Below are 72,089 nucleotides of genomic sequence, written 5' to 3'. Positions count from 1 at the left end.
AGGTGTGGGCAAGTTTGCAGTTTTTGTTAACCTCTCTCTGGAACAGTTTAGCATTACTTATACTGCTAAGTGTAAGCTCTGTTGATGGTGAATAGATAATAGTACAACAGGTCACACAAAGGGGGGAAGAGGGTTAGGGTTTTAATGACTGGGTGGGTAGAGGCAAATAGGGAAAGGTGTGAGAGAGAGAAAGAGAAAAAGAGAGAGAGAGAGAGAGAGAGAGACAAAAACAACATTCACCAACTCCATGAGCATGTTATATCTGCCATGGAAAGAAGATGACAGTGAACTTAACCTATTCAAACAGTCTTTAGCAGCCTACAGACTCCTAAGGTAGTTAATAGTTACATAGGCTGAAATGCAAAATATGTAGGATACACACAGATCCAAAAATATTTATAATAAAAGTAAAGAAATATAATACTGTATACAAATTGTCCATAACATTTTTCTTGCATTTTTCACCTAGGGAGCAGGGCTGCACTGCAGAACAGGAGCACCATGGAAGTTTCTTGAACAGGAGAACACCTATTAAATAAACAAAGAAAATGACATTATTATTATTATTATTATTATTATTTATAAAATGTGGCTGTCACCTCAAAGGTAACCTGGTATGCGCCCCTTATATAAATCTACTAAACAGTCAGTGGGGCCTTAACTTTAATTGTATAGGAATAGCTAGGTTTTAAATTGAAAGAGATATTTACCATTTCTTAAAGGTGATGGTAGTTTATTCCAGAACTGTACCACCTTAACCAAGAATGATCGCCTTCTTAGTTTCAGAAATTTAGGAATGCAGAGAAGATCTGCAGTGGCTGAACATAGGTTCCTTGAATGTATACATAGCTTGAATTTCCTCTGTAGGGGTATGGGACCTTTTAACTAAATTGCTCTGAAAACTAAGTATAGTGATTTAAATGCTATCTTTTCTTTTACTGGGAGCTAATGACACTCTTTCGGAGCTGTGCAGGAATTCTTGGCTTGTTTAGTGCTGGTTTTGCGGCTGCTGCTTGTACTCTGTATAGTCTTTTTATTAAATAATAATAACAGGGCAATGCAGTAATCAAGCATGCTTAAGATGGTACATTGTACTATCAGCGTCCTTGCCTATGTGGGTAGGATGGGTAAAAGTTTCATCAGATCACAGAACCATGCAAAGCAGGTAGCTGCTGTCTTATTGACATGGCTCTCCATGGACTGCTTGTTATCAAAGATTACTCCAAGATTATGAACCATCTGTGATGCTTCTAAATTTCCATCATTTGTCACTGGCCAGAAATTGGTTGGGAGTTTCCATAAGAATTCATTGACTGAGCAACAGAGAATTTCGTTTTTGTCGCCATTAAACTTTTAGGAGTTTTTGTTGCTTCTCCATTTCACAATATCCCTTAGACAGTTATAAAATGGGTTTAGTGATTCTAGTTTGTTATTTCCAAGGATTAGCATAAATTGAATATCATCTGCATAAATAACAAGGTTAATACCATAGGAACTGATGAGGGTTATTAAGTGATGCATATATATATGTTGAAAAGGATCGGACTTAGTACCGGACCCTAGAAAACTCCATACACTACTGCTTTAAATTCTGAGCGGTGTGAGGGGAGTCAGATTGCTTGAGGTCTATCTGTCAAGTATGATTCACTCAATTTCAGCACTGTTCTGTCTACTCCAATATTTGCTAGTCTTGAAAGTAGTATCTTATTTTTGTGTCAAACATGGCTGAGAGGTCCAGTAGTATCAGAACCGCCATTTGACTTCTGACCACTGTCATCTGCAGCTCATCCATCACCAGCACCAATACTAATTCAGTAGTGTGTGCTGTCCGGAAGCCAAATTGCTTTTCTTCTAGAAGAGTTTGGTCTTCCAAAAATGTCTGCAATCTCTTGCTCACATATCGTTCAAGAATTTTCACAGGAAGGGGTATATGAAACGTGGGTCTAAAATGACTAAGCACAGAGGGATTGAATGAGGGCTGTTTTAGCAGAGGAGTTACTAATGTTTTTGAAGACCTGTATGACTTGGCCTATTTCCAGCGATTTATTACATATTATTAATGGTGCAGGATATAGCTGCTCAGCTAGGCACTTCCATATTCAAGAAGGTAGAGGGTCTAGTAGAGAATGTGATGAAATGAACATCACTGTAGATCAAAACGTTCCTCCATCATTTGGTCAAAGGTCTCTAACTTATTAGTGTATATGTTTGAGGTATCAGCCACTCTGAAATAATCCAGTGATCTATCGTTGGAGTAGTTTCTTCTATGTCCACTATAATGTTCTTAACATTGCTCTCAAAGAACATGGCTAAGGCATCACTGAGCTTGAGAGGGCTTAAATGTTTGTTTAGTGCATTCTGGGTTTGTCATTTCCCACATGATGTCAAATATCCTTTTGAACTGTTTCTATCCTCTGTGATTGTCTTAGCATAATAACTCTGTTTTGCCTTACATACTTCTTTTTTATATTGATTTAGCATGACTGTTAATAGTTGTCTACTGTCATGTAGGTAGAGTTTATACTATTTCCTTTCTAACTATCCTAGTGCAGTGGTCCCCATCCTTTTGACTTCTGTGGACCCCCACTTTCTCATTACTGGAACCCCGGGACTCCCACTAAACCATTATTGGAATCCGGGGACCCCCCCAACTGAGTAGTTACTGAAAGCTGGGGACCTTGCCTGTTAATATTATTTAATTTTCTAAGCAGTCACGGACCCCCTGAGGAGGCTTTGCAGACCCCCAGACACCCCCAGACCACAGATTGTGAACCAATGTCCTAGTGTATTGAAGAGTCAAGGATAGCATGATTCACAAGGAGTTAGAGAGCAGAGCACAAGCTGGCACACCATTTACTAACAGCCAATCTTGACCCAGTCCCAGATAACCAGATAACTGTGTGTACCCTGATCACTCAAACAATTACAAAATGTAGCTGTACCCAGTAGGTCCACAGCCACTTAGTTAAAAGGATTTGTCACTAATCTGCATTATTGTAATCAACACACTTTATTCCAGTTCACAGGTCTAGGCGTCTTCTTTGATTCCTCTTGTTCTCATAGAAGTAGGTAGACATCGGTCCTTCTTCCGGAAGTTGTTGGAGGTACTTGGAGACTATACGTCTTGCAAAAAGAGATAGACCCGATGAACAAGAAAATAAAAAAAGAACTTGAGTCTTAGGCCCTGATTGTGAGCTGTTTGGAATATTCCAACCCCTTTCTTGGGCAGGGATTGGAATTCTGAGTTAGGTGTTATTTACTGCATCCAGTATTTACTGCAAGGGTTAAATATCCCACCCTTCATTAAATTATGTAGGTCAAACCTGTCTAATTTACCATGGGAAAAGTGTTTACTATTTACCACTACATACAGAATTTGGTGCAGTAAGCGCTCAAATCTGCCTGTTAGCCCCATAAAATGTGATATAGGTGTTATTTATTGCACCCAATAAATAACATATACCAAAGTATCATTATCATCTGGTGTGATAAATACCAATCTCATTCTGACAAATTCTAAATTGGGCCTTAATCCACTTTAGGTAAATTGAGTATTCTCAGAAGAACCAAGGGATTATGTGATGTCGATTAACAAAAAGACAACTATGGGCACATTGATATAGAATGCTCACCCAAATATTAAATACCAAGTTTACCTAAGACCATTCCATACATCATATGACTCATCACTCATTATTTGACATTTATTGATGCAAGTTATCTATTCGAAGTGTAGCGCCCACTCACCTGTGTGTGTCTCTGTTTCTCATGAAAATGATATACATAATTAAGCAGCAATATTCTTCACTGGTAGCTGAGCACTGCAATTAAAGGTGAAACCTAGAAGGCATTTGTTCTTTTTAGGAAATAAAGGATTCCATTGCAGATTTTCTACCAAAACCAATGTCAAAGTCTACATATGGCTATAATGTTAAATTAGTTGTATTTCTTTCTCATCTCTCACCACTCAAAAAAAAAAAAAAAAGGGTAGTGTCCTCTTTGACTGTCTACCTGTGCCATGCACACTGGTCCTAATGGACCCCTTTTGGAAGTAGGCAAAATCAAACACATTAATCAAAAAAACAACTGTGGATTACAGACTACTACAATCAGCAACAGGTACAAATAAATAAATCGAGAAACTAAAATATTTGGAAACGATAACAAAATAGCAGAATGGGGTTCTTATGTCAATGCCCCTAGAAAAGGGCTTTTAAAAGTGAAATAAAATGACTAATGATCAGAAACACACACTAGCTCCACAAAATTGTGGTAGTTCACCACATGGCCAACCAAGAAGGAGACAAGGAGAACAAAGACAAGATGGCCCCTACACTTAAATACAGGCTCAAGAAAATGGTGTCTGTCAACTACATGGCCAGTAAAGATGAAAGCACAGAGAACAAAGAGCAAACTGGACACTTATGACACACGCACACTGGCTCTACAAAATAACCATTGCCACATGGCCAGCAAAGAAGGAGGCATGGGAAACCAAGGGACTATGACTGCTATACCCTGGATGGAGCTCTCCCCCATCAAAAATCTGCATGATTGCAGGGAAAGGATTGCACAAACATGCACCCAAAATCTGACTTGGCCTACATATGCGGATTCATATACCACTGGTAAAGCAGGAACAATAATGAAAAAAATCAACAGCACCACAAAATGAAAACAGCAAGAAAAGATTACAATACATTTTAAAATTTCTCTAAACACAAGGCAACAATTACTTTTAAAAGGTCAAGAAAAACAATTAATCACCCATGTCACGCAAACACACAAATGCACTCACAAAATGGTGGGCAAGCTCATCTAGAATGATAAAGAAAAATGTCTGGCAAAATGGGATTGGACTCCTTGAGCCACCCTGACCTTAGCCACCAACAGGTCTGTGCAGACAAAAACTTGCCTAAATTTGGCATGAATACAAGATCATCCACAAGCCCCTAAATTAATAAAAAAATAACTCTAGCACAAAAGCAGTGAGAAGATAAAAAAAAATTAAAAAATACATCTGAGGCCTACAGCCAATTATCACCTAAAAAGTAAAACACGCTACACTAAGTAGACAAATCTGGACACATTCACACAAACTCCAGGAACATGGGGAAATATTATTAACCCCAGGCCTTCCTCATCTAAAAACTTTTATTAGCCCTTAATCTCACATGGACCTGCCTGTACCCTCTTTAACTCAAATTATAGATAATTAGCAAAAAGAAACCCAGCACAAAAATAGTGGTGCCTGCCAAGACAAAAAAATTGCAAAGAACTGCACTGAACTTGTAAACAAAAACTAGGTATTCCAACTTCCAACAGTGAATGATGCAGCAGAGATTGCTGACAAAGTGTGAGTTGTGATTGCCTTCAAAATCGAAATCCAAAATTACCGAGGTCTGTTCAAAGCTCAGGGAGGAGTCTTCGGGACAGCACGAGGAAGTTGGTTCTGTATATATAGTAGGGTGACTCTGAATGGCACTTCCGCTAGTGTAAACCAAAATAAAATAAAGATGCATTTCAAGCTCAAAATGTATACAAATGGTCTGCTCTAGTAAAAAAGCTAACATGAAATAACTTTTTGAGTTATTTGATTGGTTCCCGTATTAAAAAATAATGCACGTATTCAAGTCAATTGTGTAGCTGCCGCACATCACCTATGTTTCAACTGTTCTCCTGTTATAGTTTTAGTCCTCAAACAATAATCTAATTTGCACCAGGCGTTATGATGGCATAATCTTGAGTGTTACATGTTATTTTCACAATGCAAAATTCATAGATTTAAACCAAATTATGCCAGTGTGACGATAACTACTGTAGGGCCTACTTTATAATTGAAAACAAGCCCAATTTAACTCTCATTCTACACAAACACTCAGAAAACCTGTGCCATAAAATGTTGTTCTCCGCAACTCTATATTTTTAATATTTATGTAAAAGTGCCATATTCTTGTTTCTCATGCTCTGTGATTGAACGTTGTATTCGCCCTTCACCATGGGCCTCTAACCATACAGACGAACACCTCATCCTGAGTTATTTAGAGTATTAAAGTCTTTCTCTACCACTTTTATTCTTAAATAAAGAGTTAACATTTTTAAATTTCACTCTAGTCTACGATATAGTAATGGTTGCCTAACCTGGCCTGGATAATTCTAAACTGTCTATTAGGCACTCACCTGAGTTCTTGGCATGAGTCATAAAACAGCAATTCATAAATCTAGGAATGTTTAACATACATTGTAAATGGTATTCATATACAATCCTACTATATGTTCTTTTGAGCTAACAGTACCCTAGGACAATCTCCATATTTAAGAGATATAGGGGGTCATTCTGACCCTGGCGGCCGGTGACCGCCAGGGTCACCGACCACGGGAGCACCGCCAACAGGCTGGCGGTGCTCCCTCGAGCATTCTGACCGCGGCGGTTCAGCCGCGGTCAGAAACGGAAAGTCGGCGGTCTCCCGCCGACTTTCCGCTGCTCGGTGGAATCCTCCATGGCGGCGGAGCGCGCTCCGCCGCCATGGGGATTCTGACACCCCCTACTGCCATCCTGTTCCTGGCGGGTCTCCCGCCAGGAACAGGATGGCGGTAGGGGGTGCCGCGGGGCCCCTGGGGGCCCCTGCAGTGCCCATGCCAATGGCATGGGCACTGCAGGGGCCCCCGTAAGAGGGCCCCGCAAAGTATTTCAGTGTCTGCAAAGCAGACACTGAAATACGCGACGGGTGCAACTGCACCTGTCGCACCTTCCCACTACGCCGGCTCCGAATCGTGGGAAGGTAGATTTGCCCTGGGCTGGCGGGCGGCCTTTTGGCGGCCGCCCGCCAACCCAGGGCAAATCTCAAAATACCCTCAGCGGTCTTGTGACCGCGGAGCGGTATTTTGTCGGGGGAACATTGGCGGGCGGCCTCCGCCGCCCGCCAATGTTAGAATCACCCCCATATTCTCCATGCTTAGAGTTAGGAAAAAATGCAATTTTATGAATATCTTTTTGTTTCCTTTTTTAGAAATAGAAAACATTGTCCACTTAAGATCGCATTTTGAGTGACGCAGTAGGAGACTCGATGGGTTTTGAATTGGTTATAATCCAATAATCTGGAGATAGGAATTTAATATTTGTGGTAATTATCGCCTTTTACAGGTTTAGCTACTTGATATGAGGCATCACATAGAGATGTCTGTTCTTTCTATGTCAAATTCTGAATGCAGCAGTATTCATAGGATATTTTCTCTCAGTAAGATTCAGCAGCTTTGATCTGCTGAAATTTACCTGGGGAAATCTGCAGGTGACGCGGTAATTAGTGCGAAATGTGCTATTCCAGTCACTGAGCATATAGGAAAAGAATATGTTACTCGTAGTGTGGGCCTAAATGTGTTGCCTAGCTAAAGTAACCTAGCCAAAAGCGGAAAAAACTGATGAAACGCATTTTCTGACTCTTTCTGCCGCACAAATTCCAAGGCGATTCAGATGTAAGTTAAGAGGGGCAAATGTAACTAGCAAATGGCTCTGAATTCCCATAAATTAACAGTTGTGTGTATGTGTCTATAAATAGCCTGTGTGCACATCTGTGTGTAAATGCTGGTGTGCGCAAGCACTTGTTTCTACTGCATTTCCATCTTCGTACATTATACACTCCCTTACTCCCCTCTACTTACTAGATGCCACTTAAAAATACGTTATGCTAAATTTGTGTAAAATTTGCATTTGTGGACGACACCTCTGAATGTGCAGTTTAGGCATTTTGGTTGTGAACACATGACATCAGGACCACGTGATGCACAACACTTTGCAGTTCACAAACATACCTAAAAAAAGCATTTGTAAAGTGGACATTTATGGTCTCCACATTCTGACATAAGCTTCATTAAGATAAATCGTGCATCAATTGATACATTAATGAACCATTCATACATATGTGAATAAGTGCTGAGCAGGAAACAGTTCATCAGCTTTTACATAATAGACGATTCCACTACATATAGTTTTCTTTGTTTTCACATACCTTCGTAGATTCGTTCCTTATATTAGTTCTTTACACCCAGATTTGATTTGTATTAGATGCAATCTAATAATGACTAACTTCAGTGTCAATTTGTCAACCCCCGCTAAGGAAGAAAAATGAAACCTCCACCTTGGAGCTAGCTTAGCTTTTTGGACTTGTTTTCTTGTTTTGAATGGTTCCTCTGTTTATGCACGTATCAGCGATTATTGGGCTCTCGCCTGGAACTCCACTTTAGCTACTAAAAGCTTTTGCGTTGACTTCAGATCTGGTGCTGTTATCCATGTTCCCGTGGAGCTTCTTCGTGTAACACGTCCTGCGTTTTTGAGCTGACAAGCATGGTGGTAGCTCCATTATGCCTTAGCTGCTATCTCTTCACAGATAAAATCAGGCCTTTTGTTTTTCTGTAACTGAAGTAAATCTTTGGGTGAAATATGTTTCAGTTGTTGCAGCAAGAATCGCTGCCTTCCTTCCATTTGTTGCACATTTCAACTGTGACTTTGGTGTGCTAATGTAAATGATCAAATCCCCCAAGGTGGATAGCTTCGTGGATATCACAGTTATCGAGGCTGCTGAAAATGGTGTCTCTGAGAAACATTTGAATCTCTCAGATGTATTCCCAGCACTCCTACTGACTTGTGAAGCAGCACTTCCCACATTTTCAAGACGCTATTTCCTCTTCTCTGCTGCTAAAAGGTGCTGTGTGTCTCGTCTTTCACAGCACGGGCGAGGTAGGAAAAACTGTTCGGCCTAGTGACTATCGATCTGGCCGTGAAACACACTCCTATGGATGTGCTGAAGCAAAAACACACAGCAATTAATGAGTAATGGAAACTGGCCAGAATTCTGCGTGTTCTGCCTCAATGGGTCACTTGTATCAAAGTGTTTTTAAAATATTGGCATTTTCTGCATGAATCAACAATATCAACTTACCATAATATTCTATCCACTACATCAACCTTACACTACATTGTAACGCAAGTATATAATTATTATTCTTTACCTATAGTTATTCTGAAAAGTAAGTATAGGATATAAGGATATAGCAGATAAGGACAGTAATTATTGGGGTAGTATTCATAAGCCTCCCCACTTTAGGCGTAACTATAGGTAGAGTTGAAATAGTAATCACATACCAGCCTTACAACGCAGTGGTAAGTCAACGTAGCGGATACAGTATCACTGCCTTGCAATATAGGACATACCACAAAGTGACCACTATCAATGGGTCAAGCTCTGAGTTCAGGTAACACAAAGCCAATTTTGATAGCAATGGTTTATGGCGGAAAGTGTAACTGTCTCACTGCACCAGTTTTGCATGTTCACCACTGTTGCCCAGTCAGCCATATTCCGGTCATGTCATTAAAGCACAGGTTTTGCACTTTTGGGAGAAAACTGATTTTATTCTTATTTGCCACATAGCTCTGCTCCGTCTGAAGGGACATTTTTGGTTTTGTGACACCCTAATGTGCTCATCCAGATTGTAAAAGACCATAGGCTAGACAATTGTTCAGAGGTCTCCATGACACTCTACTGGGAATATTTACCAATGTTTCATGCAACACTGGGCAGCAAGCAAAATCTGCACTGCATGAAACAGAGAGCAGGAATGCACCATATTTATTAAGATACTTCTGCTCTCTTCTAGTTCTGGTTCAATGTGTGATGTCTAACTCCAATTCAGGAACCTCTGTGCCAGGCTGCAAAGGTGCCTGCATTATGGGCAGAATTGTTTTTCTGCAGCAAGGGTTACCTTCTCGCACAAAACAATCCAAAGATGCATTTTTCTTGTTCTATACATGAAGCATTGTGCATGACGCATTGAAAGAGGAAATACAGTAGAGAAAAAATATTTTTCTCCTCGTTACACCATCTGGTGGGAGGTGTACTGATCTGACACAATCCTAGGTTTACAACTGCATTGCATTACATATCTTTACAGAGCCACGCTAGGCAGCACAATTGTATAGCTTTGTAAATCTTAATTAAATAATTGCACTGCTTTGCATCCTTGTTGATAAATCTGCTGCTAGGTGTATTCGGAGTAACTTTTCTTAGACTCCAGGCTTGGCCAACAGCATTGATGCTGTCAACATTTTCATTAATGAGATAGCTGAGTAGTTTCATGGAAATAAGCACAAAAAAGGTTTGAGCTGCTCTAGCCGAATAGAGCTTCAAGCCTCAAGGAAAAGGACAGAGTTAGTAATATTGCAAATGTGGCGGCTTTCTCAAAGAGGAGATGCATGATATACCTTTAGAAACTCACACCAGGGAGTCACATAAGAAATTACAAGAAAGTCCTGACATTCTGATATTAAAAAGTATACAGCACTGATGGCAATATTTGGGGTGATACCAGATTCATGCAGCGCACAAAATTAGATGAAATGCTCATATGACTGTTTTTGCCTTGCATTTTGTTTACAGTTTTCTTATTTGAATTTAATATGGCCTGGGTTTTCCATCTGAAGCAAAAACCCTTTGACACTCTACTGAGTCCTACACTTGTAATTGTCATCTGTATGTCTCTGTTAGAAAATACTTCAGGGTTGTACCCCTGAAAACATTTCTGTCAAAGAGCTGCTTGATTTATGTTTGTCAGAGGAATACTCTGTGGATACTTGGGGGTAATTTGTTTCTACATCCATTGTAGTGTATAGATAATTATGTTAATGTGTTGTGATTTGAGAAGGTAGAGCCTACTTTGACATTTTGAAGTGGACCTAGAAAATAATTGTTTAATCTCACATATCTATTGTACTTTGTTGAAACTAAATTTTATAAATAGAATAACAGAATGCCTACCTTTTTTATTATTTTCACACAGGAGCGCCCAAAGATAGTACACTACTGAGTCCTCTACCTCTTACACACAATATCCACCTTCTTTAGAGTCCATATTATCTTGGTGGTTATTTCCTCATCTGCGAGTATGCTTAATTCTATAACAGTATGGTGCAAGAAGCAAGGTACAACTTATAAATGCCACACCTTTGCTGGCGTGTACATCAAATCTCCACCAATGATGTGAAAGCATCAAGGATAGGCTGACAAAATGCTGTCCACTCATAGATGGAGGCACCAGGTATGTAAGTTCAGCCAGCTCTCCTGAATCTCATGTGAAAATCCATTATTAGCTTTGAAACCTGCTTCAGTTTTTGAGTCCTTAACAGAGGAACAAAGAAACATAAGAAAGTGTTCTGCTGTGTTTCATTAATGTGTAGGCAACCGGGAGCAACATTTTTCAGAAATGAGACCTCGAAGCCCGCAGGTAATGCTCCTTGTGTTTGATATATCTCCCTGGCACAGATATGTAACACTGACAAGATTTTTACAAGCAAATGAGCAGTAGTAGACATTGTTCATTTAGGATGTGGACCATTTTCAGTGATCACCCATAGATATTGTTCAATAAGGTTGTTTTTTCCTTCTTTATTTCTAGCCAGAGATATTGCTTTACTAGGACCTAGATATTTCTCAATAAAATCAAACACATACATAGTGATATGTTCCCCAGGTAATGTGTTCAACATGTGCATTGTGCAGACCATGTGGGTGTCATAACCATGACTGCTGGTCTGTACTTGATTCTGGGCACCATCTGGGTTCCATCTCTGTGAGAGTGAACTGGTGTATTGCAGAAACCCAAAGTAGGGAAACAAACGTTTACTGGGAGAGGTATGTTAAAAGAGAAAGAAGCATATGTACTAATATGTTAAAATCACATCTCTCTTGAATGACAAGGCAACATCCCTTCTTGGATGCACAGGTCAGAATTCAAATGTTACTTGGAAATTCTTCACTGCTTCTTGAAAAACATCATTGAAATTCTTTGCAATAAAAAGCTATTAAAGTCGAGTTTGAATGCAAACTGAGTCTGCATGCATGCAGAACATTGCACAATTAGTAGGTGCATCATCATGGTGGATGCCTATAAGATGTTAAGACAATTTTCTAGTTCTCATATTTATTGATAGGATGATGCTTAATGTTCAAAAGTGTTGTGATCCAGGCAACTTGTTCCATCGCCTATGCGATACAGAACATATTTACTAATTTGTAGCACAGCCAAGTACAGTAACCAAAGTTGCTGCTTTGCGATGCACTAGGGAAAGAGATCATCCCAAAGTCATACCTGTGGCGCTGCTGCACTCTTTCTCAGGGTTGGCAGACTATTAGGCTGCCTAGCACAACACACACACCTTTGCATGTCTAGCATAGATTTTGTCCTGGAAGGGCACCCTTCCAGGGAAAACACACTACGCCTAGATAAAGGTTAAAACCTTTCATCCATTGGATGTGTGCTGTACACATTCAGTGTTTGAAAAGTTAGAAAAATAAAGCATTTCTCAAAATTAATGCCTGCCTCAAGAAGGTATTATTATTTTGGTGCAAAACCCTGTCTGCAATGTTTGCAGATAGGATTTGCATAAAAAAACATTGTTGGCAGCGTTGGAACACCAACATACCACCCATGGGATACAGACCACTTTATAAGCTGCCTTCTAAAACAAATACAGTTTTACTCTGTGAAGTGGATGTTATATTAATACTTTTCAACAGTTTGCATAACTTTTTGTGACTGTGCCATAAAATGTTGTTGTCTGCTTCAAGGAGTTATATAGCAATAAACAATTAGAAGTATTGAATTATAAGGTCTATTAAGAATCCTACATTTTTTAGATTAAAGTGTTTTGAATCAATCAAATGTTCTCTCCATTATTCTTGTGAACACGAATCATAACTAAAGCTAGAAGGGAAGATGATTATCTATAAGTATCAGGCTTTTGCTTGCAGGGTTCAGACCCCCAGCAAAATACGATAAAAGCATCACCTCATGGCAGAGGTAACTTACAATACTTGGATAGGTCGAGTTCAAATACTCAACAAAGTTGTTAACAAAATATTGGCATTTTGTCATGCATGTCTTCTTCAAGGTAGGAAAGACTCACAAGCGCACATGCCTGGAGACCTTGGGAAGAGCCAACAGTGTGTTCACCAACATTGGACTCAATGTGTTCAGCAACAGTGGACTCAATCCAGTGCCAACATTGGTCTGAGTGGTTAGCTAACATATAGCAACTCTGTGATGCCTGCAGAGTAGACTTTGTTGTTTTGTGCATCACCAGCTTTTGGTGGAATTTATTCCAATGTCAATAAGTAGTTGGGCTACAGACAAAAGAGGATCAATAAACACTACAAGCTGCTATTTAATTGTTTTACCAGCGAAGTTGACAATTTTAAAATTATGAATCAAAGGTTCTATCTCAAGGAGATACTGCAGGCTCATAGAATCAGGCTTGGTAATGCCAATCCCATTTCGGATCTCTATCGATAAATACGGGTCACTGTTATAATTTGCATTGAGGCATAGAAACACATTTTCTTTGACCGACAGTATACCCAGAAAAAAACAACCACATAATTAGTTTTCCTTTGCAGCATGTCAAAATGAGTGCAAAATATTGTCAACAGCCCCCCTTTCTCTAAATCACTTCTCACCTGTAAATGTTGCCTAACACGTGTAAAAATACATTGTGCATGTACCATTCCATTGCTGGCGGCTGGGTCCAGTCAATGGACCCTACTTTATTCCTGACTGCCAAATGACCTCCACAGGGTAGGGGCATTAAGGGGGCAGGCAGGCACTTCAGGGGTTGGCGCGGAAGGAGTGTTTTGTCTTTAGGGTTGTGGGGGGTTCTTTGCCTTGGGAGGAGTTGACTTCCTGGCAGGGGGAGGGGCAAGGGTACTAGTAGGGAGTGCAGGGGAGGATTTGGAGGTGAAAAGGCTGGACTGGGGTATCACAGGGTGGAAGAGGAGTAGGTAACAGGTAAAATTCCAAGAGGGAATGCTTTTTAGACAAACGGGGTAGTCATGGCAAAAAGGTTTGAGAGTGGAGTTAGAGGGAGTGATTGTTGGAGGTGTTGTTGTGAATGTCTCGGGTGCAAGTGTGTGCGAGGAATGCTTGTGGGTGTTGGGTGTCTGTTGGGTGGGTGAGTATGGGCATTTATGTGTTTTAGAAGGGGGGAGGTTCTGGGAGATGCCATGCTGAATGGGTGACTGTCTGCTGGGGTGGTGTCTGCAGGTATGGTAGATGTGCGGCATGTGGGTGTGTCAGTGGTTGTGGTGGCTGTGGATGAGGTGAACGGGGTGGATGTCTGCAGGTCTGGTATTTGGCTGACTGTGGGTAAGATGGGAGTTGTGGCTAGATCTGTCAATGTTGGTGTGGTGGATGCAGGTGTGTCTGGTTTAGTGTCTGTGAAGGAGGGGGGTTTGGGGGAGTTGGTGCAGGTAGTGGATGTTGGTGTGTCTGTAGGTGGGTGTTGTTTGTGTGCATGCCAGTGGTGGGTCTTGTGGTGCTTGTGTTTGACAGTGATACTTTTGTCTGTTCAGGTGGATGCCTGCTTGTGTGTCTGTGTGCTTTGGCTGGGTTTGGGAAGAGGGGTTTTGGTTTGGGTAGAAGTAGGTGGAGAGGGGACGGTAGACAAAGGGTGACTGGCTGCCATCAGTGTGGAGGCTAGAGCCTCAAAGGATCTCTGTAGGCCAGCCAGTGCACCTTGAATGACCTGCTGGACTTGAGCTGCCAGTCCCTGGATGGCACTCTCAATGGTCGACTAACCAACAGAGATGGCCCTCAGGAGGTCAATAGTCTCCTCGCTGATGGCAGCAGGGCTAACTGGGGCAGGGGCAGAGGTGCCTGCGGCGAAGGAGGTGCCCACCCTCCTGGGTGAACGGGGGTGGGGGACAGTGATGGTGCTGGGGTGGTCCTAGAAGGGTCTGCCACTGCCAGTCCATTGGAGGAGGATTTCAAAGATGATGTGGATGATCCAGCCTCCCCTGTGGCACTTCCCTTGCCCTCTATTCCACTGGGTCCCTCACTGTCGCTGGTAGTAGCACTCTGGGTCTGGTGGCGTGCAGCATCCCCAGTCATCTGTGCCCCTTCTCCTTCACCTGCCAATATTGATGCCCAGAAAGAGAGAGAAAGAAGGAGGGAGGGAGAGAGAGAGGATTAACACAAACACACTTGTAAGCATGCACATCTGTGACAATACATATCCTGCCTAGGCTATCTAAGGTGGCAATACACATGTCCTACATCATGTCACAACATGTCACCACTACCCACCCCTGCAGGCCAACCCTCACACCTACATCAACATCCAAGTAAGCCAGCATGACTGGAGTCATCCACATGATCACCACCATAGCCATATCTCCATGCACATTTTCCCTGGAGTAAGTACAGATGTCATCCTGGAATCACATATGACCTCTCCATACTCCTATCACCTATTGAAAGTGCAGCTGACTGAACCAAACACATCAGGCCTGCACAGTTGCTACAGCTGATCAGTTCATGTTCTTTGTTATATATCCATGACAGCGAATACAATTACACTCACACACCACACAGCATCTGCCTGTCACATTACATGGCTGACATAACACTCTGTACAATAATGGAAATGTGTTACTCACAACTTCCTAAGCCACTACAAGTTAGACGGCCACAAATGTGACATCTGATGTGTACAATACAAGTAATGGGTGCAGGCATGTGATTAGTCTAACCCAATCACAAAGGAGGATCTGCAGACACCGAACACATTTGTATCACAAATAATCATACATTTAAGTACATCTACAATGGCCCATCTAGCAGATTGTACACATCCATACCCAATCACTCAGCACAGTGTCACAACTGATGAACATCAGGAACACATGTATGATATCATGGTCCCCATACAAAACCACCACACGTGCATTTTCACCAGTAGGACTTCACAACATCACAACACCACCCTCAATCACACCATTCCGGATTTGATAATACCTGTACCTTAGTCCTGACAACACACATCTCTGACAGTCAATACATGTATGCAATATGCATACATGGCCCAACACCTCCGCCTTGGCACTGACAATACATCACACTACTACATAGGCCTGCCTCAGCAGAAGAAATACTACATTCATTTCACATCAACATAATGTCAGTCATACAATCCTGTCCTAATCAACTACTTCAGCTGGGCCAAGGGTAGCTGACATGTTCACACTTCATCAGATGTGCCCCCAAGTAAAAATTGGGACTTGATGTAGGCAACCAATAAGCTATGTAGCACTGTAATTGTTAGGGCATTGGCATACATGGCATTAACATTACACATTGTGAATGGCAAGGCATGTCTAGGCACTTACCACCTTCAGTACTATCCCATTGTGTTCAAGCTTTCATCCCCACAAGTCTAGCAATTAGAAATGCATGATGTTTGCAATCAGACGATTCCAAAGCTACATTTCAAATGAGCCTGCTTAACCAACCTTCACAAATTCATTAGATAGCAGATTACCAACATATGGGGATGCAACTATCAAGCCATTAGTCCAGTCAAACACAAGCCATATCTGTGGTGGACATCTAATGACTGACTCACATGGAGTCAACACCATTATCAGTACCTGATTTCTAATGTCCCAATGATAAAAGCAGAGCCACACAGTTGCATATAGTGGTGTGCCATACAGATGGGAGTGGACTGACACCTTAGAGCTACACATGCCCACATGCAGTTGGATGGAGCAGGTCACACTCAATGGGTAGAGTGATACACAAGCTCACATCCAAAGTAAAGGCAGGATGGAGTCACACATGTCCTAATATAATTTGATCATCTCCACAATGCAGACATGTAGAATACTGGATATGGGAGATGCACACTAACTGACAGCAAACTATCAAGACACATCTACAGCTAATGCTAAGGCTGGGTGGTTACTACCCATTCCCCCACATCTACATACAAGTTGCAGTGACTACATTGTCACATAAGCTACAGCAGCTAATCCCATACAACCCGAGCCAAGTCCCAGGATACAGTCAGTACTCACCCTCTTGGGGCTGCTGTGCTGCCCTCTAATGCCCATTCACCTTAGGGTAGGCCACTGCCAAAAATCGAGCCATTAGGGGGGTTCAGAGTCTGATGTGCACTCCCCCCTCATTGGGAGGACATTCCCAGCTGGGCCTCTACAGTCTTTCAGGCCCAGCGTCTCCATACAGGACCCCTTCCACAAGCTTCTCCAGCTCTTCTGGTATGAAGGCTGGGACCCTATCCCCTGCAGGATGTGGCATAAAGGCTCCCAGAGACAGTACACAGCAGCTCAGGTCGTGGAAATCTTGCTGGCAACAGTGTCAGGAGTCAAGTGAGCGAGGCTGCAGAAAATGATAGTCACGGCCGCCACATACAGGACCGTCACCACCGGCAGTCATCACCATTGGCCCCAATCCCCCATAGGCAGCAATGTTAACCAATGACAAGTTACACTGTGGTAGAGACCGCCTACCACCATGAGGACATACGCCGGCAGACTTAGGCCACTTCCATCTGTCCAATGCTGCAGGACAGGCGGCTACCATTTTGTACACATCTCAAGCATTGATGTGCCAATTTAAGTGTGCCATACACATATTAGGACAAAATGGGGAGTAAGCCCATGTTGTGCCATCATGGTAGTGCTGACACATGTGACATGTGTCCTAAACGACTTACTGGTTTAGCATTGTGCTGCAAGGCTGATGTCCAAAGCACTTCTGCATGCCCATTTTTCTAATTGTCAGCAGTGCTATGCATATCCAACTGTGTCAGGTGTGTGCTATTTTGGCATGTTCAGCTTACATGTAGCAAGTGCATTTCTCAATATACATTCTCACCTCTCTACCTAGATATCCTGCCATAAGGAGATTGAGACTACTACCAATATACCGTCCACAAGTTGACCTTGCAACCCTGGAGGTCAGGCATATCATACAAACCTATTGTCTGAATTGTCAGACCATCATGGATCTATGTACATAGTTGAAGCCACACCTGTTACCAGCCATACACAATCCCTATTCTATCCCTCCCACAGTACAAGTCCTATCAGTGCTACACTTTCTTGCCACAGGCTTCTTTCAGAATACAGTGGGCTTGGCAGCAGGTATGTCACAGCCACTGTTCAGTCTAGTGTTAAAGGATTTACTGTGTGCATTGTTGAAACACCTGGGTAGCTACATCAGGTTCCTCCAACATGCAGATTTGGCCTATGTGAAGGCAGGCTTTTATGATATGGGACCGATCCCTCATGTGCTAAGGGCCATTGATGGCACCGAAATACCTCTGGTGCCTTCCAGTGCCAATGGACAGGTGTATGGGAACAAGAACTACTGTTCCCTTAATGTTCAGCTGGTGTGTCTGACATCTCACAGGTCACAGCCAAGTTTCTCGGATCTGTCCATGACTCCTTCATTTTGAGGAACTGTAATGTCCCACACATGATGTCACGACTACACACAGAGATGGCCTGGCTCCTTGGTATGTATGCATTTGAATGTGGTTCACTGTTATTGCATCTGTCATCGTTATCTTCCCAGTCGCTGTACCTGTCATGTCACTTGTCCTACATTTATTCACACAGATGACTCTGGATATCCTAACCTTCCCTCGCTGTTGACACCAGTGAGGTACCCTGCCACGGATGGAGAAGTCAGTTTCAATGAGACCTACGGGAGGATGAGATGTGTAATCAAAAGGACATTTGACCTGCTGAAAGACAGATTTAGGTGCCCTTCTCTACTCACCCCAAAAGGCATGCCAGATAGTAGTAGCCTACTGCATGCTCCACAATCAAGCCCTGAGATGCCAGATACCATTGCTAGCCGATGAGAGTGAGGCAGCTGGACCAGTGGCTGGTAATGCTGACATGGCAAATGATGAGGAGGCAGAGGAGGAAGGTGCAGCTGACTCTAGGACTGAGCTTATCAATCAGTACTTCCAGTGAGGTACAGGTATGATGATTGTGGGTTGTTACATGTTGTCCACATGATTTGCTGACAAATGTCCTCCTGAATTGACTCATCAGTGGTGGTGTGATTTGCTCCTATCCGTATGTGTGTGTTGGGGGAGCAGACTGTTTGTATGTCATGCACAGTGAAATTTTCTCATATCTAACAAGTGTACCCACTGAAGTTTCCTTGAATCAAATCTCCAATGTACAGACCACTAATGAGCAATGTGTGCAGCATTCTCCTGTACTCTTGTCATTCCACCTACTGACTGTGGTAAGAAAACATGTGCATCTGCTCGTTGCAGTATAATTGGAGAATTGAGAGTTGTTGATGACAAATGGCAGCTAAGGTGCTTAATGATGATTATTCTGCAACTGGTGTTGTATAGGAAATCACTGGGGGACCCTAGTTAGGGGGTAATCTACACTGGGGATGACCTCCCTGTGCTGCACATGTGCTTTGTTTGCCTCCATGCGTTCCATCCTGATGGTACTCTTTGTCATTGTCTTTTTGCAGGTTTGCATGCTGACTATACTCTTGTGTGGGTCAGGATTTGGAACTATCTGGCGTGTCCTGGAACATATCTGTTGTACTGTGTCTCCTGCTGAGGATGCTCCCCTCTCCTGTCCATTGCCTGTTGGTTGTAGGTGTGCATAGCCATCTCACATATAGCAATCATGACTTTTGTAGATGTTGTAATGAAGACACATATACAGTAGCTGTGTTCCATCGGTGTTTATTGTGCATATATTGATAGTATAACAAACATGTATGATGCAAACATTGTCCCAGAGGTGATGAGTGGGATGGAACCATCAGAGTAGGTGGTACATCTGTTGGTTGCACAGGTCAGTGTTCACTCCCCTATGGGGAAATGAAGTTATGTCATTCAACAGGGTGTCTCAGTGGCACACAAGGGAGACAAATCAGGTGAGGGTCACTTCCTGGCAGTGGGTGTGGTCTTGGCATCTGCTCTGGCCAGATGTCTAGATTGACATCCACGTTTGTGGGGGGGGGGCTTCTTCAGCTACAGAGGGTGGGGTATCTGAGGGATGTGGTTCCCCTGGCATGGTCTCTATTCCACTGGCTACCACTGATGTGGATGGGTTTGATGTTAGTGGAAAGGGCCTGCTGGTGGATGGAGGTAGCACGCAGGGTGGTGTTGATATCCCTCAGCACCCCTGCAATGGAGGCCATGGTGGCACTGTGGGCCTGCCACTGCTGCATGACCTCCTGGTGGTATTCCCTCTGCAGCCTTTGCTTTTCCCCCAACATGGTTATGATCTGGCCCATCCTTTCCTGGGATTGTTGGTATGCTCCCAGGACTTGGGAGAAGGTAGCCTGGTCAGTAGAGTATCTTGGGGGCCCCATGCTCTAACCCACAGCTTCCCTCTCACGTACCCTGCCCCCATGTGCCTTTGCCCCTGGCACGGTGTTCCCACTCCCAGTGTTTGCAGGACGTTCATTGTCTGCGGTGTGAGGGGTCGACTCAGGTCCCTGTACTCTGGTGCACACAATAGTTTGATTTGTCCTTGGGACACAGGTATTGGGGCAAAGGGTAGGCTGTGATGTTGAGGCCACAGGGTTTGGGGGGACTGATGTAGAAAGGGTGAGGCAGGGGGTGGCAGACTGACCAGGTGTCCCAGATGGGCCAGATAGGTCGTCAGTGACCAGACATTCAGGCATGCTGTCCTCACTGTGGCCTTCATCCTTTGGAGGGCTGGCAGTCTCTGGTATCATCTCCATGGTGGCACTGGTACCTGTGGATGGAGTGAGAGAGAGGGTTACATATTGAGGATGTGTTTGGGTAACTCTTTTTCATATGCATACATTGGCTTGGCATGATTCTCAGCAATGACAGTGACAGATGCTGCACAGCATACCATTGGTGTTAGGTAGTGGTCTGCAACAAGTGTAACATACTCCATTTAGGTTGGTGTCATTCATATTTAGTAAATCTGGCTGTGTGGATGAGTACTTGTACAGAGTGATAGTTCACATGACAGTTCTGCACTGTTAGCTAGTGCCTATTTAGGCTTGGTAGTTGTGAGCGGTAGAAGGCTGGACATAGCTTCTTGGTGTCCCAGTGGGTGGAGGGTATTGGAGTATGCATGGAGTCTGTCATCTGACATACCAAACCATGGTGGCAGACTTTCTGGGTGTTGGATCCTGATTAATGGCCAATTGGATTAGTCACAGTGCTACAGGTGTGTTTAGCCTTGTTTGGCATTGTGTTGTACCATTGCATTGCTGTCATTGCTATGTTGTGGTCCTCAGTCATAACATTTAGTTGGTATGGGTAGTCTAATAGGCATCAACAAAAAGAGGGATCGGGAGGATTAAAGGTCCAGTGTACATACTCCCAATACGTGTAATCAATAACAAAAGTACACTGTTCCTAACTCTAGGGTGAACAGTTAAAGTTTGGGAGCTAAAACCCTCACACACCCGAAAGGGTGTCATGCTTCATCATCGGGAAGCTCCTCGTCAGACCGGCTGGTGCAATGTCTGACGGGCTCCCCTTTCGGGGGCTCTTTGCCGGAGATCTTTTTGATATGTGGTGGCTGCCGCTGAATTATGAAGGTCAGACACTCTGAATGGCAGGAGAGTGATAAAATTAAGATTGATTAGAAACCCCTGAACTTGTTCTGTTTTAATATCTATCCAGAGGGGTTACGATCAAGATTAAAAACATAATTAAGTGGGAAATGAGAATGATGCTCAACCACTTTAGAAAGCCAGGAGTACTGGGAAATTGTCACCTGCCCCCTAGGGTATGGTCAACATGTTTCGCGTAATATTGGTCGTGAAAGATCCTCTAACGCTTCATCAGGACCTACAGCAAACTAGACTTCTCCTGGCTGTATACAAAAGAAAACACTATCTAATTACGTGTATGAGAGATAAATAGCAGTCACTTACAGCATTTATGTGAACTGTCTCGTCAATAGTCTGAAACAAAAAAGGTCTCCAGGGCGAGCACGACTGTGGGTAGGTGTCTCGAATTGAGGACGCCTATAAAAAAAAGCTATAGGCTGGATCGTGCTACTCCCTAAGGGGTCCCCCAAACGCAGAGGGCGGGGCGACCTTTTTTGTACTCCAGGCTTTCTAAAGTGGTTGAGCATCATTCTCATTTCCCACTAATCTTGATCGTAACCCCTCTGGATAGATATTAAAACAGAACAAGTTCAGGGGTTTCTAATCAATCTTAATTTTATCACTCTCCTGCCATTCAGAGTGTCTGACCTTCATAATTCAACGGCAGCCACCACATATCAAAAAGATCTCCGGCAAAGAGCCCCCGAAAGGGGAGCCCGTCAGACATTGCACCAGCCGGTCTGACAAGGAGCTTCCCGATGATGAAGCATGACACCCTTTCGGGTGTGTGAGGGTTTTAGCTCCCAAACTTTAACTGTTCACCCTAGAGTTAGGAACAGTGTACTTTTGTTATTGATAGTCTAATAGGCATACATGCAAGGGATGTGATGTGATGTGATGTGATGTGCACATTTCAGGTATTCAGGTAAATTGGATTGCACATTGTGGGAGTCATAGTGTTAGTATTAGCCCATGCTAGGTGTGCCTTTGCAAAGGACTTTTGTGGGCAGTTGGGCTGGGTGGAGATGTGGCATACAGGAGAAGGGCATTAGATGGATAGGTGGGATGTGTAGTGAGGCATGCAGTACACTGTGCAGTAATTGGGTGGTGAGGATGCATGCAGTACACAACAATTGTGTGACATGGAGGTTGTGTGCACTTACCAGAGTGCAGTCCGTCAGGTATTCCAGTCAGGCCCTCGGGATGCAGGATGTTCAAGACCTTCTCCTCCCAAGATGTGAACTGTGAAGGAGAAGGTGGGGGCCCACCGCCAACCTTGTGCACGGTGAACTGGTGTTGTGATGTCATGGAATGCACCTTCGCCTGTAGGTTGTTCCACCTCTTCCTGATGTCCTCCCTTATGTGTGGATGGTTTCCTACTGAGTTGACCCTGTCAATTATTCTCTGCCACAACTCAATTTTCCTGGCAATTGAAGTTTGCAGGACCTGTGCTCCAAACAGTTGTGGCTGTACCTTGAAGATTTCATTAACCCTGACCCTCAACTCCTTGTCTGTGAACCGTGGATGCTTTTGTTGGGATATGGTAGTGGTTGTGTTGTGGGTGGGAGGGGGTTGTGTTGTGTGTAAGGGTGCAGTGTAGGGTGATTGATGGGTTGTGGGAGGTGCTTAGTGGGTGATGGACACTTGTGGTGTGTGTTTGTGGTCGTTATGTGTGCTATGTGTTGGTAGTGCAGTTGTGTTGTGTGTGGTGGGTGGGATGTATATCTGTGACTATGGTGTAATAGTGTTACCTGAGTGTATTTGCCTGCTCTTTGTATATGTGTAATTTGATTTTGTAGCAAAGGATTGTGGGTTGTGTTGGGGTGTATTATATAGTGCTGTGAGTAGGTGTGTCTGGTGTGTGTATGTGTGTCAGGTGTGGGATATTCAAACTATCCAATGTGGTGTTCTGTTCTGACTGTGGTGGATTCTAAGCACAGCAGTTCTCACCACCAATGGTTTTCCATCGAGAAAGAACCGCTGTGGTGATCTGTGGTTCGTAATCTGGTGGGTGGAAATGTGTTGGCATGGCGGTGGTGGTGGTGCAACTGCCTCTTTCCCGCCCTCCTGCCTCCTGGTCGTGTTGTATTTGTGGCTCTTTTTAGGCGGTCTTCACGGTGTGAATCATAATACGATGGTCAGATTACCACTAACATGGCAGTCTTTTGGTGGACGCCAATGCGATGGTCTTTAGAAAAGACCGCCAAACTCGTAATGAAGCCCTAAGTGTCTGTTCTCTACTTTTATTCACTTTTTTGCCAGCTCTGAAAATGTTTCATGGCCATGCAATTACCAAAACATTTTTGTATTTGTAACACCTGTGCACCTGCATCCTGTACTGGATAATGTTATGTATTATATAATATAGTGAAGGCTCTTACACAAGGATTGGGTTTTTAGATTGACCAGCACATGGAATTTGGTAGTAGGGTGTTTGTTCTCCGTGTTGGTCTTCGCTCACACCAATTACTAAAACTTGAGCATTACTATTGGAATCCAATAATATGCAAAAAGATCTTCAGTCTTTCTACCTCCCAGCAGCTGCTGTGTACAATTTGCAAAAAGATGTTCTCACCTCAAACCTGAATACCAAAAACTATGTGGGCTAATATCTATTGCCTTTATCTCCATTTTATTGTTCTCAGCAAATGCATTCCCTCTTACCCTCTCTCATATTAGGATGTAAGGAAACCCTGAGCTGGCAACAATATGTATTGGCACATCTATGATCATCATCATGACACATCGGTTTATTCTAATTTTGAATTTTGAAAGTTATCACCAGTATGGCACACTTAGGCCCTCATTACAACCCTGGCGGCCGGTGTTAAAGCGGGGGTAATACCTCCAACAGGCTGGCGGTAAAAAAAATTGAATCACGACCATGGCAGAAACCGCCAACACAAACAGCCCGTTTAACACTCCGACTGCCACAGCGGTATCAACAAACACTGCGGCGGTAGCCGCCAACAGCCAGGCGGAAGACAATGTACCGCCCACCCCATTACAACCCGCCCATCCACCAGCTTTTCTGGGGCAGTACCAACGCCATCAAAAGCACAGCGGAAACAGTACTTGGAAGGGAAACCACTCACCTCTCGACACTCAACGAAGAACTAGGACACCATGGAGCCCGAGCTGCAGGTCCTGGTCATGCTGGTCTATCTTCTCATACATCAGGAGTACCAACGGCGGCGACGACGACCACGGTGAGTACAGCACCTAGTAGACAGGGGAGAAAAAAGAGAGTGACACACACATGCAACACGCAACATCCCCACCCCCACCCTCACCCCCAACACCATACACACAAACACATACATTACAACATTACATATATACCCCGTAACCCTCTGGAAGAACGCAAGGACAAAAGGAATTGAGTCAAATGAGTGTTATATTAGAAATAGTCAGATATAAGTTATAAAATCAAAAACAGTATTTACAAAATATGCAATATGTACAAAAGGCGGTAAATTGTCCACTCAAAATGTCCGTGGGCCACTGGGCCAAAACTCATAGGCCAAGCCCACACTTGACTCCTACCTCAATACGGAGAGAATACTGCAGGGGCATCAGGTCAAAAACACACAGGGACATCAGGGGGACAGGGAAGGGGGGCACCTCAGCCGGTAGATGGTACAACGCCACTGCTCCTGGAGGGGGCTCCATACCCACAGCGATGTCCTGGGGAGTGCAAGGCCACAGTCTCTCAAGTCTCTCAAGTGGGTGGTTTGCCCACTGCTTGGTCCTGTGGAGTACAAAGCCACAGTCTCTCTAGTGGGTGGTTTGCCCACTGCTTGGTCCTGGGGAGTACAAAACCACAGTCTCTCTAGTGGGTGGTTTGCCCACTGCTTGGTCTTGGGGAGTGCAAAGCCACAGTCTCTCAAGTGGGTGCCCTTCTCCACTGGTTCTGGAGGGGGCTTTGTGCCCAGTCTGCTTCATCCTGCCAAGGATAGGGTGAGTGGATACCTTTCTCTACTGGTTCTGGAGGAGGCTTTGTGCCCAGTCTGCTTCATCCTGCCAAGGATAGGGTAAATGGATGCCTTTCTCCTCTGGTTCTGGAGGGGGCTTTGTGCTCAGTGTGCTTCATCCTGCCACGGATAGGGTGAGTGGATGCCTTTCTCCACTGGTTCGGGAGGGGGCTTTGTGCCCAGTCTGCTTCATCCTACCAAGGATAGGGTGAGTGGATGCCTTTCTCCACTGTTCTGGAGGGGGCTTTGTGCCCAGTCTGCTTCATCCTGCCAAGGATAGGGTGAGTGGATGACTTTTTCCACTGGTTCTGGAGGGGGCTTTGTGCCCAGTCTGCTTCATCCTGCCAAGGATAGGGTGAGTGGATGACTTTCTCCACTGGTTCTGGAGGGGGCTCTGTGCCCATTGATGCAGCACTTGGGGGGTGGCAGGTCACAGTCCCTCACCTGGGTGTCAGAGCCACGAGATTTGCAGTGATCAGGCTGCATGATAGTCCATGGAGGCAGCGTGAGAGTCCATCCGGTGGTGGCTACAGCTGCAGAGTGGTGGTAGTGCCGGTGCTGGTGGGGGTGCTGCCAGTGGTGGAGGGAGGCTCTAGCCCCTCTCCTGCAGCCTCGGACGGCTGCCCACTGGGGCTGCTGATGCTGGCAGTGGTGCTACTGTCAGTAGTGCAGGTGGCGGTGCTTGCGGCGGGGCTTGCGGCAGTGCAGATAGCGGTGCTAGTTGCGGCGCAGGGGCCTGTACTGCAAGTGGTGGGGGGAGGCTCCAGCCCTTCTCCTGCAGCCTTGGATGGCTGCCCACTGGGGCTGCTGCTGTTGACAGTAGTGGTGCTTGCGGTAGTGCATGTGGTGGTGCAGGTGGCAGTGCTTGCGGCGGTGATAGCGGCGGTGCTGCTGGCGGTGCTGGCCACAGTGCAGGTGACGGTGCTGGCGGTTGTGCTGGTAGCCACCAGGCCTTCACCTGCAGACTCAGACGGCTGATGTGCCTTGCCTGTGTTTTGTGCCCCTTCCTGCCCCTTGCAGCTGGTGGTGTCACCTTGGGTCTGGCAGCTGGAGTCTTTAAGGTGGCCTTGATGGGTGGTTGTGGCTCCTTCCCCTTCAAGGCTGCTGTCCCCTTCTTCACCTTGCCAGGTGGCAGAAAGGTCTTTGCCTTGGCAGGGATTGGTGGCACACTGGCTGGGCTGACGGGTGCCCCCTTTGAGCCTCTGACAGCTGCAGAAACCACAGCGGACGTGGACTTGATGGCTGAGGTGCTGGGCTGGGCTTGGCCCACGGGGAAGGACAGGGGGAGGGGTAGGGAAGAGGTCAATGTTTGCCAGGAAAAGTTTCTTAGGGACATTGGGGCTGGAAGAGGGTGAAGGTTTGGGAGTGGAGGAAGAGGGAGTGGTTGTAGGAGGTGTCAGTCTGCTTTGTTTGGGTGCAGGTGCATGAGCCGGATGCTGTTGTAAGGTGGATGGCTGTTGGGTGGGTGTGTGCTTGCGTTTGTGTACTTTGGGAGGAGGGGTCACAGACACACTGAGAGAGGACACAGGGGACGTGTGCATGGATGTGGAGGTGGTGACTGCCAGTGAGGGGCGTGTAGTGATAGGTGTGCCGGTGATGGAGGTAGTGGATGAGAATGTAGTGCATGCAGGTGTGGGTGCAGACGCTAGTAGGAGGGAGGTGGACAATGAGGAGGAGGGGACATAGTGGAGCCAGTGGATGTTGGTGTGTCTGCATGGGGATGGTGCTTGTGTGAGTGCATGTGAGATGAAGTGTGGTGCTTGTGTTTGCCTGAGCCACTTCTGTGTGTTGATTTGGGTGAATGCTGGTCTGGCGGTGTGCTTGGGATAGGCTGGGGTTGAAGGGATTGGTACTGGGTAGAGGAAGTTGGAGGGGGAAGCTAGAGACAGGGACAATGACTGCCATAAGTGCAGAGGCCAGAGCCTGAAATGCTCTCTGTTGGGCCGCCACGCCAGAGTGAATGCCCTCCAGGTATGCATTTGTTTGTTGCAAATGCCTCTCGACACCCTGGATGGTATTCAGAATGGTTGACTGCCCAACAGTGAGGGATCTCAGGAGGTCAATAGCCTCCTCACTGAGGGCAGCAGGGCTGACAGGGGCAGGGCCTGAGGTGCCTGGGGCAAAGAAGATGCCCACCCTCCTGGGTGAGCGGGCACGAGAAACTTGCTGAGGGGCTGCTGGGAGGGCGGTGCTGGTAGGGGGTGGCGGCTGTACCTGTTGTTGGGGTGGGCACAGAGGTGTCTGCCACCGCCAGGGAGCTTCCATCAGAGGAGGAGTCGCTGTCTGTAGTGTCCCCTTCTGTCTCCGTAGTGGTGCTCCCCTCGCCCTCCGTCCCACTGGTGCCCTCACCCTCGGTGGACTCGGTCTCCAGGCCCATGTGGGATGCAGCTCCCTCCGTCACCGGTGCCTCTGCTCCTCCGCCAAATGATGCTAATGCACAAAAGGACAGGGTGACGAAACAAAAAGGGGGGGGGGGCAGAGGATATACTTGGTCAATGCCAGCAACAACACTATCGTTGGCGTACACAAGACACAGGGAACAGTCCTATGCACTATTCCGTGCACTACCAGTTACAATGCTAGTCCCCACTCCATGGGGTACAATGCCTAACGCCATCAGCTGCACACCTGAAACAAACAGGGCCCTGACCAGTAGTAGATGCCCACTAATACTATTGGAGTTGGAGTGCTTCAGAGCCTGCCCAACAAGGGACCTACCCTGGCATGTTCGCCCTGGCCACATCCCCACCCAGGTAACACCTTAGCGTGCTAAGTCATGAATCTGAATTTATACTCACCCCCTCGTGGCTGCTGTGATGCCCTCAAGCGCCCATCCAACTCCGGATAGGCCACTGCCAGGATGCGGATCATCAGGGGGGTCAGGGTACGACGGGCACCCCTTCCTCGTTGGGAGGCTGGGTTTCCGCTGTCTTCCTTGCCCAGTGGCCCAGGTCCTCCCACTGTTTGCAGCAGTGGGTGCTCCACCTGTCAAAGACCCCCAGGGTCCACACCTCCTTGGCGATGGCACGCCAAATACCCTGTTTTTTCGTGGGCGCTGACCTGCAGGAAAAATACAGCAGAAAAGGGATTAGTTAACCATCTGGACCATCACACTTATGGCCCACTATATCCCTCCCATCTCCTGATGCACATACATTGACCACCATACATACACCACTCTGGCCAGGATGCCTCAGTCCCCCCCACATGTGGCTTACACACACAGCACTCCATACATTCATGGCCTACGCATCATGCTCACAGTGTACTTACCTGTTTGTCTGTAGGACCTTAAAGTGTACTGGGGTAGGACCCCATCCACAAGTCCCTCCAACTCCTCCGCAGTGAAAGCAGGGGCCCTTTTCCCAGACACATGAGCCATTGCCGCTTCCAGACACAGGTCACAGCAGCACTTGCAGTGTACATCCTCTCCTGTTGAAGGTCAGGTAGGAAGTGAGTTAACAGAAAATGGCGGTCACGTCCACGGCGGTGCATACCGTCACCGCCGGCGTACATCACCATTGGCTCCTGGAACCCATATGGCCCAATGATAACCAATGTGAAGTTGCGTGGCGGTCATCGACCACCTACCGCACGGCGCACAACGCCAGCGGAATTACCTCATTTCCACTTGTACCTCCACACACGTCAGGCAGCCATCATTTCAGGGGGGCACAAGCCATGGCACCTAACTGTGTCACAGAAGACATTGGCACATCAACGGACTCTCGGATTCACATACTGGTTCTGTAAATGAAGAGATGCATCATTATTGCAGTAGATGTGTCTGCTCACCGTTTTCCTCCCTAGTCTTCGACCGCTGAGGATGAATATGTGATGGAGACATCCTCCAGTGTACAGACCCCTGGAGGACGTGGCAACAATGGAGGACAGACACATTATCCTAACCTATAGACTTGATCGGGCCACAATCCAAGAACTGTGTGCCCAATTGGAGCCAGACCTGATGTCAGCTACCCGCCAGCCCACAGGCATCCCCCCTCTAGTGCAGGTCCTGTCAGTGCTCCATTTCCTGGCAAGTGGTTCCTTCCACACAATAGTGGCCATGGCATCAGGGATGTCTCAGCCAATTTTCTCAAACGTGTTGTCCAGAGTGTTGTCTGCCCTGCTGAAATACATGCACAGCTTCATCCTATTCCCAGAGGTGGAGGATTTGGCCACAGTGAAAGATGACTTTTATGCCCTGGGACATATCCCCAACATCATTGGTGCCATTGATGGTACACATGTAGCATTTGTCCCCCCCCCCGGAGAAATGAACAGGTGTTCAGGAATAGAAAAAGCTATCACTCTATGAATGTGCAGATGGTGTGTATGGCTGACCAGTACATCTCCCATGTGAATGCCAAGTATCCTGGCTCTGTGCATGACACCTTTATCTTGAGGAATAGCAGCATCCCATATGTGATGGCTCAACTCCAGAGGCACTGGGTGTGGCTAATAGGTGAGGCCAAGGACCCAACCCAGTATATGTTGGTGTCTGGGTATGGGGTTTTCCCTAAGGGTTAGTGTGTGTCTAACAGTTGTCCCTCGATATTTGCAGGTGACTCTGGTTACCCCAACCTCTCATGGCTACTGACCCCAGTGAGGAATGCCAGGACAAGGGCAGAGGAATGTTACAAAGAGGCACATGGGCGAACAAGGAGGATTCTTGTCTCTTCTTGTTACCTCCTGGAAAATGTATGTTGAGACAACATAAAGGGGGAATGAGCTCTACGTTTGTGCCCCCTTCATACTGCTGTGGGATTTCTATCCATCTAAGGCATACTGGCCGTTCAGGTCAGCACATCGGGCATGAGACATGAGAATGAGCTGCCATCAGAGCTTATGGAGTCCCTTGGGATTATATTAGCCTCTGTTTGTGATGTTGGGAGACAGGACAGGCACAAGCTAATGCTAAAAACTGGCTCATAACTAACTTGTGCCTTGGGCTTATTGGACAATACATTTTTACATATATGACTAAAGTGACAGTGGTATTGGAGGTATAAAAGGGCAAGCTAGCAAAAGCAACTTCGACTTCTGAGTTCTCCTAAGTGGCTTCAATGTGATCTACATTAACAGTGAATACTTGCGAGGTGCAGTATCTACAAAACAAGATGCCAGACCCTCTAAAACAACAACATCAATAATACTCTTCTGATCCTGCTGAATCCTACTGTCTATATATTTTAGTCCATGACAAGATAATGTTCATAGGCAGATTCTAAGTAGCTGTCCTCCTGCTCCCATTCATGCTATGGCTCTGCAGCAAAATCTGTTGTTCTTTGGCTTTTCAAGTTTAACCCCAATTCTCCCAGCAGCCCTCTTGTTATAAGGTACTTCAGGGCTCATTGAGTCTCCATCGTCATATACTACTTTGTAAATATTTGATAAAACTTTGTAAAAACCAAAGAACAAATATTTAATACCCACATCACCTCAGTGTAGGGAACAGAAATTCAGATAATCCTCCCCCAAAAACCTTGTCAAAGAATACACCTAAGCACGAGCGTACAGTAGTATAAAGGGTAGGGAATCATTGCAGGGGCCTGTGAATAGTTTCTGTGTAATATTAGTGAAGCTTTCTAGTTGATATTTAAAGATGTCTTTTGTGTTCTGGATGTGACCATTCAAAAAATAAAAGGAGACTGATTTCCTTTTCCTGAAGTTTGCAGAGCAGTGTTCTTTATCGAAACTAAGCCAAAATTGTTACTGGTCCTGGAATGCAGATGTCTCTCATGGTTGAAAATTTAGAGATCCATTGAACTGGAAACCCAGTGGCTCCAAGGTGTCAGACTAGAACCATTTGGTATTGGGCATTTTATCAGCCTCAACTGTTTCCCTATTTGAATATACTTAACTTCAGTCTTGTGTTCCGAATAAGTAACAAATAGACAACAACTAATTGCAAATCATTCTGACCTTTCCATAAGCTGTAGAAAACACCTTTCGTCCTTTCATTCCCAATACAGCCTTCTGCAATGAAACATTACTGAGCAACTGATGTAGCTGCCAGTTATCTCCAGTTTTTTTAAATAAAGTTTTTATTAAAGTTTGTGAATACAACTTAACACATGCCATGACAGGCATGAATCCCTTACATATTCAAAGAAAACCGATATCAGCAAATGTATAATGGGAGACAACAAGTGGATAATCACACATCCCACCAGTTTACAATATTATGGCCCTCATTATGGCATTGGCGGTAAATCCCACTTACTGTCGCGGTGATGGCTGCCAACATACCTCCGCGGTGACGAATAACCGTTCGCCATATTATGACACACACACACAAATTCTACAGAATACTGCCACATACACAATTCCACCAGCCCAAAGATCAGTGATAAATTGGTGGTACGAACACCCATACCGTTACGCTAACTAAATGATACCCAACACATTATGACCCACGAATCACCAGGGTGGACATTCATTGGCGGTAAACCATTGGCCGTACACACCGCTGTTCTCAGACTGGACATCCACATACAAAACAACACTGTATTGGCCAATTTAAACAATACACACCTGACCCCTATACACACACCACACCCACCCACTCACCCCGCTATAAAACACACACCCCAGTACCAACAATCCTTTACAAACAACAATTACAGCCAGGAGATTGACACAAACAGCACAGAGGCAACTAGACACACACACCATTTACACCCATACATCCCTCACACACCCCACATCACACACCCCACCACATTGCTGAACATACTCTCACCAACACACACCACACAGCACCCATGTCCCCACAAAGGCACCCCCTTTTCACTGATGAGGAGTTAAGGGTCATGGTGGAGGAAATTGTCAAGGTAGAGCCACAGCGGTTTGGAGCACAGGTACAGCAAATATCCATTGCCAGGAAGAAGGAGCCATGGCAGGGAATCGTTGACAGGGTCAACGCTGTGGGACAACATCCAAGAACAAGGGACGACATCTGGAAAAGGTGGAACGATCTATGGGGGAAAGTTTGTTCCATAGCTGCAAGGCACCAGCTCGCCGTACAGAGGACTGGCAATGGACCCCCACCTCCTCCCCCAGAGCTCACAGCATGGGAGAAGCAAGTCTTGGCATTACTGCATCCTGAGGGACTCGCTGGAGTAGCCGGAAGACTGGACACTAGTAAGTCAACATTTACTATTTATCACCCCACCATACCTGCATGCCATCTCACATCCTCATCCTCACTCCCATCACTCCACTCCATCCCACACACTGCACCTACACATATGACTAACCCCAATGCCAAGCCCTGTATGCCAAACCAATGCATCAACACCCTTCCCAGTCTTGCATGGACACCCATAACCAAAGCATGCACAGCATAGGGAAACTAACAATCACACAATACATCACCATACACAAGCAAAGGTTGGCAGGGCAACAGCAACAATAGAGGGGAAGCCAGGGATGTACAATATGTCACAGACATGATGCATAATATATCACTTACATCCCCACAGGTGCCCCAGCCAATGTCAGCGGGGAGGAGGTGTCACGACAAACCAGTCCCCCAACAGAAGATGCCCCCAGTGATGACCGTAACTGGGGACTTCTGGATCTGGACCAACATCCTGGCCCATCAGGGACCACTGGACTCGGTCACCCAAGCCCACTCACAGTCCACCACAGAGCCAACCCCATCAGTATCCATCACCACAGCACCCACCCAGCGCACCCACACCTCTGTCCCCAGGACATGTCAATCAACAGTGTGCCCATCTGTACAGGGACCCCAGGCCACACCTCATACCCAAGACAATAAGGGACCTGGGGTCAGTGGCAGTAGGCACACCATTCAGGCGATAGAGGCCCAGGCAAACAGGGACACTGGGAGGACCGCTGTGCGCCGGGGGGAGGACAGGCCCACAGAACCGACTCTGCGGGAGGCACTCTCCGAGATCCTGGGAGCCTACCGACATTCCCAGGACATGATGGGCCAGATCCTTGACAACGTGCAGGAGAACAGGTGGCTGCAGGAAGAACAGTATAAGGATCAGGGAGGATTTGCAGGCCATTAATACCACCTTGATCTCCATAGAAGGGGTGCTAGCAGACATGGCCAGCATCATGAGGGAGGCAACAGCACAGCAGCGGGCCCCTACCGCTAACCAGTCCATTGACCAGCCCTCCACCTCCACTGCCGGTAGCAGACAGGAGAACACGCCACAGGACCCACAGGACACCAGCACCCCTCCCCGTGCAGAAGGTGAACCACCCCACAAACATTTCCTGTAAACCAGACAGAAGCCAGAGACACTTGCCAAGACCACCACCAGGAAATGAAACTCTCCTGATTGTCCCCCTTGTGTCCCACACTGTCACCTTGTCCACTTTGAACTGCCTTTGCTCCCCTTCCTATGGCACCTTGGACACTGGACCTGTGCTACAAACAGACTGGAACAATACCCTGGACCTTCCTCCATCATCACCCCATTCCATTGCACTTTTCCCCAATTTCATAGTATTACAATAAACACCCTTGAACACAACTTGACTACTAGCATTTTATGTGTTGAAAATGTGCATTTATGGAAATAGTCACATCTAGTGCAAATGATCTGAACACTATGAGAGCACAGAAATAATGACCTGTAACTGTCTCTAGTCAGCACATCAGTACACAGTTGTTGTATCACCAACATCTGTAAAATGACAAGCCATAGGTGACAGTAAGTTGAGATGCAAAGAAAGTTAATGCCATCATGCTTCAGCCACACAGAACACACCAGTAATCAGAGGAATGGTCAGTTGCACTGTCTCACCTGTGTGTCATTGGAAGTACTGGCGGATAACTGATGTTCTGTTGTCCTCATCCTCAGCCTCTTCATCCTCACTGTCCTCAGGGTCTACTGCTGCCACAGGGACATCTCCAGTCTCTTCCTACTGCAGAAAGGGTACATGCCGTCTGAGGGCCAGGTTGTGCAACATGCAGCATGCCACTACTATCTGGCAGACCTTTCGGGTGAGTAGCACAGGGATCCACCTGTCAGATGGAGGCACCTGAACTTGGCCTTCAGGAGGCCGTAGGTCCTCTCGATGATCCTTCTGGTTTGCCCACATGCCTCATTATAACGTTACTCAGCACCTGTCCTGGCATTCCTCACAGGGGTCAGCAGCCACGATAGGTTTGGGTAGCCAGAGTCACCTGAAAGTATTGAGGGACAACATTTAGCCTCACACAATGCTATAGGGAAGACACCTGAAGGCATACACTAACATACAGCGGGGCTGGACCAAGGCTCATCTATTAGCCACACCTGTGCCTCTGTAGTTGGGCAATCAGATTTCCTCAGAACAAAGGAGTCATGCCCTGACCCAGGGTACTTAGCATTGATGTGGGAGATGTACTGATCCGCCAGGCACACCATTTGCACATTCCTGAACACCTGTTCATTCTAGCGGGGGGACTAACGCAATAAATGTTCTGTCAATTGACCCAATAATATTGGGGATATGTCCCATTGCATAGAATCCGGCCTTCACTGTGGCCAAATCTTCCACCTGGGGGAAAGTTATGTAGCTGCACATGTGTTTTACCAGGGCAAACAAAACTCTTGCCAGGACAATTGAGAACATTGTCTGTAACATTTCTGCTGCCAAGCCCACTGTCACTTGGAAAGGACATGTTGCCAGGAAATGAAACACTGATAGCACTTGCACAAGAGGGGGGATCCCAGTGGGATGACGGATAGCAGATATCAGGTCAGGCTCCAATTGGGCACACAGCTCAGTTATTGTGGCCCTGTCCAGTCTATAGGTGAGTATAATGTGCCTGTCCTCCAGCGTAGACAAGTCCACAAGGGATCTGTACACAGGGTTATGTCTCCACCTCCTATTCATCCACAGTGGTAGGTATCAAAGTGACACAAGAGGGAGTAGGCTATCACAAATTGAATAATGGAACCACAACTTCAGTGTACATAGTGCATTTATATGATGGTACAGTGGGGATGACGAGGTATGTGCTAATCTAGGCTGTGACACAGCTAATGTCGAAATGACCATTGTCCTCCCCCATCAAATGGTGACCACGTGTCCTGTATGTAGGGACAGGTGGAAGTGAGGTAATTCCGTCGACGTTGGGCGTCGTGGTGGAAGGCGGTCTTGCACCACCGTGTAATTCCTCACTGGATAATATGGGGCTCCATGGAGTACAGTGACCAATGGGGATCTGTGCCGGTGGTGATGGTGTACACCCCAGCGGATGTGACTGCCATTTTCTCTCTGATTCCTCACTTGTTTCCTGACCTTCAACAGAAGAACACCTCCACTGCGTGTGCTGCTGTGACCTGTGCCTGGAACCTACCATGGCCCATATGACTGGGGAAAGGGCTCCTGCCTTCACTGCGGAGAAGTTGGAGCGATTGGTGGATGTGATCCTACCCCAGTATGGACTGCTGTATGGGCCTCCAGACCAACAGGTGAGTACACTTTGGGCACGATGCATGTGGTAAGGATGCATGGAGATGTGTGTGCAGGCATCGTGTCATCGGGGGGAATGTCTTGTGGTGGTGTACATGGTGTGCGCCGGGCGATGTGTGTGCCAACGTTGATGGAAACGGGATTGGTGGGCCATATGTGTGGCAGGCTGGATTGTATATGTAATGGTGTCCTCCTGTATGTATTACCTCTGCAGGTCAGCGTCCTCAAAAGAAGGGATTATGGCGTGCCATCACCAAGGACGTGCAGACCCTGGGGGTGTATGGCAGGCAGAGCACCCACTGTCGGAAAGAGCGGAAGGACCTGAGACACTAGGCATGGAAGACCATGGAGGCCCAGCTGGGGATGGGCGCCCAACAAGGAAGGGGTGCCCGTCGGAGCCTGACCCCCCTGATCGCCTGCATACTGGCGGTGGCCTCCATAGAGCTGGATGGGTGCTTGACGGAATCACACCAGCCACAAGGGGGTGAGTTAAAGTGGGCATTATTTAAAAATTTGGCAGGTGGCATGGGATCTGGGTGGTGGATGTAAGTTAGTGGGTGCCCCTAAGGCCAGGCCAGACATTGCAGCGTGACTTAACCCTAGGGTGATGGGTGTATGGCAAAAGCTTGTTAGCATTTCAAGTCAGTCAGGGCTTTATGGGTCCCAAGAGGGGTGCAGTTGGCGGGGTGTGGTGTGCGGTGTGTGGCCCTCATCTTGCCGTGGCATCTAGCCAAATCACTGGCGGTGCAATGCATAATGCTGACAGTGCTGTTTATGCCAACTGTGATGTTGATGCAGTAACTGACCCAGTATTTCCTTTTTCTCTCCCCCCCTTTTTTCTTCTTTCATCCTGAAAATGTGTGCATTAGCATGATCTGGCGGAGGAGCAGGGGCACCGGTGACAGAGGGAGCTGCATCCCACAGTACTCAGGAGGCAGAGTCCACCGATGGTGAGGGAACCAGTGGGACAGAGGGCGAGGGGAGCATCACGGCGGAGACAGGAGGTGACAACACAGACTCAGATACCATCTTCGATGGAAGCTCCCTGGTGGTAGCGGACGCCTCTGTGATCACCCCAGCTGCAGGTACAGCTGCCACCCCCATTACAGAACCACCCTCCCAGTAGCCTCTCAGCGAGTTGCCCATGCCCGCTCACCCAGGAGGGTGGGCATCTCCTTTACCCCAGGCACCTCAGACCCTGCCCCAGTGAGCCCTGCTGCCCTGAGTGAGGATTCTATTGACCTCCTGAGATCCATCTTTGTAGGGCAGTCAGCCATTGTGAATGCCATCCAAGGGCTGGCATCCCAGATGCAGCAATGCAATGCATTCCTAGAGGGCATCCACAGTGGATTGGCGGCCCAACAGAGATCGATTCAGGCTCTGGCCTCCTCTCAGATGACAGCCATTTTCCCTGTTTATACCATCCCCTCTCCAAATACCACTTCCCAGTCCCAGTCTCCTCAACCTCAACCCATCCCATGCACACATACAGCCAAGCATGAACACAAGACAACACATAAGAGTGGCACAGGCAAACACAGGCACCACACTTCATCCCACAAGCACTCACACAAACACCAGACAGTTGCAGACACAACCACATCCACTGCCTCCACTGTCTCCCCCTCCTCCTGCTCCTCTACCTCCCTCACAGTCACGTCCCCACTCACACCTGCATGCACTGCATCAACATCCACCACCAGCATCACCACACCAAGCAGCACACACACCTCACTAGCAGACACCTCCACAACATCCATGCATGCGTCCCCTGTGTCCTCTCCCACCCTGTCTGTCCCCCCTCCTAAAGGACATAAAAGCAAGCACTCACAAACCCAACAGCCATCCACCTCACATCAGCATACTGCCCATGCACCTGCACCCACATCCAGCAGACATACACCTCCTACAACCACTTCCTCAACCTCCACCCCATCCCTCCTCCCTCCTCCCACCCCACCATCCCTAAGAAGCTTTTCCTTGCCCAACTTGACCTCCTCCCTCCCCCTTGTCCTACCCATCAGAGAAGGGTCCCAACGACCCAGCCCAGCACCTCAGCCAAACAGTCCACGCAGACAGTGTTGGCACCACCTACTCATGGTAGCAAGTCAGTGAATTATCCCACTCCACCAGCCAAGAAAGTAAAGGATCCCACACCTCCTGCCATGAAGGGGAAGGAGCCTGCACCTCCTGCCATGAAGGGGAAGAAGCCCTCTATTTCTGCCAGGAAGGCTAAGGAACACACACAACCTGCCATGAAGAGGAAGAAACCCTCAACCCCTTCCAGGAAGGGTAAGGATCCCATGCCTCATGCCATGAAGGGGAAAAAGCCCTTGACTCTACCTTCACCACCACCAGTGGTCACGGGGCACCAACCGCCACCTGAGGAAGTGCATCCCTCACCACAATCAACGGCTGCTCAGGTGGCACCTTTGCCTGCCACCACAGTTCAGCCCAAGCCACCAGCAGAGGCTGCCCAGGAGGCACCTTCACCTGCCACCACAGTTCAGCCCTCAACTCCAGATAACACAGTGCAGCCATCACCAACAGCGGAAGCCATGTAGGCCACCCTCCAGGGGCTGCCGTATGAGGGCCTCCCTCCAGGAGCAGTGGCCATGTTCCCCACTCCAGAGACTGTGGCCTTGCACCCACCAGCAGGGAGAAATAGGCATGGAACCCCCTCCAGAACCAGTGGGAAAGTCAAACACCTGAGAGACTGTGGCCTTGCACTCCCCAGCACAGAGATGTGGGCATGGAGCCCCCTTCAGAACTAGTGGGCTTGTTCCTGACTTCAGATGAGGTGCTCTCCAGTCCCCTGAGGTACCTGCCCACTTGCAAACTGATGCCCCTGCAGAGTTCTAGTCGGATGAAGTCAGGATTCGAGTTGCGCCTTGGACTGTGGCCATGTGGGCCCTTAGTACATTGGACTGAGCAATGGCCCTTTGTGTACATTTGTACATATCTGTATCATGTACAATTGGATTATTTATTAGCTGTTTATATCAATACTTTCTCATTAGTGCATTCTTGTTGTCCTTTCATTATTCTGCCATGTATCATGTGCCATTGTTTTTCGTGTGAAGCTGGTTGTGTATATGGTGTGTGTGTCGGGTTTGTGTTGTCCGTGTGTGTCACTCTTATTTTTCTCCCTCCCTCCCTTGTGTGCTAGGCGGCTGTACTGACCGTCGTCGTCTTCGCCAGTGTTGATGTTCCAGGTGGAGCATGACGTAGATGATCATCGGGAAGACTTGCAGTTCCGATTCCATGGCGGCGTTGTTTTTCCCTGTGACTCCATTGGTGAGTCCTTTCTCTTCTGTGATGCGTTTCTGACAGGCTTTTGATGGCGTTGGTACCGCCCCGGAAAACGTGGTGGATTGATGTGTCTCCCGCCTGGCTGTTGACGGCTACCGCCATGGTGAGTGTAGTTTCCGTCCTGGCGGTTGGTGTGGTGCATTGGCTGTCTATGGGAGTTATCACCACCATGGTCATAAGTTTGCAGTAATTACCACCAGCCTGTTGGCGGTATTACCGCCACCTTATCAATCACCGCCAGGGTCATAATGAGGGCCTACATTATGTCAAGGCAGGCTCCGTGTATGATTAAATGGGCGGTAACCATCATTCAGCATCCTCTGTAAAGAAAAATTAGAGCCCAGATTTATGCTAAAGTGACACAGCACGGTGCTGCACTAAAAATAGCAGCCCCACGCTGCGTTGCACCACTTTTGAAATGCAGGGATGCGCCGTACAGGTTCGGCGTTAGTGCTGGTGGTGCCTTGTGCAACAGTCATTTTTGCCACCCCACTCCCTATGACAAACCTCCTTGGAGTCACTCGCTTCTACCTGGCAAATGGGTGCTTCATCTCTCAATAGCCCCCCTTTCATATACATTCATATGTTTTAAAGTGCTTGCAAAGGCTGGCTTTACTAATCCACTCAGCTTTCCACATAAAATATATCTCTATTGTTTGCAGCAGGCATATTAACCCTCTATGCTTCTTTATGGCGAGTCAAAGCTGCCACTAGACAAAACTCCCCCCTTTCTCTCTAGCAGGAACATTAATCACAAGAGGTATCTTCACACTGTAATTGTATACTGAAGGCTGGATGCAGAAGGAACTTTTTTAGCATGTGCTTTTAAATCACAAGTTTTGTAAGTTATTGCTAAACACAGTGCCCACAATCCAGGTCAGCACCCGGTGCGGCTGCACCGCTCGCACCACCCTAAAGCTGGCAATGGCAACGTATTTTCATGGCTATGGCACACCCCCATGTTTCCTCCTGTGCTGGCGCTGAATTAAGCTGCCTAGCACCATTGCAGGCATTCTTGCACCATAGTGCAAGGGTGTCTGCGTTGAGGGGATAGATTGTTTAAGTGCAGGAAGGTTTTCCTTCCTGCACACAAACAATCTGTAATGGTGATTTGCCACTGGTATGTGTGATGAAAAATGCAGCACATATAGAAGTACTAAAGTGTCATTTTGGAATGATTCTTTATGTGCAGGACAGTGTCCCTTCCTGCATGTAAACAATCATCCATGACATTTTGCTTCTTCTATGTGTGCTGCAGAATACAGCACATATAGAAAAAGCAAAAAACGAGGAACAATAAAAGCATTCTTCCTCGTTTTGCCATGCTAACACCACCCCTGGGGTGGCGTTAGTTTTTGGTGCTGCCATAGATTTACGATTTCTCATAAATCTGGGGCAGCATCAAAAGCAATGGGTGTTGCGGTGGAATGCCCACTGCAACGCCCCTTGCACAGCCCTCTGGTGCCAAAAACTGCTTCAGAGGGGCCCATATTTACAAGGAGGCGTAACACCACAAAATGTGCCATTACACCTCCTTGTAAATATGAAGCAGTGGTTAGCGCCCCCCGGAGCTTCACAAAAAATGAGGCTCCAGTGGCAATAGGAACTCTTAATTATGCCCCTAAGTCTTCTTCTTGTTTTTCATCCTGCTGTATCAGTCTCATCTTTGTATCCTCAGCCTCACACCACTCCACCACAACTCTCTTCCAGCTTGTAACCATGGGAGACTGGGGGCTCAGCCAGTTAAAAGCCAGGCATCTCTGCACCAATAAGAGTGCTAACTAAGCGATTTATTACCAGATCACATCCTTTTCTGTTCCTTGATTTATTTATACATCGTTGTTTTTCATTCAGGGACTTGTACAAAGTGCTGAGGTGGAGCTCAGGATGAGGGTTGAAAACTAGGAGCTTTCTTTGCTTCATCTTTGTTCCATCCTTCACCTTTGCAGAAGTCGCTGAAGTCCTGCTAGTGTGGTGGGGCTTATCACAGCCTTGCAGCCTGCCATTTCACGCTCCCCGTGTAGCTTAGGGCTGGAGCCTGCTTTTGAGCCAATCTGAGCCGTTAGGGAGGTGCTGTCTCACTTTGCGGCCTACCGCTGCCTTGTGGTCCTACACAGCCCATTGACCCACAGCCTGTCTGCCTGATTGCTGTCTGCCTGCTTGCTGGCCCCGATGTGTAGGCTTATTTAGGCATATTATGAGCAGGGCACCATTTGATGGACTCTAGTGCAGCCCGGAGCCTGAACCTGCTTTGCAACCGCTGGCTTGCGCAAGACTGCGCTTGACCTGGTGCCCCCTACTTGTATTGACTTCATTTCCACCTGATCGCACAGGCCCTGAATTCTCATTACACTCTAATGGAGCTTGCAACCCTCAGAGGTGCCACAACCAGAGATAACTAAGGTGACACTGAGACAGAGAACAGGTACTGGACCAGACATCTAGGGGTTCCTGCTATAGGGTACCATCGGGTGCTGTTGGATACTATCGGACTGGCCATCGACAATAGGAGAAACAGAGGTTTAGAGGCAAGTTTATCCTGCTGTAGTATGAGGTGCCTGAGGATCTGTATCTCGTGGCCCAGGCATACTACAACTGTTTGGCTATGCTTGCTCCCATTGATGACATTGGTGACAGCTGGAGTTGGAGTTGTCCGGATCTCGAAGTGAGAGACAGGGGACGTGGAGAGGTTTGTGGAGATGTGTGTCCAGAGGCAGCTCAGTGGTTTCAAGGTCAAGGTGGCTTGGTGAGAGTGCACTAGGTGCCTGTGGCCCTCTTGAGTGCAGAGGCGGCCACCATTAGGCCAGTGTGGCTTGAGCCTTGAGAGAGAAGTACATCCAAACCCTTAGTTCAGTGTTCCACCCTCCTGGCTACAATGACACTGAAGAAATTGTGCTCTGGGAGCATAATTTAATCTGGTTAAAAAAAAAATCTACCAGTTGCAATAGAGACGCAAACATCGTCTTTATAAACCCCATTCTTCTATGTCTGTTTTTTTTCAGGGAAAATAGATAATGTTTAACACTTTGGAGCCTTCAGCTCCTCTTTTCCAATGCTCTGTGCTTCAGCTGTGCCTTTTCCATATTCAAGCCTGGATGTCTGGAAGGATGCCTGCCTCCTGCCACCAAATAATACATTGAAGTCTACATAACTAGCCAAAGCCACGTTGAAAGGGGGCGGTGAGTGCCCTGGGCCTTTTCTGGGGGTCTGGAGTTTTTGGGGACATGGGCTTGGGTTTCAGGCCCTCAGAGGAAATATCAATGGCTAGCCCAGTTCAGCCCTTGACAGGAAGGGGACCGGGGGGTCCTTTGACAAAGGCTCTGTAGTCTCCTTTGCCATCGTTTTCTTCTTGTCAGGACGGTGGCATGTATGTTGACCCTAAAGCTTCCTTAGCAAATGCCGACTGTGGTAAATGTGGTGGCCGTGCCAATGCCGATGTGAACGAGTAGGTGGACTTTGTGGAGGATTTTACCTTGCCCATCATTGGCTGTGTTTTTCAAGCTGTGAAAGGGCAAGGGTTTTCTTCTGTTTTTTCTCCTGTGAACTGTATGGAGGGTGTGGGTCAATCTATTATGAATTCATCAAACCACCCCCACGTTGCTCACTTCCCTCCTTACTTCTTTTATACCACAGCTCATCTCCACTTGAGGTGTCTCTTTCAGTATCAGATCATGATAATTTTCTTCTGCCTAGCACACAGTTGAATAAAAGCAATAGAGGAAGCGGAGGTGGTGTTCCATCAAAATCTTTGTTTTGTATTGAAAAAAATCTTATTTTCCATTTTGTCCCTATTAAAGAAATCAGTGTATAGCTCTTATAATGTGCTAGACATTTTGTCAGCTATTTTACTGGAAATTCAGAATGTAAATAAGCTATGCTGCTCAAACGTAAATAATATTCCAAATAGTGTTAATGCTAATGATAATGTAAAGTCATTGCCGCTGCCCGAAGGGAGAAAGGATGGCTTTGTCAAAGTGGGTAGACCATTGCGAAATGTGGTGTCCCCTAAAAATAATTGTTTAAAGAGCAACAAGAACGTTGGCTTAAGCTGGCTGTTTGGGGACCATAGCCAGAATACCTCCTCAGTAGCAGAGGTTGTGTTTTTCCCAATGTTCAAAACAGGGTCCAAAAAAGGACTTAACAAATCTGGGATGGAGTCCAGATTAGTGCCTCAGGAAGAAGCAAGAGTGATCCTTTTCCTTTCGAACTGAAAAATCGAGTCCTTGTACATAGTCTCTCAGTGCAAGAATCCATGGCAGACCCCTCACTGCCAAGCCGGGTGGTGGTTACAAAGAAACATAAATATAAAAAGATCAGAAGAATCACAGAACGTAAAATGAACTTTACTTTTTCCTATTTGTCCTGACAGGGGGACATCCTGGTGAGGTGATGCAGCATTATTGGGGGCAGTGCCTTGTCCTAGTTCCCAACCAAATCACATCTGGATGTCCTGATTTCCATGGTGGATGCGAGATGGGGTAACCTTTGCTGATCCCCTTACGCCTGCTGTGCCCCCCCAGCCATTCAGGAGTTCTGCATTTGGCTTCAAGTGTCTTTTTGGTTTTGTCTGGGGAAGTGGAGGCTCAAAGGTGTGGCTCCTCAACCACCATCCACAGTAGATGGTGCTAAGTGTAATGTGGCCCTTTTCAACACTCTGGCCACCATAAAGTGAGTAGCATGTTTTGATGATTGTGCTTCTCAAATAACTCCTGCAACCAAATCTTACCCTGCACTCATTCATGGGGATGTTGCTTCAAGGTCCAAGGAGCATGTAGCGCATTACAGGTCTGGTTCTTTTTCTGGGATGGGCTTAGAGCAGAACCACATGCCAAGTGCCCTGGTTTATATTTTCTTATTTGACAATGATTCTCTCCTAGTGAATAGAAGCTGTATTTTAAATATTTTTGGGGGCAATTGAAGCATTAACACTGATAGAAAGCAGTGATATCAAAAATGTGGTCATTTACTTCTCTGCTCGACCCCTTTGTCTAGAATTACTTTTGGCTCCCTTGTTATTGCAAACCTGGTTTTGCAAAATTGTGATTATTTTCTAAAAAGGGGTTTGATGTTGTGCCTGTGGTGGATCATCTTGAGACCCCGATATATCACTTGAATATAGAAAAGGAAAGTAGGTCTATGATGGTTGCTGAAGTGGAGATTACCAATGTTCTCCAAAGGAGTCGCCTAAGGACTATGGGCCATAAGCATGCACACATTTTCCCATAGACACAAAGGCCCTCATTATGACATTGGCGGTAAGTACCGCTTACTGCCATCCTGGCTGCTGCCAACATACCGCCGCCGCAGCGGATATTGTGACACACACATGGCAATCCGTCACTATACAGCCATACACACAGATCTGCCAGCCCAAAGGTTAGTGATAAACTGGCGGTAGCAAAACCCACACTGTTACGCCAACAGAACTACGCCCTCCACATTACTACCCACTAAAAAAACATCACTACATTGGACAATTTGAATAACACCTACCTGACACCCATACACATGCCACACCCACACCACTATAAAACACACACCCACATTACCCACAACCTTTTACGACTAAAAACAATTGCCACAAGAGAGATAGCAAGACCACAGACAAGACCACAGCCACACCCCACCATCACCTATACACCATCCACACATCTTACATCACACACCCCAACACATCACCTCACACACCCACACCGCTCACACTACACCCATGGCACCACAACGACACCCCAGGTTCTCAGAGGAGGAGCTAAGGGTCATGGTGGAGGAAATCATCCGGATAGAGCCACAGCTATTCGGAACACAGGTGCAGCAGACATCCATTGCAAGGAAGATGGAGCTATGGTGGAGAATCGTGGACAGGGTCAACGCCACGAGACAGCACCCCAGAACAAGGGATGACATCAGGAAGAGGTGGAACAACCTACAGGGGAAGGTGTGTTCCACAGCAGCAAGGCACCAACTTGCTATACATAGGACTGACGGTGGAGCCCCACCTCCTCCCCCACAACTAACAACATGGGAGGAGCAAGTCTTGGCAATCATGCATCCTGAGGGCCTGGCAGGAATAGGAGGAGGACTGGACTTTGATAAGTCAAATCTCTATCACTATCACCCCCCTACCTGCATGCCATCACATACCCCCACCCTCACTCCCATCACTCCACCACCTCACACACACCACACCATCACAACCCACCCCTCCCAATACCAAGCCCTGCATGTAACACCAATGCACGGACCCCCATCACAGTCCTGCATGGACAGCCATCACTAAAGCATGCACACTAGAGAGAATCCCTTAGCCCACCAAATAACTACTCACACAAGGCAAAGCTGCCAGGGCAATAACAACCATAGAGGGAAACACACCAATACACAAGATGTCACACGCAGAAACAATAACACTGCATTTACATCCCCACAGGTCCCCCACACAACGTAGGTGCCATCAACATCCAGTCCCCCCCCAGAAGAGGCCCACAATGATGACAGCAGCTCTGGGTGCCTGGATCGTGATGACCAACCTGGCCCATCAGAGACCTCCGGACAGTTGGTTACCCAGGCACAGTCCCATACCACCACAGTACCCACCCAGCGGGCCCTTACCTCTGTCCCCAGGAGACGTCAATCAGCAGTGTGTCCACCACTACAGGGACCCCAGGCATCCCCACAAACACAGGACGATCAGGGACCTGGGGTCAGTGGGCACATGGTTCAGGGGACAGAGGCACAGGACAACAGGGAAGCTGGGAGGACTGCTGTGCGACAGGGGGAGGACAGGCCCAGGGAACCGATTCTCCAGGAGGAACTCACCAAGATCCTGGGAGCATACCACCATTCCCAGGAGACGATGGGCCAGATACTGGACAAGTTGCAGGAGATCCAGCGGTTTCAGGAGGGACTGTACCTGGAGATCAGGGAGGACTTGAAGAACATAAACACCACCCTGGTTACCATTGCAGGGATGCTGGCAAACATGGCCAACACCATGAGGGAGGCAGTGGCACACCAGCAGGCCCCTGACACTAGCCAAACCACTGAACAGCCTTCCACCTCTGCTGCTGCTAGAAGACAGGAGGCCCTGCCACAGGACCAACAGGCAACCAGCACCCCTCCCTCTGCAGAAGGTGAACCACCCCGCAAATGGTCCCTGCGATCCAAGCAGAAGCCAGAGACTATTGCAAAGACCCCCGCCAGGAAATAAGACTCTCCTGATTGTCACCCTTGGGTCCCACTCTGTCACCCTGTCCACCTTGAACGGCCATTGCTCCACTTCCTATGCCCCCTAGGAGAATGCACCTGTGATCCACATAGACTGGATTCTATCCTGGACATTCCTCCATCATCACCCCAGCCCATTGCACATCTCCCTCTACTTATTGGCACTTAAATAAACACAATTTGAATAAATACAAGTATGGAGTGTGTCAAATGATTGAAATATGTATTTGTTTAACAGGCTTTAAACACTGCAATACAACTTTACAGTAACACAAGTACACATAGGAATGACCTGTAGTTGGCTGCAGTCAACATACCAGGAGCGATAGTGGGGCACAAATATCTGAAAATAGAGATGCCAAAGGGTACCGTAAGTAGGCATAGAAGTGGGAAAATCAGCCTGCCAGTGACAATGTCAAACACAAAACTGTCAATGAAAAGTGAAGTTACAGTGTCTACCTGTGTGTTATTGGAAGTGTTGTTGTATTATTGCACTTCTGTTGTCCTCATCCTCTGCCGCCGCATCTTCATTCATGTGCTACCTGACCTTCAACAGGAGAGGACCTACACTGCAAGTGCTGCTGTGACCTGTGTTTGGAACCGACCATGGCTCGTGTTACTGGGGAAAGGGCCCCTGCCTTCACCGCTGCGGAGTTGGAGAGACTGGTGGATGGGGTCCTACCCCAGTACAGAATACTGTATGGGCCTCCAGACCAACCGATGAGTACACTGTGAGCATGATGCATGGGGCATGAATGCATGGAGTGCTGTATGTGAGGGCCTCGTGTGGGGGGGTTAGTGGAAGGGCCCTGGGCAGCATGCTGCATGTATGGTGGGCAATGTCTGTGCGAAAGGGGATGTGAAAGCTATGGTGGGCCATGAGTGGAACAGGCAGGACGGTCTGACTGATAGCTTTTCCTATGTGTATTTCTCTGCAGTCAGTGCCCATCACAAAAAGGGTATATGGCGTGCCATTGCCAAGTACGTGCGGACCCTGGGGGTCTACGGCTGGCAGAGCACCCACTGTCAGAAATGGTGGGAGGACCTGAGATGCAGGGCATGGAAGAAGGCAGAGGCCCAGCTGGGGATGGCCTCCCAACGAGGAAAGGGTGCCCGTCGAGCCCTGACCCCCCTGATGGCCCGCATATTGGCGGTGGCCTATCCGGAGCTGGATGGGTACTTGGGGGCATCACAGCAGCCACGAGGGGGTGAGTACAGTGCCCCAATATACTACTTGCGCGTGGTGGGGTGGCTTCTGGGTGGGGGATGTGGGCCGGTGGGTGCCCCTAGGCCAGGTCGGACATTGCAGGGTAGGTCCCATGTTGGGGAAGGTCTGATGTAAACCTCCTCCAACCAAGGTAGTAGGCATCCACTACTGGGCAGGGGTCTGTCGGTCTCAAGTATGCGGCAATTGGCGATTGGTATCCATGTTCATGGGTTGGTGACTAGCATTGTAACTGTTAGTGCATTGCCTAGTGCGTAGGGCTGTTCCCTGTGTGTGTGTGTCGTGTATGCCAACGGTGGTGTTGTTGCCGCCATTGACCAATATATCCTTTGTCTCTCCCCCCCTTTTTGTTTTGTCACCCTGTCCTTATGTGCATTAGCATCATCTGGCGGAGGAGCAGAGGCACTGGCGATGGGAAGAGCTGCATCCCATAGGGCCCATGAGGCCGAATCCACCGACGGTGAGGGCACCAGTGGGACGGAGGGCGAGGGGGGCACCACAGCGGACAGTGATACCTCCTCGGATGGAAGCTCCCTCATGGTGGCGGACACCTCTGTGCCCACCCCAACTACAGGTACAGCCGCCACTCCCGATACCAGCACCGCCCTCCCAGCAGCCCCTCAGCGTGTTTCCCGTGCCCGCTCACCCAGGAGGGTGGGCATTTCCTTTGCCCCAGGCACCTCAGACCCTGCCCAAGCTAGCCCTGCTGCCCGGAGTGAGGAGGCTATTGACCTCCTGCTATCCATCTCTGTTGGGCAGTCAATCATTGTGAATGCCATCCAGGGGCTGGCAGCCCATTTGCAACAAACAAATGCATTCCTGGAGGGCATTCACTCTGGCATGGCGGCCCAACAGAGATCAATCCAGACTCTGGCCTCCTCCCTGATGGCAGCCATTGACCCTGTTTCTAGCCTCCCCCCTCCAACTTCCTTTACCCAATCCCATTCCCGTCAACCCCAACCTATCCCAAACACACAGGCAGACCAGCATGCACACAAGACAACACACAGGAGTGGTTCAGGCAAACACAAGCACCACACATCATCCCACAGGCTCTCACACAAAAACCATCCAGATGCAGACATACCAACATCCACTGCCTCCACTGTGTCCCCCTCCTCCTCCTTGTCCACCCAGTTGCGTCTACACTCACACCTGCATGCACTACATCCTCATCCACTCCGACCATCACCATCACGCCTATCACTACATGCCCCTCACTGGCAGACACCACCCCTACATCCATGCACACGTCCCCTGTGTCCTCTCCCACTGTGTCTGTGCCCTCTCCTCCCAAAGTACACAAACACAAACAATCAGACACCCAACAGCCATCCACCTCACAACAGCATCCAGCCCATGCACCTGCACCCAAAATCAGAAGACAGACACCTCCTACAACCACTTCCTCTTCCTCCACTCCCAAACCTTCACCCTCTTCACGCCCCAGTGTCCCTAAGAAGCTTTTCCTCTACACCATTGACGTCTTCCCTACCACTCCCCCCATCCGTCATTTCGGGCCAGGGTGGTCACAACCCAGGCAAGCACCTCAGCCACCCTATCCACGGCCACAGTCGTGTCGACAGCTACTGCAGGTGGGGGAGGATCCCTGGCACCAGTCAGCAACACTGAAAGGGTGCCTGCACCAGCAGTGTCTAGGAAGGGCAAGGAGGCACCACCAGCTGTGACAGGGAAGGGCAAGCAGGCACCACCAGCTATGACAGGAAAGGGCAAGGAGGCACCACCACCAGCTTCTAGGAAGGGCAAGGAGGCACCACCAGCTGCAACAGGGAAGGGCAAGGAGAAATCCCCGGCTGCTGACACGAAGGGCAAGGGGCCTGCACCAGCAGGCAGGAAGGACAGGAGGTCTGGTGCTGTGGCTCATTGAGAGCCCCCACAACCAACCATGGTGGTTCAGCCATCCAAGGCTGCAAGGGCAAGGCTGAAGCCTCCCCCCACCACTGCCAGCACCCCCACCAGCACCGCCACCAGCACCACTGCCAGTAGCAGCAACCCCAGTGGGCAGTCGTCCAAGGCTGCAGGGGATGGGCTGGAGCCTCCCCCCCCCACTGCCAGCACCACCACCAACACCACTACCAGCAGCAGCAGCCCCAGTGGGCAGCTGTCCGAGGCTGCAGGGGATGGGATGGAGCCTCCCCCACCACTGCCAGCACCGCCACCAGCACCACTGCCAACAGCAGCAGCTCCAGTGGTCAGCCATCTGACGCTGCAGAGGATGGTCTGGAGCCTCCCGCCACCACAGCCAGCACCGCCGCCAGCACCACTTCCAGCAGCAGCCCCAGTGGGCAGCCGTCCGAGGCTGCAGAGGATGGTCTGGAGCCTCCCCCCAACACTGCCAGCACGACCACCAACACCACCGCCAGCACCAGCACCACTGCCAGCAGCAGCAGCCCCAGTGGTGGGCTGCAGCCTCTCCCCACCACTGCCAGCACCGCCACCAGCACAGCCGCCAACACCAGCACCACTGCCACCAGCAGCAGCCCCAATGGGCAACCGTCTGAGGCTGCAGTGGATGGGCTGGTGCCTCCCCCCACCATTGCCAGCCCCGACACCAGTACCGCCACTGCCACCACTAAGTAGCCGTCACCGCCAGCGTGTAGTCCTGCTTCCATGGGCTGGTGTGCATCTTTGCCCCTGCAAATCCTGTGGGTCTGACACCCATGTGAGAGACTGTGACCTTGCACTCCCCAAGTTCTGCATCACAGGTCACAATGCCCCCTCCAGAACCAGTGGAAGAAGCCATCCACTCACCCCATCCTTCCCAGGATGAAGCACACTGGGCACAATGCCCCCTCCAGAACCAGTGGAAGAAGCCACCCTCTTACCCCATTCTTCCCAGAATGAAGCACAATGGGCACAATGCCCCCTCCAGAACCAGTGGAAGTAGCCATCCACTAGAGAGACTGTGGCCTTGCACTCCCCAGGACCAAGCAGTGGGCAAACCACCTACTTGAGAGACAGGGGCCTTGCACTCCCCAGGACCAAGCAGTGGGCAAAACACCCACTTGAGAGACTGTGGCCTTGCACTCCCCAGGACAGCGCAGTGGGCATGTTGCACCCTCCAGGACCAGTGGTGTTGTACCATTTTCTGGCTAGGTTTTCTCCCATTCCCCGTCCCCCTGAGGTGCCTGTGTATCGCCAACCTGATGCCACTGCAGTCTTCTCTCCGAGTTGTTGCAGGAGTGAGGTGGGGCGTTGGCCTATGTGTTGTGGCCCTGTGGCCCACGGACATTGAGGGCTGGGCAGTGTCCCTCCATTTATAAACATGTATATACGTTTGTATTTTGATGCAATTATTCATGTTATTTTATTGTATTACACTCACTTTCTTCACATTTTTTTGTCCTTGCATTATTCCCGAGGGGTAAGGGGGAATGTGTAATGTTAGTGCATCTGGTTGTGTGTATGGTGTTGGGGGTGAGGGTTTTGCGTGTGTGTGTGTCGCTCTCTTTTTCCTCCCCCTCCCTTGTGTGATAGGCAGCAGTACTCACTGTGGTCATCTTCGCCGGTGCTGCTATTCATAATGCAGCAGTAGGTAGACGAGCATCGGAAATATGTGCAGCTCGGGCTCCATGGCGTTGTGGATGTTCCCTGAGTCTCCACAGTCCTTTGACTTCTGATCTCTATTTCCGGCATGCTTTTGATGTTGTTGGTACCGCCCGGAAAAGGATAGGCTGGTCATAATAGTGTGGGTGGTACATTGTCTTCTGCCTGGCTGTTGGCGGTTACCACCGTGGTGCTTGTTGATTCTGCTGTGGCAGTCGCTGTGTTAACGTGGATGTATGTTTGAGCGGTTTCCGCCGTGGTCATAATTCCATTTAGGTTACTGCCGGCCTGTTGGCGGTATTACCACTGTTTTATCACCAATTGCCAGGGTAGTAATCAGGGCCAAAATGCGTAAAACCCTTTGATGCATCTGGCTGTCAGTTATCTCGTATGAGCAAAGTGGAAGAATGGTAAAATCTTGGAGGGCCTTGTGGCTAATCACCAAGTTATTGATTCCATTGATGAACTCAGTATGTGGAGCTGGGTAGCAGGAGTGGTGAACAATGCCCACCCTCTTGCAAGATAGGGTGAGCCTCTGAGGTGTCTTGGGTGGGCTCCTTCTGTCCTAGAATTTAGCAGGGCTGGACCATGAAGAGGCAAAACTGAATTCTCTGAAGTCTCTTAATCCGTAAATCATGTGTTTGCAAGAAACCTGGTTTCTTTTGCTGATTATTTTGTATTTTCTTGCAATGCAAGGGTGATCCGATAGGGGCCATGCTAGTGGGGAATGGCTGTCCTGCTCATGAATTTAGTAAACTAGAGACTGGTGGTTTTTGTTCACCCTCAAACTTGTGCCTCTGTCTGAAGTTGGCTTTCTACGATGAAAGAAGTTGTTCATTCTTTTTAGGGTCGAGCACACAAGCACTCTGGCTCTTGTTGGTATCTCTCTGTGGGCTTTTAACCATGCCCATGTCACACCCATCACTTTAGTTGGTTTGTAGGCTTTTAAAATTCGCTTGATTTCATTATTGAAAAGCATGCATACCCCATGACTTTTCCATTATTTAGCCCTCCTCGAGAGCACCGACCAACTGCTGAAAACATACAAAGCTCCATGTTTTCCATATGGGTTTTGCACTACTTTTTATTTTTATGTCATAAGCAGCGAGATCTCATTGGGCAGTAATTGAGCCCATTTCATGACAACCAGCTTAATTCTATTGTGTATCCTAGCACTCCTTTGCGAATTCAAGGTTTTACAAAGCACGATTGCACTTGTTATTTTTTTTAAACACAGTTGCAACGTTCTTTGCTGTGATGTGTGTGTATGTGGAATGTTCCAGTGTGTTTAATATTTTGCAGCCCTCCACAGGCTCTGCGTGAATCACAGCTTGGCTTTTTACTAGAGTGTGATAAATAGAAATAGCAATAAGATAAGAGGCCAGTTGACATACCACAGGCGGTGGCGGGCGAGCTCCAGGTGGTCCCCTCAGCACAGCCGACTAAGATCGGAAATTACATTGAGGGGCCCCCTCCATGTAATTTGCAGGCGGGTCCCCTCCAATTTCGTTACTCCACTGAGAGTGGGTAATTTGGTGTCAGCAATCCCATCCCAGTGGTGTTTACAGCTGGTTGGAAGCTTAAACATTTTAAGAAATGAATGGCCTGGCAACAAATAGACAGCAGAAGGAGAGAACATGTCCTTTCCACTCAGAGAGCTCCCCACTACCTCCCTGTCCAAATCAGAGTGTATGACCTGGTCCCAAACACCTGCTCTATCCCTGGAGTGTGCCTTTCAGAGACTGCTGATGGTGCTTACATGTTAAACATTTCACCTGTGGTCTTTTGGGAACAACGTCCTTCATATGTAGCGCTTCATATCACACTTCTGCCCTTTCTATGTGCTGTTACTGTTACCTACTTTAATGGTATTCCATTTACCAACGTCGAAAATGCGGCATGCTGTTTTGATCCATTGCTTGGATTCGAACTCAGCAGACCACCACACGTGTCAGTGGTGATTGTTCAAATGAGAGAGCCTCTCTGCTGGCGAGTGACCTTTGCATGAGCTGCAGGTGAGGCATCCACATGTCTGCTGATCACTGAACTAAAAGAGAGGTTGCTGACTCTGCTGATCATCGATTAACTTCAGATCATAAGCCTGAGAGTTGTTCTTTGCAGCAAGGTAGCACCTTATGCCTACAGTCATTGCCCAGACATAGGAACAGACCTATTTAAAACCCTAGTATAGCAAATGTTGAGGGATGTCAACATTGCCCTACCTAAACTAAAGGCAGAAAAGTGCTTTATTAGAAACCAGGAGCATGTTCCTAATTAGCACACAGTGACAACATTCTTAGAGCTTAGTATTTCATTCGGCATATGATTATACATTTTGCTTGATCAGAGACATTCCAAGTACACTCGCAAGGCAGGTGTGGCACTGTGATTTCTATGGCAGCTCTTTGACTTTCAACAAGAGAGAGACATTCAAGACGTCATATGTCACAGAGGTCATCATCATGTACCTAACAGCTATTTAACAATATAACAGAGTTTATAAAATCTCCATATAAATTCATTTTGTGAGCCTCTGTGCATCTCCCCTGTGTCCTGATACAACCCAGTGTTCAAGGATTGTAAAAAGACCTAGGTAAGGAGCCCTGAGATTTTTCTGGGTGAATAGTATTATTTGTTCAAAAGTGTTTATTTCAGCCACCTGTGTCTGTTTTACTGTGGACTCTCTGTGTTTCAGACAGCCTGGCCTCTTTTAAAGTGGTGTTTTTTTTTTATTTGTTTTTGCCGTGACTGTGTGAATTGCCTTGCTAGTTTGTGACACATACACCCCCCCTTTTTCCTTCTAAGTAAAAAGGCTACATACATCATGCAGAGTGTGTTTTTAGGAGACTGTTTTAATCTGTTTCTGTGATTTCAATTGTTCTTAAAAACTGTCTGCCCCTCAGTTTTTTTTGTCTTTAAAAAAGCCCGATTTCAGAGTGCACGCCCAGCAGTATTCCAGTGTATGTTTCTTAAACAATCTCTCCCTTACCTGGAAAGTAGACTCCGCTAGCTTGGAAGTGTGGATTCAGCCTGTCTGTATCCAAGGAGATTCTGAATAGAGCAGCAGTTGCCTTTCCCACTGACCACAGGGACTGGACCTAGCTGCTTGGCTCCCTGAGACCCTGTTGCACCTGAGACCCACCCCCCACACCTGCTCTGGCCCCTTAAGTTTGTGGAGAGAAGTCCAAGACAGCCACCTCCATTTTGTGAGCCTCTGTGCATCTCTCCTGTGTCCTGATACAGCCCAGTGTTCAAAGATTGCAAAAAGACCTAGGTAAGGAGCCCTGAGATTTATCTGGGTAAATAGAATTATTTGTTCAAAAGTGTTTATTTCAGCTACCTGTGTCTGTTTTTCTGTGGACTCTATGGCCTCTTTTAAAGTGGTGTTTTTTAAAATTAGTTTTTGCCATGACTGTGTGAATTGCCTTGCTAGTTTGTGGCACATACACCCCCCCTGTTTTTCTTCTAAGTAAAAGGCTACATACATATTGCAGGGGGTGTTTTTAGGAGACTGTTTTAATCTGTTTCTGTGATTTAAATTGTGCTTAAAAACTGTCTGCCCCCCTGTTTTTTTGCCTTTAAAAAAGCCTGATTTCAGAGTGTGCGCCCAGCAGTATTCCAGTGTTTGTTTCTTAAACAATCTCTCCCTTACCTGGAAAATAGACTCTGCTAGCTGGGAAGTATGGATTCAGCCTGTCTGTATCCAAGGAGATTCTGAATAGAGCAGCAGTTGCCTTTCCCCCTGACCACAAGGACTGGACTTAGCTGATTGGCTCCCTGAGTCCCTGCTGCACCTGAGACCCGCCCCCCACACCTGCTCTGGCCCCTTAAGTTTGTGGAGGGAAGCCCAAGACAGCCACCTCCATTTTGTGAGCCTCTGTGCATCTCCCCTGTGTCCTGATACAGCTCAGTGTTCAAGGATTACAAAAAGACCTAGGTAAGGATCCCTGAGGTTTTTCTGGGTAAATAGTATTATTTGTTCAAAAGTGTTTATTTCAGCTACCTGTGTCTGTTTTACTGTGGACTCTCTGTGTTTCAGGCAGCCTGGCCTCTTTTAAAGTGGCGTTTTTTTAAAATTTGTTTTTGCTGTGGCTGTGTGAATTGCCTTGCTAATTTGTGGCACATACACCCCCCTTTTTTTCTTCTAAGTAAAAAGGCTACATACATCTTGCAGAGTGTGTTTTTAGGAGACTGTTTTAATCTGTTTCTGTGATTTAAATTGTGCTTAAAAACTGTCTGCCCCCCTGTTTTTTTGCCTTTAAAAAGCCAGATTTCAGAGTGCGCGCCCAGCACTATTCCAGTGTTTGTTTCTTAAAGAATCTCTCCCTTACCTGGAAAGTAGACTCTGCCAGCTTGGAAGTCTGGATTCAGCCTGTCTGTATCCAAGGAGATTCTGAATAGAGCAGCAGTTGCCTTTCCCCCTGACCACAGGGACTGGACTTCAGTTAACTTGCTCCTTATATAAGTTCCGATTGGTTGTTGCATATGTTGTTGTGATAGGTCTAGAGTTGTCATTGGTGGATAGGGCTGAGATTCTGATTGGCTGTTGGTTTTAGGGATGGGGCTGTGATTGGTGGTCAGGAATAGGGCTATGATTGGTGATATGGGCTTGATCTCCCATTACTTGTTTGAATCAGGGCTTGAAATTTAAATTTAAAACAGAAGAAAAACATCAACACCAACCCCTTTCCTAAAATACCCTCTAAGAATAAACCAACCCAACCTCTACAGTCCTTCAAACAAATATCCCAGGATGAATTTATGGATTTGGTCGAAGCAAGCAGACCTTCTGGTTGCCCTTCCGACCCTTGCCCACCACAAATCTTCAAGAACATTCTTCTATCTACTTCTGCTGCCACACCTGTAAGAAGAATCATCAACAACTCTTTAACTTCAGGAACTTTTCCTGTAGACCTGAAAAAGGCATACATAGGACCTTTATTAAAGAAAATAAACCTACACCCGCAAGACCCCAACAACTACAGACCAATCACAAATGGACCTTTCCTGGGCAAATTGATAGAAAGAGCAGCATTTGCCCAGATGTCACAATTCATTGAAGACAATTCCATACTTTCAGACTACCAAACTGGATTCCGCCCAGGAAGAAGCACTGAATCGGCACTCATAGCAATCTGGGATGATCTTAAAAACACAGTGGACCGCAGTGGAGTTGCTGCACTACTTCTCTTGGACCTCTCGGCTGCCTTTGACACGGTTGACCATGACACCCTATTTCAAAGACTCCACGAAGCCGGCATACAAGGGATTGCTCTCGACTGAATTACTTCCTATCTTAAAAAAAGATCTAATATCATCCACTCGCTCCCCTTCTCGTCCAAACCCTACTTCACAAAAGCAGGGGTCCCCCAAGGATCAATCATCTCACCTTTGCTTTTCAACATCTACATGATATCTTTACCAGAACTGATCAATGATTTCCATCTCACATGCTACAACTATGCGGATGACACACAAATACTACTTAAATTCGAATGCCCCAAAAACATTGAAAACTCACAAATCTTCAGTTGCCTCAGAGCCGTTGATCAGTGGATGACCTGGAGCCATCTCAAACTAAATACCTCCAAAACAGAAATACTCATATGTGTTGACTGGAAAAGTATGACCCTTTGTGCGTCTGGCCTGACGATCTCAGACCACCTCCTCAATTATCCAAGGAAGTTAAAAGCCTAGGAATCACCATGGATTCCAAGTGAACTATGAATGCCCAAGTGGACAAATTAGCACGAACAAGCTTCATCACCTTGAAGACTTTACGACGCATATTCCCCCACCTCAGATTCCCACACAAGGTGCAAGCTACTATCTTGCTTGTACTATCCAAACTGGATTATGCCAATGGCCTCTACCATGTATCATCTCGATCTATTATGAAAAAACTACAACTTATCCAGAATTCCGCAGCCAGGCTACTATTACATGTAAAGCCGCAAGCCCACATCTCCCCTACCATGAGAGCACTACACTGGTTACCCGTTGCCAGAAGATGCACTTTCAAGCTGCTTTGTATCACCCACAAAGCTATACATGGAACAGGACCGCTTTTTATCAGAAACAAAATAACCAAATACATCCAACAAAGAAACCTCCGCTCAAGATTGGCACCCCGCCTTAGAACACCACCATACAAGAAAAAGACTATAGGTGGTACATCCTTCTCCATTCAAGCAGCCAAACAATGGAATTCATTACCCCCAACTATAAGAGCCACAGATACCTTTCTTGTCTTCAGATAACTACTCAAGAGTTGGCTCTTTCCTTCATAACCACCATATTCAAACAACTATGGACTGCATATGCCTATGTTGATAAATATTTGTTTCTGATTATGTGTATATTTCTAGTAATGTATAGTTTCTTTAGAAAATATGTATTGCTACTATGTCATAACAATAAAATACAAACACACTCTTTAAACCTGTTTGACTAAGTATATTTTACCCATGCTTCTAATTATGTACTGTATGTGTATATGTGTGTGTATTCATGTGTGTTTGTATGTGTGTGTGTATGTGTGTATGTATATATATATATGTATGTATGTATGTGTATATGTTGTTTCTGTGCTTGGCATGTTCATGGGTCATTGCATGGCTCCTGGGTGGGTTGTTATACTAGATATCTATGAATTCCTGCTCTCATCTTATCACACTTATCTACCCATCATCATATGTCATGTGTCTATCAAACTATCCTCCATTCCCACTCTGACTCATCCAAAATCCTTTCTACTACTTTCATCTCCTAAATAACTCTGCCTAAGCTCTTCCCTCCGCTTCCACATCGCACTCACCAAACCTAAACTCTACTACCGTGACCTCCCACACAACCCTACCAAATTCTCCTGCATTTATCTCACCCTGCTACTATGCTCTCCCTAACCCTTCCACATACTCTTCCCTCCTCCATTCCCCTTTACTCATCCCAAGCTTTTAGGTTGAGTAAATTAAGGATATACTCCCAATTAACACTTCTGGATTTCTTTCCTCCTCCACCCCTCCATTACTCCAGTCAATCTAACTAACAAACTCTCATATCCGCGGCTCAAATTAACTCATAATAATACTAAAACTGTACTCATTATTTCCCGATACTAATCCATCATTAATTCTTGTTGGGTTCCAGAGTAGCGTGCTACTCACCGAAAAGTGCTTCAACACCTCGTCAGGGGTAGTAAGCGCTATATAAATACGATTACAATACAATACAGTACAATACAATATACACCGAGTTGGTGTTAGCAACTTTGTAGTCATCGTTGAGAGTTAATTTCCAAAGGAAATTGATTTTCTGGTTTGCAAATAACCTTCGTACTATTTGATGCATGTGCATGAACTTTGACATGTCTGATGCGCAATTGGCTAATAGTTAGTTTTGAGCACGCAAGCACCCTGGCCAATTGTAATCTCTCTGTGGGCTCTTAACCACGCCCACTCTTGCAATTCATTCTTTGTAGTGCTTGTTTTAAGTGCTTCATTTTTAGTGGTGCATTTTGTGAAATGTCCTTCCTATGTGTATTGAGTACCCTCTCAGGCAATTTCACTAAGTGAACATTTTTGTTGGCCAACATACTACCTCACGCTTCCTCTTGTTACAGCGTGTGATGGCCCCTCCTCCAGTTTGCCTTTCATCCCAGCCCCAATCCTTTCTAGACAATCAAACAGGGAACCAATAACTCTCGTGCTCATTACGGCCATGGCACTTTGAATTGACTTGCTTATGTCAACTGTTTTACTTTTATTTTTCAATTTATGTGGCAAGATAAGTCCAGTTAGGAATTTACAACACATATAGCTCTTAAGTCGAGCAAACGCGAGACCCATTGCATTGCAAATGCTCGTTTCTTTTAGCAAATGTGTACACCCCTCCAGGATCATCCTTTGACAACTTGATTAACTTTAGTTTGGCCTTTGTTCAGGATCTTAGTATGGCCAAAGAATGCCCTCTGGTAATAATAATGGGTGATTTAAATGCACAGGGCTCTAAGCCAACCTATGCTAATGTTGAGAAAGAGGAAGTGTGGTCCATACCGGGGATCTCCCTACTAGAAAAGTCTACATCTGACAAACATGTTTTTTTTATTACTTGAAATTTTGAGGAAGCATAATCTGATTATTTAAAATGGAGGAACTCCAGCTGTTTTTTTGCTGCTTTTACTTTTCATTCTAATTCCTCACTGAGTTAACTCTATTGTTATAGTTTCTTTTCAGATGTTTGGGGCCTGTGAGGATTTTGCTGTGTGCGCTACTAGTCTGAATGATCACTGACTAATAGGTACAACTATAGCCTTTAACCTTCTGGAATTAATGCCCGGGGATCCTTCTTTGGGTAGGATTTGTTTCAACAAGTCAAATGGTAGTACCTTTTGGAGAGCTAAAAATGTTGCGTCCTTAAGCCTGAAGATTAAAAATGCGTGCACCATTTTAAATTAATCTGAAGGGGATGACCTCTTATCAATTTATGAATCCCACATGGAGGGGTATAGTAATCTTGGCTCCTCTCATTAAGGCCCTTGACTATTGAAAAGGTGGGATGCTAGGTTGAAGGCGTTAAATCAGGAAATTAATCTCCTGACAAGGAAACAGGATTTGTTGTTCTCCTCAACAAGGCAATATGATATTGATTGCCATAAACTTAGAAGCTGTAGATTCAAAGCTCAGGAGTGCAGGAAGGGATGGGATGCTAAGTGGATTAATCTAAGGGAGGCTGCGATCTCTATGGATTCTTGGAAATTCTGGCACATGGCTGATGAATACTGTGATGCTAGGGTGATTGCACATGCTATCCCCATCCCCAAAACTTTTTGGGTGAGTTACATCTCCAAGTTGTATTCTAGAAACTTTGAGGAAATTGACACAGTGGTGCTACATGTGGATGATGAGATGATTGTGGCATATAGTGCCCTCTCTGTTTCTGAAATTGTTGGCTTTATGTAACGTTCTAGTGCTTCCAGAGCAATGGGGCCCAATGAGTTCCCTGTTGGGGTTATAATAAAAGAAGCCACAGCTTGGGGATCTTTTCTTGGTCCTCTATTTGTATTCTGTTATCGCTATAGTAAAATCCCTTCTTCTTGGAAGGGTAGTGTTATTGTTTCGTTGTACAAAGCTACAAGCTTTAGACAAATAGCACTATTCAATGCAACAGGCAAGCATTTTGCCAAGAGTGCACGCTCTCATTTACAACAATGGGTGGAAGAAAATAACATTGTTCCCCCCAGAATAAGCAGGCTTTAAGATAAATAATAGTTCCATTGAAATTATTGCGGTCCTCCAAGCGATGATGTAGAAATATTCCCTTTTCCAGGGCATGCCAGTGCATACAGTTTTCATTGACTTCTCCACAGTGCTTGGTAAAGTTGACAGTCAAACAATGTGGAGAAAGTGTTCACGTTTAGGTGTCCTGCATCACTTGTTAAGGCTTATTATTGAACTTTGCTCTGATACTTAGTGTCAAATTCTCATAGGAGGGACACAGGGGTTATATTGAAATGTTAGAACAAAAATGGTTTAAAACAGGACTGTTGGCTGCCCACCTTTTTCTCCCTCAACATTAATGATCTTCCTGGTATCCTAAGTCAGGCCCAGGGGGATCTCTGAAGATTGGACCAATGTCCATTTGCTCCTTGCTGTATGCCGATGATGTGGCTATAATGGACTTAACCCCTATTGGATTGCTATGTCACCTCTCTACCTTGATGAAATATGCAGAAGTTCACTTTCTTTAAAAAGTAAAATCTTGGTTTGTCATAAGAAGGGTATAAGGACTAGGGAGATGTCCAACTGGTTTTAATGGGAAGAGAAGCTAGAAAAGGTGTATATTTATCTTTATTGGGCAAGATTTTCTCTAGCAGGGGAAAAGATGTTGCTTATACAAAGCTCTGTGCGTTTAGGGCCCTGTCCAGGGCAAATGCCCTCAATCAGTTCTATAAATCATGTGAGAGACACAATTTTAGACATGGGTGGTCATTACAAACCAGGCGGTTGGTGTTAAAGTGGCAGTAAAACAGCCAACAGGCCGGCGGTAAAAAGAATTGGAATTATGACCGTGGCGGAAACTGACAACAAAGATAGCCACTTTAACACTCCGACCGCCACGGCGGTACAGACAAACAGCGCGGCGGTCACCGCCAACAGACAGGAGGAGGAAAATGTACCGCCCACACTATTATGACAGGCCAATCCGCCACCTTTTCCGGGGCGGATTCACCGCAGATAAAAACACAGCGGAAACAGCCATTTCAAAGGGAAAACGCTCACCTCTACACACTCCACGAGGAAGGAGGGCACCATGGAGCTGGAACTCCATATTCTCCCTGCGATAGTCTTCCTGCTCATCTACGAGGAGCGTCAACGCCGGCGGCGAAGACAACAGTGAGTACTGCACCTACGACATAGGGGAGGGGGAGGGAAAAACACAGAGACACACACAACCAACATCCCAACCCCCACCCCGACCCTCACCCACTACAACACACACACCAATGCATATCCAAATATTACAGTAACAACCCCCAACCCCCCAGGAAGAATGCAAAGACCAAAGGAAATTAGTTGAACCATTGTAAAATATCAAAATACAGTAACCAAATATATACATATATATATATATATATATATACATATTAAACAAAATATACACAACGATTAGTAGTGCAGATAATGCACCATTCATTGTCCGTGGACCACTGGGTCCAAAATGCATGGGAGAGGCCCACACTAGATACCTGATCAAAACAGAGAGAACACTGCAGGGGCATCAGATAGAAATACAACAGGAACCTCAGGGGGAAGGGAAGGGGGGCACCTCAGCCGGACGAGTGCACCGCACCAGATCCACGAGGGGGCTCCATGCCCATTGATGTATCATCCTGGGGAGTGCAAAGCCACAGTCTCTCAAGTCTCTACAGTGGGTGGGTTGCCCACTGTACCATCCTGGGGAGTGCAAAGCCACAGTCTCTCAAGTCTCTACAGTGGGTGGGTTGCCCACTGTACCATCCTGGGGAGTGCAAAGCCACAGTCTCTCAAGTCTCTACAGTGGGTGGGCTGCCCACTGCTTTATCCTGGGGAGTGCAAAGCCACAGTCTCTCAAGTCTCTACAGTGGCTGGTTTGCCCACTGTACCATCCTGGGGAGTGCAAAGCCACAGTGTGCAAGTCTCTACAGTGGGTGGTTTGCCCACTGTACCATCCTGGGGAGTGCATAGCCACAGTCTCTCAAGTCTCTACAGTGGGTGGTTTGCCCACTGTACCATCCTGGGGAGTGCATAGCCACAGTCTCTCAAGTCTCTACAGTGGGTGGTTTGCCCACTGTACCATCCTGGGGAGTGCAAAGCCACAGTCTCTCAAGTGGATGCATGTCTCCACTGGTTCTGGAGGGGGACTGGTGCCCATAGTGCTTCATCCTTTGAAGGACAGACGGAGTGGATGCATGTCTCCACTAGTTCTGGAGGGGGACTGGTGCCCAGAGTGCTTCATCCTGCCAAGGACAGACGGAGTGGATGCATGTCTCCACTGGTTCTGGAGGGGGACTGTTGCCCAGGGTGCAGCACTCACCCCGTGACGGTCCCAGTTGCGTCACTGCCCCTGCCGCTAATGGGCTAGCGGTGCTCGCCTTGGCGGTCTTTGCCCTGTTCAGCGGTGCTTGAGTTTGCAGTTTCTGACCTGTTCAGTGGTGCTTGCCCTGTTCAGCGGTGCTTGCCATGGCGGTCTTTGCCCTGTTCAGCGGTGCTTGAGTTTGCAGTTTCTGACCTGTTCAGCGGTGCTTGTCCTGTTCAGCGGTGCTTGCCCTGTTCAGCGGTGCTTGCCATGGCGGTCTTTGCCCTGTTCAGTGGTGCTTCACTTGGCGGCCTTTGCCATGTTCAGCGGTGCTTGCCATGGCGGTCTTTGCCCTGTTCAGCGGTGCTTCACTTGGCGGTGCTTGCCCTGTTCAGCGGTGCTTGCCAAGGCGATCCTTCATTGCCCAGCAGGCCTGTGGCTGGCGGTCCTTCATGGGTCAGCTGGGCTGTGGCTGGCGGTGGCCTCCTGGCCAGTGACGATTGGGCTGCCCTCCTGGGCAGTGACTCTGGCGGTGGCCTCCTGGCCAGTGACGATGGGGCTGGCCTCCTGGGCAGTGACTCTGGCAGTGGCCTCCTGGCCAGTGACGATTGGGCTGCCCTCCTGGGCAGTGACTCTGGCGGTGGCCTCCTGGCCAGTGACGATGGGGCTGGCCTCCTGGGCAGTGACTCTGGAGGTGGCCTCCTGGCCAGTGACGTTTGGGCTGGCGGTGGCCTCCTGGGCAGCGGGGATGATGGCGGTCTTCTCTGCCGTGCTACTCCTCCCAGACTTTGGAGATTTCTTCTGCCCCTTCCCCACCTTGGGAGGAGTCACAGCTGAGTCGACACTCCCCCGGGACCCTTGTGAGCGGCTTTGCTGCCTGGAGTCTTCCTCCTCTCCCGATGGGCACTGTCCAACTTCTGGTGCTTCACAGGGGGGGGGACTGGCTGTGCTGTGGCTCCGTGACACACTGGCTGTCCTGGTGGCCGGTGCACTCCACATACCTGTAACAACAGGCACCACTGTTCCCGGAGATTTTTTGGCTGAGGTGTTAGTTCGGGACCTATGAGTTGGAGTGGGGGGGGTGGGAAAGAGGTCAAGCTTGGCCAGGAACAGTTTCTTAGGAACACTGGGACGGGTAGCTGGAGGGGGTTTGGGAGTGGAGGAAGAGGTAGTGGTTGTGGGAGGTGTTCGTTTGGTGACTTTGGGTGAAGGTGCATGCGCTGGAGGCTGTCGTGAGGTGGATGGCTATTGGGTGGGTGTGTGCCTGCGTTTGGGTATCTTCGGAGGGGGCGTCACAGACACAATGGGAGAGGACACAGGGGACGTGTAAATGGTAGTGGGGGTGGTGACTACACGTGAGCGGGGTGTGGTGGTGGGTGTGCTGGTGCGGGAGGTAGTGGCTGTAGTGGTAGTGCATGCAGGTGAGAGTGTAGACAAGACTGGGAGGGAGGAGGGAGACGAGGAGGAGGGGGACACAGTGGAGGCAGTGGATGTTGGTGTGTCTGTATGTGTGTGATGCTTGCCTGAGTGCCTGTGGGATGTGTGGTGCTTATGTTTGTCTGAGCTTCCCTTGTGTGGTGAGATGTGTGTAGGCTGGTCTGATGGTGTGCTTGGGATAGGCTGGGGTACAGGGGATTGGGTCTGGGTGGAGGAAGTTGGAGGGGGGAGGCTAGAGACAGGGACAATGGCTGCCATCAGTGCTAAGAACAGAGTTTGAAGGGTTCGATGAAGGGCAGCCTGACCAGAATGAATGCCCTCCAGGAATACATTTGTGTGTTGCAATTCTCTTTCTACACCCTGGATGGCATTCAAAATGGTAGACTGTCCAACAGTGAGGGACCTGAGGAGGTCCTCACTGAGGGCAGCAGAGGTGACAGGGGCAGGGGCTGAGGTGCCTGGGGCGAAGGTGATGCCCACCTTCCTGGATGAGCGGGCACGGGGCGAAGGCTGAGGGGCTGCTGGGAGGGCGGTGCTCGTAGGGGGGGTGGCGGCTGTACCTGTAGAAGTGGGGGGCACAGATTTTGCCGCCACCACAAGGGAGCTCCCATCGGAGAACGAGTCCGTGTCGCTGGTTGCAGATCCTGTGACCGCTGTGAAGCTCCCCTCACCCTCCGTCCCACTGGTGTATTCCGAGTCCGTGGTGTGGCCCTCCATGGCCATGTGGGATGCAGCTCCCTCGTGCTCCGGTGCCACTGTACCTCCGCCTGATGATGCTGATGCACACAAGAACAGGGAGACCACAAAAAGGGGGGGGACGACAGAAGAAAGACAGGTTGAGTGCATGGCTTACCGCTACCGTTGGCGGACAATACAGACACAGCAGCCCCCTGCACTACGTCGCTCTGTTGGGCTCTACAGATGCAATTCCTGGGATATGGCCTACATGGCTATGGTAGACATCTGCACACATAGATGACACAGGGGCATGTACACCTGTACTTGACACTCTACAGAGGTGGGGTGGGGTGCCACATGGCCTGCATTACAGAGGGGCCTAGCCTACGGAACTCGCCCTGGCCTATGGAAACCCACAGCCCTCCTCCCCCACCCAGACACCTTCACTGCATGCAAAGTCCGCTGAATGAGAGTGTACTCACCCCCTTGTGTCTGCTCTGATGCCCTCAAGTGCCCATCCAACTCAGGGTAGGCCACCACCAGGATCCGGAACATCAGGGGGGTCATGGTGCGATGGGCATCCCTCCCACTTTGGGAGGCCATCCCCAGCTGAGCCTCCGCTGTCTTCTTGCTCCAGCTGCTAATGTCCTCCCATCTTTTACGGCAGTGGGTGCTCCATCTGTGGTGGACCCCCAGGGTCCTGACGTCCTTGGCGATGGCACGCCAAATATCCTTCTTCTGGTGGGCGCTGACCTACATGACATGTACAGGGGAAGAAGAGAAGTCATTACCAACTGCACCGTCTAAGTTAGTGGCCCACATCCATACCCTTGCCATGTGGCACATGCATTCACAGTCCTTCATGCATGCAGAACTCTGCCCCCTTCCTTCTTACAACCAGCCCTCTCCACACAGGCATAGCCCATACAACGTGCTCCCTGTGTACTTAGCTGTTGGTCTGGAGGACCGTAGAGTAGTGTGTACTGGGGGAGGACCCCGTCCACGAGCTTCTCCAACTCCTCTGCAGTGAAGGCAGGGGCCCTTTCCCCAGACGCACGAGCCATTGTCTCTTCCAGACCGAGGTCACAGCAGCACTTGCAGTGTAGGTCCTCTCCTGTCGAAGATCAGGTATCGAGTGATTGAACAGATAGAAAATGGTGGTCACGTCCACGGCGGTCACGTCCGCGGCGGTGCGTACCATCACCGCCGGCGTACATCGTCATTGGCTCCTGGGACCCCTAGGGTCCAATGTTAACCAATGCAGCATTGCGTCGCGGTCTTCGACCGCCTACCGCAACGGTGTACAACGCCAGCGCAGTTACCTCACATCCCATTGTCCCACTTTAGAGGTCAGGCAGCCGCCATTTCAGGGGCCCACATGGCCTAATTCACAACTGCGTCACACAGACCTAGGCCTTGTCGCACAACACTAATACAAGCCAGATTCTGTGATTGAATGGTGTTCTGTGTAGACTGTGGGTACATACCTCTGAGTTGTTTGACTCTGTGGTCGCTGTTGTCCTTCCTAGGCACTGTACGCTGGGACATGTGAGGAGATGGCGGAATCCTCCGGTGTACCGGCCGCTGGTGGACCTGTCGACAATTGAGGAGCGACATTTGATCATCACCTACAGGTTTGACCGTGCCACAATCCAAGAACTGTGTGCCCGGTTGGAGCTAGACCTGATGTCAGCAATCCGCCATCCCACAGGGATCCCCCCTCAAGTGCAGGTGCTATCAGTGCTCCATTTCCTTGAAAGTGGGTCCTTTCAAACAACAGTGGCCATGGCATCAGGGATGTCCCAGCCTATGTTTTCCAACGTGTTGTCCAGAGTGTTGTCTGCCCTGCTGAAACACATGCGGAGCTACATCGTTTTCCCTCAGGTGGAGGATTTGCCTACAGTTAAAGGTGACTTCTATGTCCTTGGACATATCCCCAACATCATAGGTGCCATTGATGGGACACATGTAGCTCTGGTCCCCCCCACCACAGGAGTGAACAGGTGTACAGGAACCGGAAGAGTTATCATTCGATGAATGTACAGATGGTATGTTTGGCCGACCAGTACATCTCCCAGGTAAATGCTATGTTCCCTGGCTCTGTGCATGATGCCTACATCCTGCGGAATAGCAGCATCCCTTATGTGATGGCTCAACTCCAGAGGCACCGGGTGTGGCTATTAGGGGACTCTGGTAACCCCAACCTGTCATGGCTACTGACCCCAGTGAGGAATCCCAGGGCAGAGGAACGCTCCAATGAGGCCCATGGGCGGACTAGGAGGGTGATCAAACACACCTTCGGCCTCCTGAATGCCAGGTTCAGGTGCCTCCATATGACAGGTGGTTCCCTATTCTACTCACCAAGGAAGGTGTTCCAGATCATCGTGGCCTGCTGTATGCTTCACAACTTGGCTTTGCGACGACAGGTGCCTTTTCTGCAGGAGGATGGTCCAGATGGCGGTGTTGTGGCAGCTGTGGAGCCTGTGGACAGTGATGAGGAGGAAGCAGGGGAAGAAGACATTGACAGCAGGGACTCAGTTATCCAGCAATATTTCCAGTGAAACACAGGTGAGAATACATTCCTGCCTACTACAAGTACTTTCACACTTCTACCTCTATCCTGTCTGTCGATTTCAACCAGTATTTGGTAACTGAGTTGTACATTTCCATTACGGTTTCACAGGTGTGGTTTCCAATGTGTGTCATCTGCTTAGATTCCTCATGGACTTGAGATGTGTGACATAGGTATGTTGACATTACATTTGAAAACGCATTTTTTCACTGTCATTGCTAAGACACATTTTCAAAATCACAGACTGACTCCAGATTGTTTTGTGCTTCAAGGGTGTTTATTTTAGTGCTCAATATTGGAGGTGGGTTGTCAAATTGTAAGGGGTGATGGTGGAGGAATATCCATGGCAGAGTCCAGTTTATTAGTCTCACAAAGGGGCTTAGGAAGTGGAGCTGGGGCAGTTCCAATATGGACAGGGTTACACAGTGGGACAGCAGGATGACAATCAGGGTGGTCTCATTTCTTGGCGGGGGTCTTGGCATTGTGCTCTGTCTTGTTCCTGGATCTCAGGGACCGTTTGCGGGGTGGTTCTCCGTCTGCAGGGGGTGGGGTGCTGGTGTGGTGGTCATGTGGCGGTGCCTCCTGTCCACTAGTGCCGGCGGAGGTGGTGGGCAGTTCATCGTCCATACTAGTGTCAGGGGCCCCTTGGAGTGCCACAGTGTCCCTCCTGGTGTTAAGTATCTCCTTCAGCACCCCTACAATGGTGCCCAGGGCGGTGCTAATGGTTCTGAGTTCCTCCCTGAAGCCCAAATACTGTTCCTCCTGCAGCCGCTGGGTCTCCTGAAACTTGGCCAGGAACGTTGCCATCGTCTCCTGGGAGTGGTGGTATGCTCCCATGATGGAGGAGATGGCCTCGTGGAGAGTGGGTTCCCTAGGCCTGTCCGCCACCTGTCGCACAGCAGCCCTCCCAGTTCCCCTGTGTTCCTGGGCCTCCATCCCCTGGACCGTGTGCCCACTGCCACTGCCCCCAGGTCCCTGTTGTTGGGGTGGTGGGTTATCCTGGGTTCCCTGTAGTGGTGGACACACAGCTGATTGACGTCTCCTGGGGACGGAGGTATGGGCCCGCTGGGTGGGTGCTGTGCTGGCGTTACCAGAGGGTGGAAGGTCTGTGGTGGCCTGTGACTGGGTGTGGGGAACCGACTATCCTGAGGCCCAGGATGGTCCGGGCTGGTCATCTGGATCCAGTTGGACAGAGCTGCTGTCATCACTGTGGGCCTCTTCTGTGGGTGGGGTGGAGATGTCTGGACCCTCCTGTCTGATGACGTTGGGTAGTGGTCCTGCAGGGGTGTAAAAGCATGATTATTGCATCTGTGTGTGTCATGGTGGGCAATGGGTGGGTGACCGTGTAGCCCAGTGCTAGCACTCCTGTGTGGGGGCTTGTGTGATGATGGTTGAGGGGGGTGTTATGGGTATGTGCAGTGGGCATGCTTTAGGGATGGGTGTCCATGCTTTGTTGTGTCATGCAGTGCTTGGTGTTGGGATGTGTGGTTTGTGTTATTAGTACATTTGTGAGGAGTTGGAGTGATAGGGGAGGGGGCGAGGGTGGGGGTGTGTGATAGCATGCAGGTAGGGTGGGGGATATGATAGTTAAGATTTGACTTAACGGAGTCCATTCCTCCACCGACTCCTGCGAGGCCCTCAGGATGCAGAATAGTCAAGACCTTCTCCTCCCATGTTGTTAGTTGTGGGGGAGGAGGTGGGGGTCCACCGCCAGTCCGCTGTACCGTGATGTTGTGTCTGGAGACCACGGAACGCACCTTCCCCCGTAGGTCGTTCCACCTCTTCCTGATGTCGTCCCGATTTCTTGGGTGCTGTCCCACTGCTTTGACCCTGTCGACTATTCTTCACCATAGCTCCATCTTCCTTGCTATTGAGGTGTGCTGCACCTGTGATCCAAATAGCTGTGGTTCTACCCATACGATTTCCTCCACCATGACCCTGAGCTCCTCCTCCGAGAACCTGGGGTGTCTTTTCTGTGCCATGGGGTGGTGTAGGTGATGTGTGGGGTGGTGTATGTGGTGATAAGTGTGGTGATATGTCGTGATGTGTGGTGTTTTGTGCGTGGAAGTAGTGTGAGTGATGGTGTTGAGTGCCTGTGGCTGCTAGTTTGTTGATGGTGGTGTCTCTCTCTGGCCTTCTTTCAGAATTTTTGGTCATAGGGGTTTGTGGGTGATGTGGGTGTGTGTTTTATATTGTATTGGGTGTGTGGGATTGGTGTGTGTATGTGTATCAGGTGTGTGTATTTCGAATTGTCCAATGTGGCTGTGTTTTGTATGGGTGTGTGTATTTTGAGCGCGGCGGTGTGCACCGCCAATGGAATACCTCGGTTGAAAGACCGCCGCATGGATTCCTGTGTCGTGATAGTGTGGGCGTATTTCTGTTGGCGTGATGGTGGAGGATTTGTTTTCGCCAGTTTATCACTGACCTTTGGTGTGGCGGACTTGTGTGGGTGTCTGAATTTTGTCGGATTTCGGGATGTGGGTCATAATAGCTGTGGCAGAATTCTGCGGCCGCGGCGGTGTGTTGGTGGTCATCTGCACAGCGGTAAGCGGCTTTTACTGCCAATGTTGTAATGACCCCCATGGTCTGTTTGTTTTTCAAGGTAAAATTCCCCCCTCTTTATGTTATGCGTGTGAGGTGTTGGATATGAGATGTTGGGGCTTTCATGAGGGAATTGAAGGATGCAAAAGTCACTTTTTAAAGCCTCTGTTTCTTAAACATAATATACACTCAAGAGGCTTGCGAACAACTTATGTCTCTTCCTTGCGAAATGGCTTGTAACAAGGTCTTTTTTTTAATAGATGTTTTTTAAATGTGTTCTAAGGCATGCGTAGGTACCATAAGTCTGGATATGGGATGTATAAAATATGGTGTGACTTTTTGTGTGGTCATAACCATCCATACAGGTAGTGATCTCCTTTGCATGCAAAATAAGTTTTTAACTATGTGATTCCAGTAAACGCTAAATGCACAATGCACACTGTCACCTTCTAAGACTAGTGAAGCTGCATATTTGCACAATATTGTACCTGTCTTATGTTTTTTCAACAATTTTATCTTGCTATGCTATAAAAATTGAACTTTTGAGTTGTTGTTTTATGTGGACCTCCATAGGAGTTCCAATTCATAATAATAAATAAATGAATTTCCACTTCATCTTGTTTTTGGAGTTACACTCACCCATGCCCAAAAAGAAGGCCTGTAGGCTGCTGTGTAGTTCCAAATGAAGCATGTAACCACTGTATGATGACATTTGGGGCAGTATTGTGGTTTAATGGGGTCTATCTTGTGTAGCATTGGAGGAATAACATATGACCTATGTATACAATTGAGCGGCATCAATCAGAATCCTGCACTGCTCATGATTGTTTGTAGCAATACCACTGTCTGTCAGTAAATCTCTGGGCATAATCTGCCTCCCATTTCACTTGCGTCCTAAGGGGTACTTCCTGACATCAGTTCTCAAGGACGAGTACAACCAGGTTATTATACCTCTGCCGCTATCTGTGTGAAGTACCAAGTCCAATGTGTGAGATATTTGTGGCATGTCAGTTATCATTCCCCACACCTTCAGACCTGTATTGCACAGGGCATAATAATACAAGTACAGTCCCTGTCCCAGACTGATTTTTTCTATTGCCTGTTGTAGGAGTTTAGAGAGCCACCTCCCAAAGATATCCTGTCCTGTCCTGCAACCTCCTATCCATCTAGCCAGGCCATAGTTGTGTCTGTGCTCTAGTACACCAGCAATTCCCATATGGGTATCTTTCCTGAGTAGGGGAGCTCTTTGTTCCATCTAACCAGAAACATCTGCCAAGCTTGAAGTATGACCAGGACTATGCATGGGTCATCCAGCGTAGTGTAGCCTGAGGAGTACAGCCATTCCGTATGTGACTCCATTAGAGGGGCTCCCTTGAATAGTCTCCAATCCATACTGTTCTGCAGATCATACCAAGTTGCCTCAAGCTGAAACTATGCTGCCTGACAATATGCCTCTAAGTCTGGTATCTTGAGTCCCCGTATCTCATATGCGCACTGCAGCATGTCCATGCTGACCTGGCTGTGCTTTTTCGCCCAAACCACGGTGATCAATAAGAATCTTAATTAATTCAATAGTTCACATGGGATGGGCAACATGGAACATTGAAAAAGGTATCTTCAGAATTGCTAACCTGCCAGCCACAGAGAGAGGCAGTGTCAGCCAGCAATCTATGCTCTCACACAGGTCGCATCGGGTTTTATTACCACCAGCAGTTTTCATCATTTATAACAGTGACTGTTGTCTCCTTTTAATATGAATTGTAAATGTCACAATTTTGGAAATGTATAAACAAATAATCGAACATTAAGGCTTCAAATGTTAGCATTAATGGAGTCATTGTGGAATAAACTTCAACTTTTCTAGCCCATATGAGTTGAAAAACCTCTAAATTGTTCATTTGTCAAAATAGGTATTGGGTGATTCACAAAACCATTAATGAGTACGTCAAGCAGTACTATACAAATACTATTTCACACACTCAGAAATGCCTTTGTGAATCTGTCCGAAATGTCCAATTCTCTGTTAGTAAAATTGCAGAGGGCACCTTTCTTAAACTTGTACTTAATGTGGATGGATATTCTCTGAACATTCCCATTTTATTCCCAACTTGGATTTTTT

Source organism: Pleurodeles waltl, chromosome 1_1, assembly GCF_031143425.1.
Source record: "Pleurodeles waltl isolate 20211129_DDA chromosome 1_1, aPleWal1.hap1.20221129, whole genome shotgun sequence".
NCBI lineage: Eukaryota > Metazoa > Chordata > Amphibia > Caudata > Salamandridae > Pleurodeles > Pleurodeles waltl.
This window is presented reverse-complemented; position numbering follows the sequence as displayed.